Source organism: Vanellus vanellus (assembly GCF_965231255.1).
Source record: "Vanellus vanellus genome assembly, chromosome: 5".
Taxonomy (NCBI): domain Eukaryota; kingdom Metazoa; phylum Chordata; class Aves; order Charadriiformes; family Charadriidae; genus Vanellus; species Vanellus vanellus.
The window spans coordinates 57,006,581-57,078,669 of NC_138910.1; the positions used below are offsets into that span (position 1 = coordinate 57,006,581).

General features: G+C 40.0%; 1 protein-coding gene across 1 annotated transcript; it reads left to right on the forward strand.

The window, feature by feature from the left end:
• Positions 1-24,726: 24,726 nt before the first annotated feature.
• PTPRC (protein tyrosine phosphatase receptor type C) lies at positions 24,727-54,653 on the forward strand (the record flags this gene model as incomplete). Its single annotated transcript, XM_082484040.1, has 25 exons — positions 24,727-24,736; positions 25,037-25,141; positions 25,986-26,138; positions 27,477-27,602; positions 29,013-29,180; positions 32,046-32,245; positions 34,655-34,715; positions 35,451-35,559; positions 36,566-36,597; positions 39,033-39,148; positions 39,686-39,776; positions 39,873-39,949; positions 40,180-40,216; positions 40,655-40,752; positions 41,679-41,804; positions 43,720-43,877; positions 44,344-44,479; positions 45,198-45,347; positions 45,788-45,878; positions 46,235-46,368; positions 47,391-47,525; positions 51,048-51,170; positions 51,575-51,753; positions 52,433-52,568; positions 53,363-54,653. 25 exons carry the CDS (start codon positions 24,727-24,729, stop codon positions 53,633-53,635), a joined length of 3,024 nt encoding a protein of 1,007 aa, XP_082340166.1. The 3' UTR covers positions 53,636-54,653.
• Between the last annotated feature and the right edge of the window lie 17,436 nt (positions 54,654-72,089).

Genomic DNA, 72,089 nt, shown 5'->3' on the forward strand with positions numbered 1-72,089 from the left:
GGGGAAAGCTGGGTTATGAGTGTTTGTTTAGGTACTAGAGTTGTTCTTCTGAAGCTGGAAATCTATCTGAAGTGATGTTAACTAAAGATAATGTCAACTACGGTAGGTAAAATTCAAAGTAATTATTATCAAAATGAAGAAGAAATTAATTCAGGAAATAACATAAACCATAATAAATTAAAAAAATTATTTCAATGTATGAGAAAAGTTGTGAATAACTCGGTGGGTCTGCTAGATTGTTAAAAAAGAATAGGAGCAATCAAACAGAAGACTAAAGCTGCCTTTTTACAAAGTTTTCATGCAGTCAGCCCCGGAGAGATTCCTATTCACTGCTTGGAAGTATGAGGCAATGTTAGAAACCGGGGTTGGCTACAATCTGTTAGTGGTGTGGGAGAGGGGGCACAGAGTGTGATAGCAAAGGGTGTTTGCTTCTGTGAGCAGTGGGGAAGAGAAGAAATGGGACCCGTTGCCTTTTTCGGGTTGGGTTTGGTTGTTTTTTTTTTGATGCTAGATTTTCTTCTAGCAAAGAATGCTGCATAAAGCTTGTGAATGTCACCGTTACCAAGTAAGCTTCAGAGCTTGATGATGTGGGATTCACCCAAAATTTTTTGCAGGACTTATGAATATGAGCTTACAATACAAATAAAAACCAATTCCTTAAGCATCAGTTGCTAAGGTGGAGGTAGTCAGTGTACTACAGTAAACTCCCTTTTAAAGGAGGCTCTTTGGACTTTAGCTCAATCAACCTTCAGCAATTAAAGAATACTTGAAATAGCAATAGCAGAACTATAAAAGGAAAAAGTACTTTGGATGTTTGTACTGGGCAACTCAGATCATCCTGACCCCGGACAGTCACTGGATCTTCTGTGTACAGTGTAATGCTCATGGAAGCTAAACTACAAACAGTCTTCTTTTCTTAGATAACTGTCCCATATTGTGATGTACCATGAAGCTTGTGTCATTGTAGAGGCTCCTCGTGTAGCGCTTTGTAGCTAAAGAAGCATGCTAAAAATGAAAGGTGAGTCATTAGGGCAACTACACTTTCTGGTAGTTTACTTTTGCAAAATTCTGTTTTCAAATGATGTAGGCTGAAGTGTTAATATTTTTGTGCACCACTACTATTCACCTTACCTCAGTGAGGAAGTTTACTCATCTGCGGGTGTTGACAGGCAGCCTTGCCATGGGGACGGGAAGGCGCTTGCTTACAATGCAAGCCGAGAGCTGGTTTGCTAAGTACGGACCAGTGCTCTGCAAAATGGAGATAAAGTTAAGGCACCCACATCCTGTGACACCATATAGTTCTTGCAGGCTGCCATTTACCAAGAAATTGAAAGAAGTAAGTCCATTAGTTCCAAAACACTGTTAAAACACCAAAATGCTTGAAAAGTTATGCTTGATTTCCCTTATGCTCTGTACAGTTGAAAGCGTGCCTTGTGAGCTGCATCTGCTGAGGCAACTCAGCCTCTTCCCGCTGGCGTCAGAGGAGGAGCAAAAAACAGCTCTTCTTGTCTGTCATATTAGTTTTGCAGGTGAACATGAGTACATTCCCATAATTTGCAGCTAATGCAACTCTTGCGCAACTAGAAACATTATTTGCTATTGTTTGTTATATAAACGTTATTTGTTATATAAACATTATTTGCCGGGTCATGGTTTGGGCTGTTAGTTCCTGTGTCTGCTTTTATCCTTGTTCAAAAAATGCTAAATTGTTAAAAAAATTCAACTATGTTCTACTTCTAGAATACATATACATTTTAGATGAAGTTATAGACTAGGTGGAAATGTATGTTTTCTTTTTATTCTTGTTTGGCAGAAATAATGGTAGGAACTTAAATTTCTATTTATCTTTAGTAATAAACTATTAAAAGAGGCTGTCTATTTTGGAAATTCCTCTGAAATGAATAGTTTATCATCTGAAAAGAAACATACATTTTTAATAAGCTCGCTAGTTTACCTGAAGTCAAACACTATTCCCCCAGTGAAATCTGGTCCAGACTAGGAAGATAAACATAGTGTCATGGTCACACGTCACAGGCTTGTTGGGCAAGCAGATCTAAATTACTATCTCTGTAGAAGGCTGAACCAATCGCTTTGATCTTGTCACCTCTGAATCTCAGAATTTCTGATGAAGTCAGCAGAGAGATAGCAAACTGTCAAGGCATCCCAAAATAGGTAACCTAGATGGCAATTCTGAAGCAACTGCAAGTTCATAGTGAAATTCTGGTGTAAGAACAGGTCAGTCAGTGTTTAAGATATGGAGACCGGATACATCTTTTAGATGGGGATATTTGTGGTGTGGAGACATCGTCAGAGTCTTGGACCAGTTTCCTGGAGCATGACATAAGAAAATGCATGGTGATAAGACAATGAACAGAGCCAGGCAGGAAGGGATCAGCCCCTTGAACACAGGACCATTGCAGAGGTAGGCTGCTGAAACTGCTTCAGAAGGAGCGGAGAATCAGGAACTTATAGCCATCTAGGGGGTGAGGGGAAGGCAACAAAAAAAATAATATTCAGGCAAGAAGTAGCTGACCACATATGGCTTTCACAATTTTAGTCTTCCCGGCAGAGAGTAGCATTGTCTGATAAATGTGCAGAATGCAGCGCAGCCCTGCAGGACCTGCAGCTAGCCCCAACCCCTCTCTTAGCCTGTTGGTGTATCAGCCCTGCGTGAAAAGCTGTTGTAGGTGTCACCATTAATGCAGAGCCTGGGAATCACGGAATCATGGAGTTTTCAGAGTTGGAAGGGACCTCTAGAGATCATCTAGTCCAACTCCCCTGCTAAAGCAGGATTGCCTAGAGCACATTACTCAGGACTGCATCCAGGCGGGTCTTGAAAATCTCCAGAGAAGGGGACTCCAGAACCTCCCTGGGCAGCCTGTGCCAGTGCTCTGTCACCCTCACCGTAAAGAAGTTTTTCCGTGTATTTGAACGGAACTTCCTATGTTCTAACTTGTGCCCATTACCCCTTGTCCTGTCACTTGGAACCATTGAGAAGAGCCTGGATCCATCCTCCTTCAACCCACCCTTTAGATACTTGTAAGTATTAATAAGGTCTCCCCTCAGCCTTCTCTTCTCCAGGCTAAAGAGTCCCAGCTCTCTCAGCCTTTCCTCATAAGGGAGATGCTCCAGTCCCTTAATCATCTTAGTTGCTCTTCGCTGGACTCGCTCCAGCAGTTCCCTGTCCCTCTTGAACTGGGGAGCCCAAAACTGGACACAGTCTTCCAGTTGTGGCCTCACCAGTGCAGAGTAGAGGGGGAGAATGACCTCCTTCGACCTACTGGCCACACTCTTCCCTATGCAGCCCAGGATTCCATTGGCCTTTTTGGCGACATGGGCACATTGCTGGCTCGTGGATAATTTACTGTCTACAAGGACCCCCAGATCCTTCTCAACTACAAGGAACACATGAAGACATTTTGTTGGACAAAGTTACTACTAGAGACCAAACACATTTAACAACAGTTTTGTAACTTTTAAGTATTCAAATAATTCTTCTGCCCCTTCCTAGTGAGGTGGTGGATTACAGTGGCATTTATTTAGTTTATGTGGTATCGCTGTATCTCTGACAAACCAGCATACGAAGACTAAGCAAAACTTCAGGCTGACTAATGGGTAAATACCAACATTGACATCTCAGTTTTGTCCCCTGAGGTCCAAAGGCAGAAACTTAACAAGACAATGGGAACCCTCCCATGGTTATGCCACTCAAATCTAAACTGAAGTTGATTTATACTGAAATGGAAGTTTGACCACGTGGCTGATTAACTGTAATGACTCATAGCCAAAAAGGACGTGTCTACGGGGTACAGCAAAACCAGACAGAGAGGTCCCTGAACAAGCAGTAACAAATAGCTGCAGAAGCAGGATTTTTACAACCACGTATGGTAGCATAGTGCGAAAGCTTATTAACATTGATGAGGTAAAAGATGACTTTCATTAGCAACTGGCAATAACTTAAAACTGAAAGACAAAGCATGCTGGGCAATTAAACCGTTTTACCATTGTGTACCTTTGCACAAGTAAAAGCACCTGCGCTCCTGGCTGGAGACCAGATGCTCTGGCAAGAGGCTCACATTCCTCATGTAATGTAGATCCTTGTTTACAGGGAGAAAGCCATGGTCAAATAGAATATAACTGGTCTAACTTGGGAAGTTCCCCCTGATACCAAACTCAGGGGGATCCCACTCAGCCATCAGCCACTCACCTCTGCAGAGCCAGCTCCTCTGTCACAGCCAGTTTCCCAATCACCCACGATGGGGGTGGTTGAGCAGGGGGATGTCAGCTAATGCAGGAGATATGTCCTGGTTTGAGGTAAAACAGAACCAATTTTCTGTTCAGTAATTTTACTTTGCAGCTAAGCCTCTTATAACTAACGGAACTGTCTGAAATTAACAGCATATTATTGAGACGCTGTTTGTTCTCAGAACGATAAGAACCATGTTTATAGTTATGCCAAGGAGTGGTACGCAGAGAGGCTCTTGCTTATACTTATTGCTCTAACACCCAAGGGCAGCTAACTCTGGTATTTGCCCTGTTGGAGGGTCAGAAGCAGAAGAGCGTAGAGGGGTTGCACCTGTGGGGAGGAGCGGACAGGACAGGTGACCCAAAACTGATCAACAGGGTATTCCATCCCATCTGCCTCATGCTCAGAATAAAAGCTGAGGGATCGAAGCGTCAAGTCCCTTTCTTTAATGGCTGGTGTCGGAGGAGGACTCTGTCTGTTTGTCTGCCTTTGATCCTGATCTGTGAGTTCCTGGATCCAGATCTGGAATCCAGTTCCTGTCTGTCATCGAGTCCAGTCTGGAACTTTCCCAGTGCCTGACAGTGATGTTATCATCATCCTGGGAGCTTGACATGGTTTTGTATATATTGTATATATATTTCATGATTTCTTTTGTATTATTGTATTATTAATATTTCATTAAAGTAGTTTAGTTCCTTCTAAACTCATAAGTATCTCTCTCTCTCTCCCTTCTCTCCTTGAAGAGAGAGGTGGTAGAGAGCATCTGTGGTCCATTTCAGTGGCCACTCCAGCCCAAACCACGCCAGAGATGTTAGGGACCTCAGTGCTATTTCTTGCATTCTTTGGAGAATGCTTTCGTAAAAGTTCCATTTCCATTCATCAGAGAACCATGTTCCCTTGGGGCAGCTATCTGCTCCAGACATCTGCCAAAATGAATTGACAGCCTTTAATTTAATTGCCTTTTACACCATCTGCTGGTCCTAGAGGATTGGCTACTCATCCCCTAACAGAAACACATTATGTCCTGGGCAGGGAGTTCCATTCCCTGATAACTGTGTTCCTTATTTTCTTGGGGGTTTACTAATCTTTGTGAAGGTTTTCTTTCGCCCTGTCAACCTAAAGAAGGCTGGTGGTTTACTGCCTTATCTTTCACTATGCTGTTTCATATTGCTTTGCAACATTATCGCTGCAGATGGTGGTGGTCTGTCCTTAATTTCTTTGGGTCTTGGTTATGTAAAGGAACATAAAGAACATAATTTATTTCCAAAAGGAAAGAAAGACCTGGGATTGTGTTAAAAATGCGCAATCAATTGATTTTGCAGCAGATGTTACCATGGGCAGAATATCATGCATGCTTGACCGTGGAATTTCCTACAAGACAATCTTGTGCAGTAAAGTGGGAATCCAGAAGCCAGAATTTTACTTTTTTATAGATTTTTCAAACTTTCTGGATGTGAGGGGGATCTTGAAAACTAACTGAAATGCTGCAGCTGGTTTGAGTCTTCAGGTAGAGTGGTCTTAATTGCCTTGCTAATTTTGAGCACCATTATAAATTGACTTTCATAATTTTAATGTGAATGAAACTGCCTTGAAATTTTCAGTTTGCAGTATGAAGTCTTGTAAAAACAGACAAATTGACAAAGAGCTTGGCTGTGGGCGCTGTAGATCCTGCAGGGTTTTGACCATAGTTCAGTTTCTCCAAGTACTCCTAACAGCATCCACATCAGTGCAGAGTGGCCCATGGAAAGCCAGGTGATTCCACACTGGAACTGGTCTACATGCACAAAGTGGCAGGCAGAGAAAAGGCTCACATGCCTTCCTGAGCCAGCAGAGCTGAATGCGGAATTAAGCACTGTCAGTCCCCACTTCCTATTTGTATTTGTCACTGAGGTAATATTAGGAATCTGTTACATGCTCACATGGCGGACTCCGTAGCAGTCCTGATTGAGAAATCATCTTAATTCAAACTATGAGCTTAATTCCTACTGAATTCAATGATGAATTTGTGTGCAGAAGTGCTTTCTTGAACACCTACCAGAACTTTTTGTCTTATTTGGTTTGTTCATATTATAAAATTTGTGCAGCATATGTATGGAATGCTCTATAGGTACTAAATTGTATCTCCAAGTGTCTTAATCTACACAACTGAAAATTTTCTGATATGTTCCCTTAGTTAAATATGAAAGAGCAGTTCATTTTACCGGGTCACAAATTAGTCAGTATTTCAACCAAATGCTGTTAAAGTATAGACCTTGAAAGAATAAAATCTTACACACATTTGCACATACTGTGTCTTTCTGCTTCAGCTTTTCCATCTGTCCTCACAGAAGACGTTACACATGCTACTTCCAACTGCTCTATCTATGCGTATGTGTGTATACAAAGTGATACTTGTTTTACAGATCAAATTGAGTTTCTGACTTGCCACTTCCAAGTGGGAGTTGTTCTTGCTATTGTCACAAGATGTGTAATGCCACTATATGCATCTTTCTTATTATTAGACATCAGAAATGTTTACAGGTCTGCTGAATTTCCTGGCTTGTGCATTGCTGTGCCTATATAGAGAGAGTAAAATTATTTGGAGCATGAAATTGGATGTTCTCTTAGATTTGGCCTGAGGGCTTTCCCTGGGACCCTATACTTTGAAAGGCCCATAGAATTCTTTTCCTAAATAAATTCTTGTCTAGCATCTTTATCTAGTATCTTTAATTTTATTTTTCTTTCCCAGAATGCTTATTATTTTTAAAATAAAAAATTATAATAAAAAATGGAAAAAAGGAAAATATTTATGAAATGTTAATGAAAATTGCTTGCCACATACAAAAGATGGAAGCATAGAGTGTTTATGTTCCTTTTGCCTTGAATTATTTCAAGCGATGCTGATATTGGTCTTGTTCAAATCCTGAGGAACATGAGCTTTAGATTTCTCAGGTTCTTTGCTGGGATGTGGGACTCTGCAATCCCTGTGAGCAGAATGGAGTCCTTCTGGTCTGAGTCTTTATTTTCATCTCCTGGAACGTTCAGCATATGTTGTCTTTTAGAAAAGAATTGTCAGCACAGGATTTAAAGCAAAATCAGATGGAGTGTTTTCCCTTCTTTTTGTTTATAATTATCTGATAGATTGTTAGTTAAAGTTGAATCTCACATCTCATGTTTGTTATAACGAAAACAGCAAATAGAGAAAGAGAAAAAAAGGATGCATTTGAGGTACAGATAACTGACCAAAGTTGGGCACCAAAATTGATGATCTGGTTTTCAAAAGAAAAATATCAAAGGAAAGGGGATTGAGAAACCACTTTCACTCAAAGTTTTTGTTGAATTCAGGAGTTGTGCATGCTCAGGTCTCTTCTGAAATCTGTTCATTGTTGCTTCTGGCATGACATGAAGTAGAGGTCCCTTCTTGATAGCACTGTCTCAGCTTCCCTGAAGGGGCAGAGCCCAAGTTTTGAAATCTGGATTTTAAGATGGTGAGAAGCTTTTGTATGTGTGTGCATGGCATTATGGGGAGCTTGAGTTCTAGTAGTTTCCCTCTTTGCAGCCCTACAACTGTTCCTGTTTATGCAATCAGACAGATGTGAGTGTATTTTTTTTTTATAGCACTTTCAGATCCCTTGTCTGCAAACTTAATAATTTTTCATTAATTTCTAATTGTAATATGCCAGTTTAGTAGAATAGTGCCACTATCTTCAGTTTGCAGGGGATGTTACGCAGGCACAGATATAGAGGGTACATCCAACCACTCACACAGTAGTAAAATGCAAAATCCCTGGGTAGGACTTGGTCACAGTCCCAACTTTCCTCGCGCTGGCTGAGTACAAGATGGATTTCAGGTTATATATCAAATATAGGGAATTTTGATTAATGTACACACAGGTAATTTTTGGTTTTCAATAAAAAAATGAATGATTCCATATTAATTTATATCAGAGGTATAAATAATTTTTAAAAGGCTCTTTTTCTAAAGTATATTGATATGCTTCACTGAATGATTTACTTTTCAAATGATTTTTGCATGAGTAATGGTGGTAGAATCTGACCTTTATATGGCTCTTTCTATCAACATTTTGTGTGTATATTTTACTGTATTTTAAATTGTACCCTACCCAAGTATACAGTTGATTTAGCTGTTGATGAGTGAATACTGGTTGTCACAATATTTTATGAACAACAAAAATGTTATTCACTAACATATTTGATGAACGATATTCAATTCTGATCATCCCTGGCCTGAATGTCTGGAGGAAAAGAAAAGAAAAGTCAGGATAGTAACCAAGTAAAATCACTCTCCCTTGAAACGAAAAGAGTTTGCTGGCTGCAGCTGGCAGCCCCGGGAGGGCGAGGAAGTTGCCCAGCAGGCAGAGTTGGTATGGGAACGCTTCTCCACTGAGCTGGCTGATTTTTTTTTTTTTTTTCTTCCCCCTATGTACTCTCTATCCTTTTAAGAAACAGAAGCTAGATGCCTATCAGCCAATGCTGGTTAGGATCTTCTCTTAATGCTGGAAGAAATCTGGGTCATGAGAGATGACTGAGACTAGCAGGATAGTTTAGAGCGTTGCTGCTTGGAGATGTGAAGCTGGAACTTTGGCTGATGGAGCGCAGGGACCGCTGAGGGTCCTGTTAAGCTCGGAGCAAGAAGCTGTAGAAATACAAATGACAGATCACTGGAAAATGAATTTTTTTGTGGAGGGTTTGCTGTAACCGCGTCTTTATTCTGATTTGTGCCCCTACGCTGCAGTTAAGGGTCTTTCAAAGGCTGGGGCTGCGCAGGCAGAGGAACTGAGCACAGTAAAACCCAACGCTGTGCACTGGAGGTGCAGAGCAATGGCACGTGCGTTGCTCTGCTGTGGAAGAAGGCAGCTAGTTTTCTTTAAGTCTGAACTGCACAATCATCAGAGAATTCAATTAAACGCTCATGTCATTCTTGTGAGAAGATAATGTCAGATCCTCGCTTTGACTCCAATGTGCTCATCTGAGCCACGGGACCTGTTCTCATCAAAGGCAGCAGCTGACTCCCCCCAGCCCCAGCCTTGGGCTCTGTAACAGGGATGCTTCAGTCGCAGCAAACATCACTGCAGTCATCAGATCACCACTCCTGTGAGCCACTTGGCATCTCCTGCAAATGTGAGGAATTTTGTATTCAGGGCACTACCTGAAACGTGTGATTTTTGCAGCAATACTGAACTACTGGGAGCTTCACCTTCGTGAGGGGAAGAACTGTCCTGTGGGAACAGTGCAGCTACCACTTGTGCATTTACCTGTGTCACTATACCGGAGGTATTCTGTGACTGCAGCTTTGGAAAGACTTGTGGGGCTCTGGGCTGTTTCCATCCCCAGCCCCTGCTGCAGAGGTTCTCAGTATCAGGTGCTGTCAGTGTCAGAGCAGTCCCCAGGAACACCCCGCTACACCTTTGCAGCAGTATCGAGTGTTGGTCTCTGGTGGATTGTTGCTCTGTGGTTCATCATACTCTGGTCTCGCTGGCATGGGCTGTTTGCCACCACTCAGCCCTGCTTGCCCTGCCCTCAGCTCTTGGCCAAAGTGAAGCCATGGCACTCCTGTGGCACCTTTATATGTCCTTTTTCATTAAAAAAAAATCTGCAACATGTAAAAAATTAAGTGGTTTGTAAGGGACTAGCTATTTGTGATAGTAAAAGGCTGGATTTGTGAATTAACACAACACTAAGTTGTTGTTTGGGGATCCTATTCGTAGCATAGACTTTGTCTAAGAATTTGTGAACACCTATCTAAAGTTTTGTAATTGTTTGGTTGGTTTGTTTTTTAATCTGCATATGCCCTTTGTAACAGTGGAAATGTTCCTTTCCTTTTCTCCATCTTGTCTTACTGAATCCTTTCCAGGCATAAGTTGTCTTATACAGCATCCGTAGAACATAGCACCAAGCAGGTATGATTGGGATTGAGGAATACTGATATTTTTGCATTATAAATAAATTTAAATTAAGAGGAAGCAACCTCACCTTGAAAGTCAGACTTCCAATTAAAACTCTTTACTGACTCAGAATACAACACACATCTACGGTCCCTCCCCCCAAAAAAGAAAAAGATAAAGATTAAAGGAAATGTTACGGTCTCTTTTCAGAGCCTATGTGTTTTCTTTCCATTTTTGATTGTGCTTTGATCCTATTCGGTAGCAAAGCTAAGTATTTGCAAATCCAGGTGATGTCAGCTGGAGACATAGATGTTCAGAACACCTGAATATCAAGTATTTATCTCTGTCATCTGTATTCCTCCCTCAGCTCCTCCAGGCCTGATAGCTATTTTTGTTTAGGTCTTTAACATAGCAGTGGATCAGAGAAAAATATTATTACAAAAAGGAAAAGCTCATAGACAGATGTCATTTCGTGAAAGAAATGTTCATTTCTTTTTTAAAATCACTGCCTGCATCTTTTTGAAAATCACTGATTACAGTCCCCACTGACATAATGGTCCCAGAAGGTACAGAGCTGTTGATTCAAGGGCTTCATGCTAATAGATTTCTACCAAACAGAAGATATTTCTAATTTCAACAGGCTTTATATTATCAGTGGCTAAAATGCTGCTATTCATACGGTACTAAACTGCTTATGGTTTGCCATTTGAGCTGATTAAAGATAGTTTAGAGAAATATTTCCAAGTTGTTTCTGCTTTGCAGTGCAAAGGAGCCGTTTTCTGTTGCTGGAAAAATTATGGAAAAAGTAATGTGCAGTCAGGAAGAGATCTATGATACCAGATAATACCTTTATCTTGGAGGAACTTAGAGGTAGATAGAGAAGTAAGTCAGATATTTAAATAGGCCATGGTCCAATGAGATAGTCTGAGATGAAGAAGTTTGCCCCTACCTCACGGTGGTCTCTCCAATAGTCAGTCAGTTCTCAGCTGCAGCCTCCTTTTCTGGTCAAAACTCTTGAGAACTGAGTTGCCTTCAGCTCTGCTCAGTAGCTCCCCAGGACTAATAGAGGAGACAACTGCACAAACATAGGAGTTGGGAATTCAGAGGACAATGTAGTATTTGCGTGTTCTTTCCTCCTTCTGCTTGCTGTAAAAAATACGCGTTCAGCAAATCCAGAACCGGCCTGTTGGTATCATTAAGCAGAGCAACATGGAGCAAATGTTTCCTTCTGCTCGTGGTGGATGTGGGAAAGGACAATCGAGGAAGGTATGGCAGGGCTAGAAAAGTCTTAAATAAAGTTAAAGACTGGCCCTTGACATCAGACATGTTTTGCGCGGTATCTGGCTCTTGACTTTGCACATGCACAAATACTCAAAGTATACAAAAGCCAAAGCAAACATTGACACAGCTTTTCTTTTGCATGAAGCAACAGATTGGCAAGCAAATATCACAGACCATCTTCCATTCCTCATATATAGGTGCTTCTTAATGACTGTGGATAGTAGCCCACGTTTCACGGTTGAAGTAAGTGCTGCATCAGGGTTTGATATGCTTCCCTCTTGGAGACAACTCACAGGGTGAGAAGTACTCCCTGCAAAGCAGCCTGGACCGTGTCCCAAAGATTGCCACTCCCCGCTGTATCATATTAATGATCCCGTACAACTAAAAATAATTACAAATGCAAATTTGGTGAAAAGGAGTTTAATAGGGAAATTTCATGACAGCACTAGAGAAGTTGTGGTTTAGCACTGAGATAGGTCTGATTGCTTGAGCATGTGGGTGCTATGGTAACTCAGTTTCACCATTTGGAAGCACTTAAGCTCTAAACCACAGTATGCTGCACCCTCTTCCTTTTGAGTAGGGTTCTGTAGAAGAAAAACAGAAGTAAACAGCATGAGAGAAACCACAGAGCAGCAAAGGCATCGTTAGCTGTAGTTGTACAAACGGGTTACTGTAGTTAAAGTCCTCCTATGAAGACTGAGGATGTCATTTAAAGTGCAGTGCAATTGATAGAAATGCCTTCCTTCGGCCTGCTAAATACACAATATTCCTGGATATTTATTTTAAGTTTGCAAGAACTGTGTGCACGACAAAAAGTATTTGAATTGCTGCTTTTAGTTTTTGTTCTACTTCAGGTTTATGGTTTTAAGAAATTCTAGATATCATTGGTAACAAATTTTGTTTCCATGAAATTATTATTTCTTGAGGGAAATTTCTGGTTTTCTCTGTGTTTTTATTTTTCTCTGGAAAAATTAAACCTTACGTTGATTTTGCGTAATCGGAATCAGAAAATTCTTTTTTTTTAAATGGTCAGAAATATTTCATTTGATTTCAGGTTAGTTGACAAAACATATTATTTCAGTACTTTTCTTGTGCTTTTCTTATCCTTTCCTTAAGACAGGCTCTGTGTGTTAGCAGAAGTTATGCTCAGTGTTAATTTGTTTTAGCTGATGAAAGTTGATAAACTTTGGTGTTGGTACTTCCTTCTCTTTCCTGAGCCTGCAACATTGTGTTCCTCCTTGTGTCTGCCAGCTATAAACTCTTCTTAATTCCATCTCTTTCTTCTGGCTGCTGCCCTTGTACTTGATTGCTGCTTTTTTTTTTTTTTTTTGCCTTCTCCAACTCTGTAGATGCTGCTTAATGCTTACAGTTGACTCTGAAATTGCGAAGGAGAGAGACAACTCCTGTCCTGGAAGCCGGGCAGCAAGGAGAAGGTCATGGATATTGGGAACCAAGAGCAAGCGTTGATTTCAAAGGTCAATTTTCATTAAAAAAATAATACCGCAACCTGTCATATTTAGCTGTAGTGTAGGCCAGCACTTATTTCTGAGGTGTGGTTTGCAGGAAGACTACGCCTTCCACAATGCAATTCAGGTCTGAGCACTGGTAGGTGTCTCGGGAATGAAAAAGCCTTTGGCTCCCCAGGTAGGTACTTCAACCAAAGAGTAAAGTGGCAGGAAAGAGTGACAGGATCAGGCTCTTGGGTGATGTTTGCATAGTGCTGCCACTATGGGGGGCAATTACTAATGAACTTGTATAAAAGGAAATATTTTGAGAAATTCAAATGGAAAGGATTTTAATTATAATTTTGGAGAGTCAGAATGAATATTATATCCTGATGCCAAAAGGAAACAACTGGCATTTCTCAATTGAAATATTTTAGAGTTTCTATCAAATTAAAATTTACAGTTTCAACATTTTATCCCTAATTTTTGGTGAAAATAGATATTGTAAATATTGCCTGTGGGAATAGAACTTCTAACATTTATTTAGTGTTAATTCTCAGCTACACTAAATGCATACCATTCCTATGATTGATGTAGGGCTATGAAGATTTTTACCAATTAGATTATGGATTACTTTGAAGTGATTTCGTGGCTGCATCTTAAGTGACCAAAAGTGTAGGCATTTTTTTTTAGGACCCTCTGAAATGTCCGAGTTACCTGAGAACTTTATACATGTTAAACTCAAATAAGTAATTTGGTTTTTGACTCAGAGCATGCAAAATTTCACGAATTTGTAATGTGAACTTTATATGGCATCCTTTTAATCAATTTTTAAAAAGCAGCAGTTTGTCCAGAAACTGGGAACAGTTTTTTTATTTATTCCCCAGAGTTAGTGATAAAGAATAAAGTCTAATTCTGCAGTCTGTGATTATGAAAGCACTTCAGCACACATGATCCTACCTATAAAATTTGAGGGGTCCTCTGTGGTATAGAATTACTCAGATGTTTAAGTGTTTGCTAGCCTATTCATAGGTCTGCCCAGATTTATTTATAAAGTAGCAATGGATCCCTTTATTTCGTGTTTGCAGCAAAAAGAAGCAGTAACATCTCTGGCCCTGATGCTCATTTGCTTTAAGGTCTCTTTAGATGGTTCTGGCAGCACAAGGGAGCCTTAAAGTAGGTGTGAATTACATCCTATCCCACTTGAAGTTTAAAAATAAATCAAAGAAGGGCGGCTGGCAGCATTTTGTAAGGCTCCTTGCCTTACTCACCCTTCACCTCCCACCAGGAACTGTTCTTTTTTTTGCAATTTAGTATTGGCTCGCAGTGGAGCTGACTAATGTCTGTGCTGTTTGCTAGAAGACCCCCTCAAAGAGCTTTACTCCATCTGAACAAGTAGACCACATCCTGTTGCTTTCTGTGCAGATGTGAAGAGCCCTGACCCTGCTGAAGCAGTGCCGTTCAGCTGTAAAAAGAGGGAAGACAGAATCTGGACCTACACTAGCTGCTTTGTGTGAAGTGCTGCTCGGTGGGGGTTGCTGGGGTCTGTCCAATATGCCGAAGGGTGGAGAGAGCCTGGGAAAAGGGCAGCGGCTCCGCAGAATCACTAAGCATTTTTTTCTCCTGGCAGAAAAACCTGTCTGCCAATGGTTTTGCAAACATGAGGCTGGGAGGAAGGATTACTTCCTCTGCCCCCTCCCCAGGTCTGGCAAATACATGCTGAGTACAGCTGGATGTGAAGAGCCAGCTGGTATGGCACCAGGCTAGATAAAACACCGAATGCACAATTAGCAGAAAGGGATCCTCCTTTTCACATTTCTCTATGCTGTGCTCACCAAGGAATGCAATTCTGCAGCACTCCTGGGCTCGGAGGGGACAGCCTGAGCTGATGGCGTGCAAGCGCGGTCCCCTGCCCAGCCCCGCAGGAAATACAAACCTGGGTCCATTTTACCCACCGTGCAAATTAAGTGGCAGAATGGAGTTAAAAGGCATGTTCCCTGTCATCAGCTAATGTATTTTTGCTCGTGTAAACAGGATAATGTTTTTAGGCTCTTAATGCAGATTCAACAGTATCTCCATCTTATCAGCTGGACTTTCCTTTAGTAACACACACAGACACAGGAAATGTGTGCTGGCGCTTCCTTCTGCTCGAGAAGATCAGACCCTGGACTTACTTGGAACACAGTGTCTTTTAACGTACCCTAGGTCTGAGTTGTGTTCTGTTGAGTTGCTTGGTCCTGCCAAGTGGAAAGCATTTTCACTTTATTGTGTCGTTCCTCAGAGGACAGCGGTGAGCAGTAATTTCTTACACGGGTGCGACCACAGTTCACTGCAGCAAGTGCAGAGTCACTACTCCAGCAAGGATATAGCAGCTCCTGTACCTCCAAATGTGACCTGTAGAGCCTGTTGTCCCTGGGGTATGAGGTGTTTTGGCTTTTCTTTGTGGCGTGGTTTCTTTCACAGTTTTTGCATTTACTCTTCTCGTTGAACGTTGAAAGGTTTCTTCAAATTACGGTAGTCCCATGTTTCACTCCCAGGGTCTGTATATCTTTGAGCTTTCAGGAGAAAGGGCGGTCAGCTCATCCGTTATAGGTGTATTTTGTTGACAGTTTGTCATCCCATCTAAAACCTTTCTTTCAAGCAGCAGCTGCACTCTGTCTGCCAACTGGTAGCCAGAGAGGAAAGGGAACAAAAGCGATTAGCCAAGCTCCCATCTCCCGGTAGGATGTGCTGGTTGTATCTTTTTGCAGGGCACCTGACTAAGGCCAGATCCACTCAAACATTACTGATGGATTGCAAATCTTTTGGGTAAGTCAGCAGGAACCAACTGGTGGCCAAATCAAGAGAAAGGAAAGGGAAGCTTAGAAAAGTTCCTTCAGTAGTAGGAACTTTTTGTATACTTTAACACTTCCACTTGGGTTATCTGAGCCTATTCTGTGCATATTATCTCAAAAATATCTTATGGCTCGATGCAGTTTAAGATTTGAGAAAAGGTTTGGGGTAGTTCCTGTTTAAACCCAGACCAACTTGCTTAGTTTGGTAATCACCAGGCTTTCATACCACACAGCATGTTTTTTGGGGGTTGGACATCCTTATTAAATTTTAAAGATGTTCTTAGATTTCAGCCTGCAAGATTCCAGAGATATGTTTTAGAATATAATCATGAGCCGACAGTTTTGACTTAGAGGTCAACTTTGTTAGATCAGACATATTTGTTAGCTGTGGGACATTTTGGGAAAAGTAAATTAATTGTAGAAATATGCCTATTAATATTGAAGTAACACGGTCTGGTGTGTTAGGATCCTTCTTTATTTTCCTTCAGTTTACCTAGTATCTCTCAATAAGGTTATTTAGGGAAACTTATCCACTTTGCTGTTTGAGAGGAGTTTTTTAGTGTTCTGGTGCCACCTATTGAATTCTTTTCAACTGCGTCCTAGTTAATTGCTATAATAAATCATGTAATAGAATGGAATCATAGAAGAGCAGGAGACCTTTAAAATGCTTAGAAGGACATACAACTACCATGAGACTTTGTTAAAATGCCAGTGATTATTTGGAGGGGAAAATGGGAAATCTAGGACTATTATTTTCCAAACTGTTTTAAGAAGGGATCTGCTCTAGTTGACACTGGCCTGAGCAGGGCAGTTGGACTAGATGATATCTTGAGGTCACTTCCAACCTTGAGTTCTATGATTGTGGTGTGTAACGTGTAGCATCTGTCACTATGAATGAGCAATAAACCTCATGCTATATTTAAGGTAGTAGCATTATTCCTAACTGTACACGGAGAGGATGGGGGAAATGACTTTACAGGAATATTAAGCAAGAGAATGAGGCAAGTGTAAATACAACACTGTGACAATCTTATGAGTCCTCTTTTGCTCATATCATCTTGCTTCACTTGGAAGAGGGAATCATGAAGCATATATTTTTGTCTCCATCATTTTTGCATTAGAGATCAGTAAATGGCTTGAAAAGTATTTCTAAATGTTTCGCTGATCTCTGAGCATGAAATGAATTTCCTTTAGGACTTTTTCTGCAATTCCTTTCATTCTTTTCTTGGAAACAGTTATTTAAGTGAAATTTGATCTGTGCAGATGCTCACAGAAAGTTAGTTTTGAGCTTGAGAGATATTTAATGTGCTAAACCAAAGTAATATTTGGGAAGGAAGGGGGAATAAATAATTCCTCATCTGATAACTGATTGAAGAAAGAAAAAACTTATTATAGAATTTAGAGTGACCAACTGCCTGCTTTCAAACACTGAATTTAAAAAACATGAAGATACATCAAAAATGAATATGAACGAATATACATGTTAGCTTTTACAAGGTTCCTTGGCAGTTTAACGTATACAGTTACATGATACAATTGTTGTTAAAAAATATTCCAGTCCTTACCGGAGATTTCAGATGCTGAAGATACATTAATAGTTCAAAAGATCATCTATATTTTTGTTTCTTATCTGTAACATCTCTCAGCTTAGGAAGCTTCATCTGCTAACACTTTGTAGCTCTGAAAATTAGATGTAGTCCTGTGTTTCAATGGAGATATATATAGAGATAAATGGGTTAGGATAATAGTGCTCTTAATATAGTGGCTTCTAAACCCATGTTATTCAGCCTGCTGTCAGCCGACTAGGTATTTTGCAGATTATATTATTACAATTGAGAGTGATTTTATTTTGACAGTTTCATATGATTTCAGACAAACTATAGGCAGGCCCATACCCTCATCTCACGGACCAGATACTTCTGTAAATGAAGAATGAAATAGTTAGTTCTGCTTTACTATTATCTGAGCTTCATTTCACTTCTGTTGATACTTTTTGTTTAAAATAGCAGACTATTGGCTTTTTCCAGATTTTAATTTGTACGAAGAGATCTTGAATATTGTATAGTCCACAAAGAATTCTCAACTACTCACTAGAAAAGTACTTACAAGATTTTAGCTTTTGTTTACATTTGTTTATATATCATGCCTTATACACGTTTTATGACAGTTTAGAGAATAAAGAAATTGCTTACTCTCTACAGGTGACTTTGTTGTCACTGTTCTTGTTTTTTTAATGGCTGTTGTTGGTCTTCTGAACTGTCCATACGGACTGCGGAATCCATGGTGGCTATTGACCAGCCAACATGTGTGCTGCTAGTTGTTGGGTCGATAAGGAGAAAATCTTTGGAGTCGTGGGAGATCTGCCTACGTTGAGCTTCTGTGTCAGAAATGAGAGACATGGTTTTGACCTTGGCACATGTAGAGGGCAACAGAACATGTATCCTTCATAAGTACTGCAGTTTTTCACACAAACCTGGATTTTTGTTGTAAAGGTTGAAGAAGTTTATTTTCAAAAGGGTAGAGCTACAACAATTGTGAAGTACCACGTATGGAAGATGAAGTAACAGAGAAATTTTAAACAGTGAAGTACTATCTGAAAAACACACGTGCCAAAACAAACAAACAAATCTATCCAGGAAAGAAACATAGTGGGAAAGAACTAGTAGAAAAATGGAGACAAAGGAAGAGTCAAACAGGCAGATGAAAGTTTGTGGACAGTCATAGCAAGGAATATGTGAACCAGTGGAATTTTGTTCCTCGATGAAAGCATAGCAGGCTGTGTTAGAGACATCTTGAAGGAACAGGCGTTCTTCTGGAATGGCTTTCAGGATTCTTATGCTAAAGTGGAAGCTGAGTAAAAGATAATAGCAATGAGAACAAAGTCATGGTTCCAGCCATTGCTGTTTACTTTGTCTCTCTTTCTTGCAACAGAAATTCTACATTACACAAATGCAAAATGTTTTAGGTCAGGATTTCAAAACAGAGTGTAAAAATGAGGTGTGCAAAGATAGCTCCCAGCTCAAGTCAGGAGGTAGTTTATAACCTGGAGATAAAAGTTATTTGGAGAGATTCTTAAATATCAGCAGGACGGTCCAAGATGTGTGCTGCCATTCAGAAATTAATATTAGGGAAAGTAAATGGCTTTCAGGAATGCTAAGGCTTGGCTTTCCAGTTCTTGTATAGTGAAGATTATAGACAGGTAGGATTATCCTTGACAACAGAATTAGTGTTGGTATCTCTTCTTAGCAGTAAAATCATCTTTGTTCAGCAAAGATGTTCAGTTCACCCTCTATTTGTTGATATTGCTTGTACTTGTATACACTGCTGTGAGATTTTGAGGGTTTTAGCTTTCGTATTGCAAAATACATTGTTAAACATGAAAATGTACCCCCAGTCAAATATGTCCTGAGAAACATGGTTCAGAGAAAGCCGTACAAATCATTGGCCTTTTTCTACTATAGATGAACTTCTCACCTTCATGCATTGCTCACCTGGTGATATCTTTTCCCCACTGTGCAGCAGGAGATGAAAATCTGGCAAACACCAGCCCTCCCTCCCCTATGTCACCTCTACCTGCACGCTCCACATCACTCTCACCTCCAGGCACCGCTGAAGGTAATGGTGAATTCAGGACCGCTGCACTGCTGCTCTTCTCCAGTTTTAGCTGAACTGGCATCTACTTCTGTCATACATTAGTTAACTCCATCACGTTAAAGAAATTTGGTGATTTAAGTTGTCTGAGGTCAATTATATTACAGCAAAATTTGTTGATGTGGTGAGGACATATTTAGGGGTTTTTTTATTTTAATTAAATCAAAGCTGGGGATTTAAACCACACTTTTCAAAGAAAGCAATTGGAATTCAAGCTATAAGTTGCTGCTGTTATGAGTTCATGTTTTCCTTATGGGCACCCCTTCCCCTTGAACTCTCAGATGAGAGTTTCATGCTGAGCTGTCACAGTGGCACGTTCCTGCAATTCATGCAGAGCTCCTCAGGCACCACAGCAGTATCTGACGACTGCGGGAAGAGGGTCCTTCCTGGGTCAACAACACAAAATAAAACCACCCCAATCAGTCTGGGCTTTTTGCTAGCTGCACATTAATTCACCCCTTTTTAGCCGGTGTTTTCAAACAACCAAAATCATTTCATCCCCCACACCTTGCTAAAGGATGATTAAATCTTTTAGTCACAAAGGCATCCCAGACAAATGGGTGGGAATTTGGAATTAGTGGTCTTGCAGATCTAATCACAAGCCATGGTCTTGCAATAAATCCAAGCAGATGTGTTGCACAGCCTGTGTGCAAACTGGAGAACAATTTCTTTTTGCCAGAGCTGGAGGGAGAAATATACTTCAGAGGGCAGCTGGTAGTCTTTCTGGTTCCAATGAGTTCTCACCTTCATGCATTGCTCACCTGATGGTATTTTTTCCCCACTATGCAGCAGGAGATGAAAATCTGGCAAACACCAGCTCTCCTTCCCCTATGTCACCTCTACCTGCACGCTCCACATCACTCTCACCTCCAGGCACCGCTGAAGGTAACGGTGAATTCGGGACTGCCATATTGCTGCTCTTCTCCTGTTTCAGCTGAACTGGCATCCACCGCAGCCTTCCTGATGCTGTCTCCACCCCTCAGGCTACACAGCACAGACTCCTGGCTCAAGGAAAAGTGATTTTTAGTGTGGATGATATCAGTCCACATATGATATGCTTGGTATTTTGGGGTTCTGGGTGTTACTACATGCCACTAAAAATTACTTAAGAATGTGTAATTCCCTGGGGAAAGCTCAGCTGATAGTTGGGAGAAAGAAATGTTTCTTTTTATATTTTTGGCACATGATTGTGTTTAATTTCTTGGAAGTTTAATTTACACTTTCTCCCTCTCTTTCTGTTTTTAAGGAGATGAGTCAGCAACGACTAGAGCTGGTAAGAAACTTTTAATTTACATGACAGAACTGCATTGATGTTTTTTTCTGATCATTTCTTCTTTCCTTTTCCTGTACACAGTTATCTCACAGAGTGCGTAATGCCTTTTCATTCAGCCCAATGAAATTAAATACGCTGTCTTAAGAAGCAAGAATATCAGACAAGTCTGGTTTTGAGTAATGAATTTGAGTATATTTTAAAACACAACATTTAGCGTGAAAGAGGTGCGGTCAGCACCGAAAAAGGATTATACTTACTGGATTTTCAGCTGACATCTGTTGGACCTCCTAACACCTTGAGCGTTCAGTGTGCCTTTGCTTACTAACACATTCACAGCGGCCCAGCACAGCAGTCCTGTGTTGTGTGCAGCTTTGTGTCCCTCCTTGTCCTTGACGCCTTCCAAGCATTAATGAAAGTGCTGTACCTCTCACCACAGGTATCTCTCCCGCAGACAGCACGCACTTCTCCACGCATGCAAGCTCCGTCCCTGCCATGGGACTTGGCAACCAACCAGGCAGCAACACTGCTGCCCTCACCGCACGCACTCCCATTGCCTTCAAGAATGCGTCATCAGGTTTGCCATCTTCCTTTAGATGCCACTCACTGCTTTCTGAACTGCAAGGAAAAACTAAGTAATTCAGCCTCAGGGTAGAGTTTTCCAGCTTAGGGTTCATAAAATAGGAAAGGTATCTGCAATTTGGCACAGTGACAGTACCAGATTTAATTACAGGATCTGGTGTCTGATGGCCAAGTCTTGTAGTCATCACAGTAGTATCGAAATGCGAGCTGCTGTCAATGAGGCTGTTGCCAAAGCAAGAACAATAGGAAAGGACCTAAAAGAGAATGTCAAAACCTGTCAGTGGTTTAAAAGCAGGGAGATAAATACTGAGATATAGTAAGTAATATAGTGAGCAAGTTATGTGATCTGGCAAACGAACACTACTGGAGTGCTTGTTTCTGATTGTGTTTTCCTGTAAGAACAAAGCAAAATGTCTTTGATTTTCCCAGTTCACGATTATTAACACTATTTTATGTTGACTCCAACCTGGGTTATGCCTAAATAATGACGGGGAAAAAAAAAAGTCCTTGTACATTGCAAAATTCATTAGTCAGTGGTATATTCCTAAAACCTTGCTTTCTTTTTAAATACTCATTTTCTGGTTTTTTGGATATATTAAGATGATTTTCCTGTCAGCACTCTTCTCTAAATTACAAAAACCCTGGAATAAAAAAAAAAAAAGCAGAGAAGGGCTGTAGTGTAAGACATTTCTGACGACATAGCCATATGGAATAATGATTTTCACTTTTTAATGCTGATATGTTGTTTATTTCCTTACAGATGATTACAATTCAACATCCTTGCACAGCACCATCTCACCAGTCAGCATGCCAACAAACACTGGGATCATCCCCACTCACACAATAGGTGACAAACTTGCACACAGTTATCCCAATTATGATACAGCAAGCACAGAAAATGTGTTAGAATGAGAGAATTTGTTTTGAATTTCTTTTATCCAACTTAAGCATACAAATTAGGCATACAACTGCATTAAACTTAAGGGCGTTTTTAGGAATCTTATTAATAGTTTATGAGTAATATTAAAGATACCAAATTTTCTACTTGTCAAGCAAGTGAAAAATAGAAATTATTTTTTCACTTGCTTGTAGGAGGGCATAGTGGGAGGGTAAATCTGTCAATTACTGTGTCAGTACTCCTCTTGATATTCAGATATCAGATATACAGAAATTTGGCCAAGCAGCAAAGTGTGAATACATCCACCGGTCTGTCTGCTTCTCTGTTTTCCAGTTTTGTTTCACTCAGCGTTAATATTTTTGGGGGATCCAATATTGCAAGTGCTTACACACATTATTATTGCAATTGGGCTGTAAGGAATTATTCAGGTTAGTAAAATATCCGTGTGTGTTTGAGCAAAGTACATCCAGGTGTTGGACTCTCACATTCTTTGTAAATGCCCTTCAAGTAGCTGTAGGCTGCTGTCAGCTCTTTGACAGACTGAGCTTAGCTTTTACGCGTGGGTCTTCTGCCCCTAATTGTCTTGGTAATTCTCCACTGGACCTTCTCAGTTTACGCTCTCATTAGGGGCACTACTCAGCCAGATGACTTCCAACCCAGAGAGATGCAAATTTAGGGCCTATCTTCTGTGAGAAAAATCAGATATCAGTCTCCCTTTGGTAATACCTTAGTATATTTTAGGTAATTGTTTTCAGGATGAAGTTCTTTGCTCCATCTGCCGTACAGGTTTTCTAAGTACCAGCTCATACTTTCTTTCAGGTATTTCAGCGTAAAAATAGTTGTAAAACAATCTGTACTGTTGCATAAATCTCCTTCCAAAGGTAAGAGTAGCTGTGCCAAAAAGTAGGTAAATTTTGTTTCTTTAGTGACATTCGACAGTGTTCAGTTAGCTGTTCTGCGGCATACGTATCCTGGGAAACTGTTATAGCTTATCACACCTCTATGAGATCCTGGGATTCTGGAATATTCTTGCGTAACTTTGTATACAGAAATGCTATTACTAAGCAGTTTGATTTATAGTCAGTGATGTCATTGGAAAATGATGAAAGATATGTGATCCCTAAAATAACTTGTTAAAAAATGGGGTTATATGCAGCTGATGTTTTCTTCCCTTTTTTAAATGTGAGTGGAGTGCTGACTACAACTACTTGAATTGAATATATTGAAAGAAGAGTTTTGGGCACCGCCAGTCATCCTCCTCTAATGCTCTGTGAAAATAAAACTTGCTGACCTATACCTTTATTTCATTTTCTTTTATTATAGAAACTTCTGCAGTGACAACTGAAGAACCTTGTGGTAAGAACCAAACCCCTTATTTTTCTCAGTCCCGAAATTTGACCTAATCAATAAACTTAACTAAAGAAAACCGATCAGTTTGCATCTTAGGTTATTTTATAAACTGCCTTCCAATTCTGGAAGACTAGGATCAAAGTTATTAACATTTCTGGTCTTCTCATCTCCATTTACAGTTCTGTTAAATTGCCCCACCTTAGGCTGTTGACATGAGGGCTGCAGGAAAGATCTGCCTTCCTTCCACCAGATGCTCTCTAATTTTTCCCCACTGTCCTGATAATCACATGCTGCAAACTGCAATTCATACCTAAAGTATAACTAAAGTTTGGATACTGGTTTATCTCTCTTCAGAATTAGAGACCTCTCCTTTCTAATTTTCAGGAATAGACTATAGCCATTATTTACTAGATGGTTATGAAATGCTTTGAATCAGAAAATTTGAAATTTCTATTCAAACAGATGATTCAATGTGTCAAAACGAAGTATTTCCCTTTGAACTGACATTTTGAATTAAAGCATGGATCTGGAAAGTTTATCTTTTTAATTCTTTGGTTTTACTAACTAGGGTCTTCTTATTTAAAAGAATATTTTCCTAAGGAAATTTTCTGTTTTGACTAAACAATTTTTTTCAAGTAAAAGATAAATGAAAAATAAATTGAAGAATAAGGAGCAGCTAATTTTGTTGTATTTTTAAAACACATATGGTGCTGGGGGTGCCATAAAACATTTGATGGTTCTTAAATATTATGATAAAATCATTGTTTGCTATTTTGTCTTTTTCTTTTAGATGATCGTATCGAATACGATACAATTGAAAGTGTAAAAGATGAGAATAACATGTTTGAAGTTACACTGAAGAATCTCAGAGAAAACAGAGATTATTTTATTTTGGAAGCTAACAAGAGCTTAAATGTGAATTCCAGCAAAATAAAACTTCAGAGATGCAAGAGATACACAGTTCAAGTTAAAAATTGCCCAGACATTTATCTTGATATTCCGCCTGGTAGGTATAGAAGGGTTGTAGTAGGGTTTTGGTTGGTTTGTTTGTTTGTTTGTTTGTTTTGACATGCAGTAATTCAACTTTCCTGGATTTCTTTGCCTATTCTTGACTCTTTTCAGAGAATCAGACAGAAGGTTTTCATACTTTGTGCTTGGTTTGCAAGATATTTTGCATTTTGAAGTGACACCTTAAAACCTCTCAGTATTTCCTTAAAGTAGAATGTTAAAAAATGTAATTTTCTCATTGTAAAGAAGAAAGGGAACTTTAACTATGTTGGCCATATGCGGCATAGTTAGCAATAGCAAGACCAGCCAGCGCTTGAAAGCTACTATTCACGCTGGACGTTTTGTTCACTAAAGAGATTGTTGGATTAAAAGTTTTGTTTATTGCTTGAATACCAGCATTTTCTTTATCTCAGGTAGGCTTTTTCAATTTTTACTTTCCATTTACTGTTAAATTCTTTGTATATTATCCTGTGCCAATTGTATCTTCATATCGCAGAACAAGTGAACAAATATTAAAGAATAAATTGCTATTTAAAGAGTAAATATAGCCAATGACACAGTGACATATAATATTAATCCTTTTCAGAGGAAAGCAACGATCCTTTTGAAGTTATAAATAATACCAACACATCTGCAAATTTATGTTGGGATAAGTCGTTTAGCTGTGCTAATGTGACTGTGAGCTGCAAAGGTAAGACACTTCTAAGATGTTTTAAAGGTTGACTCTTTATGACTATTTTTAAAAGCGATATTGATGTTATATTTTGATAAGAGATTGGCAGATTTAAATGGATTGTGCCAGTTTGAGGGAAGGGCTGTTCAGAATTTCTGGGGCTGCCAGGTTGGGGACTACTGTCCTACACGGCAGATAGGGAGAAAGTTCAAACCCAGAAAGCTCATTTTCTCAGTTTACCAGCTTCACAAATTGCAGACTTCTGAAGATTTTGAGGTCTTGCTTGATGGTCTTGAAGGGGTGCTGGGAATTTGGAAATCCTGCAATCTGTGGACCTGCTGTGAGCTGATCCCCTGCAGACTACCCAGGCAGTTGGCTTTGCAGGCTACCGGATGGTGAGAGTCCAGGCTCTCTGCTCTTGCAGCAGGCCAGCTTGAGGACGCTGTCTCAAAAGCAGCAAGTGTGGTATGCTGGATGTCCTCACGTGTCCCAGAAAAATGCGTGATGAATGTCCAGGGCTGGAAATTTCACGGTTCAGGTAGCTGAAGAGCTATGAAGCCACTCCAGGGTTCTGCCAGAATCCCATGAAATGTTTTGTTCTCTGTGGGAAAACCATTTTCTTAGAAAGCCAAATCATATGAGCTTTACTGGTGAAAAGTAAAGATCTAAGCAAACTAAATTAGTATAAAAGAACCTAAAAGCCAGTCATTGGATTAGGCTGTACACTTTTCTGTTTGGAATAATATGATATCTTATTACAAATTCTATTGAATAAATATGGTAGAGAAAATCCCAGTTAAAATGTTACCATGTACTTCAGGAGTTCTGAAAAACATTGATAAAACTCTTTTTGTGTCTGCAGATGTAACAGGTGGAAGTGAATTAGAATTAAATCAAACTTGTAAACAACTGAACGCTTTATCACCTAACCATGAGTACAACTGCCATGGTACCATATTTTTTTTTGAAAATAAGGTTGCCAACCAAAGCTTCAACATAACAACAGATTATGGTTGTAAGTATAATGCTTATTTTTGCTTTATGTTCCACATATTTCTGGAAAACCCTACTATGAATCCCACTATTTTTGTTTCCTGGGGTTGAAGATATATTTTGAGCAGCACGCTCAACCAGTCTCAGGTTCTTCTCTAGCTCCTCCCACCAGGTCTCCTGCCCTTGTGGTCGTTCATTGACTGCAGTCATGGTCTTCCTTTCCCGCTACAGCCCCAGTCTCAGTCTTCCAGTCCGATGCCTTCCTCTTCTTCTCTCAGAGATTTTGATAATTTTTTTTTTTTGAGGGTGAGAACATAGCCAAATGTAAGGAAGTTTGAGTGAAGACCAAAAAAAAAAAGTGCAGGCTTAGTCAAAAACACGGGTTAAATTCTTAATTTGAAGAAACATGATAGAATAATTGCAAAGACTGTCTCCAGATAAAATGATGTGTCTTTCCAAAATATTGTCCTTGGAAATAGCTTAGCCTTTTTTTCTGAATTAAAGAGGAAATCAACCGAAATCAAGTAACCTTCAAATAAAAATTTAGGAAAAATATTTACAGTTTGATAAAATCATAAGAAAATGAAAAAAATGTATAAAATTTGGAAATGTTGGACAATTTTAGTAATATGTGATATTCCTGTATTCACCTTCTCCTGATTGAATTAAATTTATGAAGTTGCTCTAATATGCTGCTTTTACATATGGAATCATAGAGTCGTTATGGCTGGAAAAGACCTTTCAGAAGATCAAGTCCTACTGTTTTCTAACTCTACCAGGCCCACTTCTAAACCATGTCCCTGAGCACCGTATCTAGACGGCTTTTAAATGCATCCAAGGATGGTGGTTTAACCACTTCCCTGGGCAGCCTGTTCCAGTCTTTGATAACCCTTTCAGTGTAGAAATTTTTCCTAATGTCTAACCTAAACCTCCCCTGGTGCAACTTGAAGCCATTTCCTCTTGTCCTATTGGTTGTAACTTGTGAGAAGAGACCAACACTCACCTCTCTACAACCTCCTTTCAGGTAGTTGTAGAGAGCAATAAGGTCTCCCCTCAGCCTCTTTTTCTTCAGACTAAACAGCCCCAAGTCCCTCAGCCTCTCTTTGTAAGACTTGTGCTCAAGATCCTTCACCATCTTTGTTGTCCTTCTCTGGACCATCTCCAGCACCTCAATATACTCAGTTTATACTTATGTAAAGTTTCTTTGAATTAAATAGACTACCAAAAATATTACCTGTTGTTGGTATCTTGCTTTAGTATCCAGTGAAGTTCAATTTAATCAAAGTAGGTAAAAAGAGGAATATTTTGCATTTTCATTCAAACATTGCCTTCCCTCCCTGTTATTTTCCTTTTACAACAGATCCAGAAGCACCAGAAAACCTTTCAGTATTTTCTTATGCCAGAAGTATATCAGTTACATGGAATAAGCCTAGCAGCACTTCAAAGGGTCCTATACATGGCTATCATGTGACACGCGATAACAAAGGTAAGTATACGCCCCTTCAGTATTGAATAACTCATAGCGTGCTTTAGTATTTGCAGAGCACCAAGCATGATGCCTTGTCAAACCATGTTGAAATCTCTTCAAACTCTGCAGAAACTTCTGTAGAAGTTTCTTTCCTTTGAGGTTGTTCCAGTTGAACCATGTTGTTATTCAGTCAACCATTTCAGGACTCTGTCACCCTTCATTCTTCTATTAAGAATAAGTTATGACAAGATCATCAGTTGTCTGATAAGTTTTTAACATGGTGTTCTGCCTCAGAAAATGCTGCTATAGCTGGTTAATATATTCTCTGAGAAGACAGAGACTTGCTTTCTGAGTAACAACAGTGTATGTAAAAGTCAGGGGTCCCAAGTATGGCAGTTAGCATATACATGTTTATATAGGTAAATCCAGGCAGCTGTCTTCTACTAAGCGGTCACTCCTTTGAGATATGCTGTTTTAGGCCACGTTACATTTAGGTGGCTACTTCTGTATCCGTATACTGGGACCATGTTTTCCAGGTGAGCTTTTTTTCAAAACAAGGACTGGAAAATGATGTTTTGAAAATGAAGAGCCTGATACGTGATTCCAGGAAATATATGTCAGGTTTAAGCTGGTCCTGGGTTAATTCATTCTTTCAGTTCACATATTGCATGTTTTGTAAGCCCAGACTGCTACAGGAACCAAAGGCTGTCATGCTCATGGGCTCCCCAGGCACAAATAATCTCTCCCATTCGCCATGCCCTGAATTTGACCACTACCCACATGGGCGGCAGCCCCATGCACCAGTTCCTGTGGCTGGTCTGGCTTGGTCAGTGTAGGATACCAAGGCAGTATGCTGGGGTGCGAGGAGGTCATGTGTGAAGCAGCCAGAAGGAAACATGGCAAGGCCATTGCTCCCCAGTTCCCCAAACCACCAAAGCCCCAGCTGCAGTGTGGGTAATAGCTTTGCTCATGCTGCTTCTTGTGCAATTCCTTTCTGTCCCGTTTGCCACTACCTGCTTGCACGTGACATCTCTCGTGTCATCCCAGAACAGACTTGCTCAGTGTGCAAAGTGACTTTCGACATCTGTCTACTAGCCCTTTCCCAAGCTGAACACAGAAGAATCAGCCTCTCTTTATCAATGCACTGTATGTTAGTTTTTAATTACACCCATTTAAATGACATGATGAGAAAGTAAAAACCAAAATAGAACAAAACCTCCACTTTCTACCTTTTTGATCGGGGAATGGATTTCTTCCTCTTCTTGAGCCTTCACTTAGCATTAGTAAGCAAGGCAAACCAACCAAGTACAAGGTAATTAAAATAGAAGTACACATGACAGTGGTTTTGGGTAGCTCTGATGAAATGTAAGAGTTCCTGTGCTCCTAACAGAAATGTCATTAATTTCGTTAATTAATTTCATTTTTCAGATCCTCAGAATGTCAGCAACACAGGAGAAGAGGTCAACTGTACTTTCAGTGGGTTAGAACCTTATAGCACAGGTGTAGTGTCTGTGACTCCATATACGGACAGCAAATATAATCGTGGGCGATTTATGGGAAAAACTGTACAACATAATTATACAACAAAACCAGCAAGTAAGTCTCTTGTTTGCTAACTGTTACGAACAAGGCTGATTGATACACAGGGAATATGTACTTTCTTATTGTACTTCATTATATTTTATATATGTTGTTACTATTAGCCAAGAAACTGATTAACAGTACAAGAATTTTATTGACATTCATATACTTAGTGTTTCTTGTTTAGTTACATAATGTTTATCTATTTTTATTACGTATTTAGTATTAGTATTCTTCTTATGTATGCTAGATTTAAAAAAAAAAAAATCTGCATTCATTTGAAATTCTTGATAAGCTTTTAGAAAGCATTATGCCCTAAAGAAAAGAGTATGCCTTTTCTAAAGAAAATATTCAAATTAAACAAAAAAGGAAGGAAAAACATTAGTTTTTTTTCTTCGGGGCATGAAAGCTATAAAGACATGCAGAGTGTACCTTCTGTTCTGTAGTTGCCTCTTTGCTCAAAGCAGAGCTGCATTACCCAGGGCTACACCAATGCTAATACCTGTACTGGCTTTTGGTTAGTTTGGATGTACATGTACACAGTCAGCTTCTAAGACTCCACATTAGGTTAAAACCAAATGTGTGCCAACCCTTGTGCTGTCAGAAAGGTCTGTGAACCTTTTTTGGGCTATACTTTCAAAAGCTTACCCATGTGGTCCTGATTCTTTGTTTGCCATACGTGTTCAATTGATAGAACTACAAGAAAAGTGAAAAAAACCTCAAAATCAACACATTCTGCAAATATTTTCCTGATGCAGACAAGGCATAATAGAGACATGCTCCTTTCTATTTTTTCCCCTTTTAATCTTCAGATGTAGAGCTGTGTACTGTTTTAATTCCTTCTTTGAGAGAGAAAAAAAAAAAAAGCAAAACCAAAACCAAAGCCACACAAACCCCCATGTTTACCTTCTTTCTTCCAGTACTTTTTAAACTTAACTTCCACCACCTCCAGACTCAGCTAGTATAGACATACAGCTATAGGGAAACTATAGTGGTTAATAACTAATTACTAAATACTAAATCAATATTTCCTTTAATTTCACTGAATAAGCAAAAGATTTTTTTTTATTGAAAAAGAATTTTTTGTGTTAGTGATGTAATGATAAAGTGGTGATTCTTTTTCCCCTAATAGGAGGAATAATTAAATCTTTTGTTGCTTTTAACACTCCTGAAAAGTGTGTAGAAATGGATATATAAGAAGATTAAATCTGACTGCTGTTTTTATTAAATGTGTTTCTATAGAGCTTTGGGAAATACAGGGACTTCTGGCAGACTATTGTTTTGAATTTGAATCCTATCTCCCTATGGAATATATAGAGCTTTTGTATCCAGTTTTATAGACAATCCATGAAAACATTGGAATCTCCCTATTACTCTGGGTCATTGAGTTAACAAAATTTAGTTTATAGTTGGAAGAATACAGGGATCCGAATTATTACCTGAAGTCCCATGGGGGAAAGAAAAAGGCTGAGAAATGAATTGATAATGTAAAACCATTTGATCTGAGACTTAAGGGTAACAGAAATCAAAAAATGTCTTTAATCTTTAGACAGCCCTAATTTGAGCGTGATCATGATTTTTCTCTCTGTGATAATCTAGTTTGAACATATTATATTTTGGAGCCCCCACTTTCTGGGGCTTCACTCGTATTTTAGTAACTTAGGTGAAGATTACAGTCCACAGTATAAGTTTACAGGTCTGGAAAACAACCCCAGTTGTTTTTTTGAGAAAATAACAATCCACGTGCCTTCATGAGTTAATGGTATTTGTTAAACCTTCTCCAACTGTTACAACAGTTAATAACACGATCCAGCACATAGTGGAAGAGTTTTATGGCTTCTTGAACAAGAGAATATATCCATAGAGCACATCTCCTTGGAAGCAGAAAAAACTACGTTTTATAAAATATTTTTTCATCTTCAACAAACACCTTGCCTCCAGAAACGTTCACTTTCTCCTTGTCACAGCTTTTTCAGTATTATGCTGAATAGGAATCTAACAAATCTGCCCTGTGGATAAAAACGAGCAGACAGGTCATGACCGCACACTCAACCAAGTAAAATATCCTGCCACTCCCTGCATACGGTATTTCATCTGCTCATAAAGCCTTACACATTTTAGCTCTTCATACGAAGAAAAAAGCACCTGCCCCTTACTTTTTTTTTTTTTTCCTTTTTTTTTTTAACATGCTAGCTTGCAAATAGAAGTGATTTTGAAGAAAATTTCCACGGTGGTGTTCTACTGAAATGTGGCTAATTGACCTGTCTCACACAGAAGGTTATTTACTTTCTGAAAGGTTTTGTAAGTTCTCAATGAAAGGTCCCTTGGGCTGTGCTCCCAGTCTGAAACCCATTTGCTACAAAGTACAAAATTAGAGTTAGAAAACACAGATTAGATTCCTTAACAGATTCCTTATCATTAAAAAGTGAAAAGTTTTTGTGGTTTTAGGCCAGCTTTAAGATAATGTCACAGTTTAAGCAAAAGGATACTTTTCCAAATATTAAAATATACTGGTAACTCCTGGTAGGAAAACCTGTTTTGAAACATACACTCAGGCAGAAAACTGTTCCCTTGTCTTGTCTGTTGTCCCATGTTCCTCAAATGAGAAAGTGATGTCAGGCGCAAGAGAGACATCATATTATTTCCGATCTTCCCAGCCTTTTCAGTACCACTTCACACCTTTTCCAGTTCAGATAAGCCTATGGTTAACTCAAAATTGATTTTATTTCTCTCGTTAATTTGGGACTGAAATTTTTAAGGGGAAAAATGGATGAAATTATTAAAACAGAAAGTAACAAACAGTCATGAACACATAGAGCTGTTGAAATTTTTAGTTTGAAATCATGAGAATAGAACCAGTAACACTTCTTTTGTGAACAGAACCGGAGCCAGTGACTAACGTGAATGCAGTATTGACAGCTGATAATGCTATCCAAATCAATTGCAAAAGTCAAAAAGTGTATGGAGCAAAAAAAATATTTGAATTGACTTGGGAAAATGATGGAAAAGTGGAAAATCAAACCGCTGACTGTAATTTTGAAAGAAAAGATCTCTTGTACTTGACAAACTATACATTTGAGGTAAGTAGGCTTATTAAATTAAATATATAAAATATTGCTGTATTTTCATTGTTTAAGCATTTTAGAAAAAAAGGATATATGGTGGCAGAGGAGTTAATCTGTGGATCGGTAGGCTACAGATGCAAAGAAGTAGCTATTACCTCAGAAATAAAATGCATATATGCCGTGCCTATCAATCAGTCCCTTGGGTGCTATTGCACATAGGTTCTGTCAACATGAAAAATACAAGCTGAATAGATTGTTTGTACTTGGGACAGAGAGAAATGTGGGGTTTCCCTAAGTTTTAAAAAAGTTTAAGTATAACTTATATTTTAGTGTTTAAAACACATTTCATTTAATGAATATGTCTGTCATTTCTATCAGAGGATAAATATGGGAATTAAGTCTTGAGATAATTGCCCCGAAATCAATTATTCAGAATTTTTTACTGTGAAGATTTTTGATGCTTTGGGGACTAGTTAGTGTAAACCAGTTCAGACCCTTTTGCATGTCCTTACATGAGCCTTTTACAAACCAGTCCTTGTTTCATCCATGTATCATCCTCTGTTTACAAGCTTCCCGTTCCTGAAGGCTTCCTGCTATGTTCTCTTCCTTCAGGTGTTTCACCCTTTGGGCATTTGTTGCCTGCAAAGCCAATGGTCCTATGTGGTCCCCCTAATGTGGCCAGTATTTTTTATATCTTGATAGCTCCTCTCAGTAAAGTTTAGGTAAGAAAGTAACCAGTAGGAATTATGAGGTTTTATTACTTTTAGGAACCAGTTTAACTCATTTTCCACAGTCTTTTCCTCTTTTCTTGGTGTCTTCCTGAGGAAATGCAGTATCAGAGAACTTGAGTAGTCCAGGTTTTGTTCCAAGGCTTTGCCAAGTATTTTTCTGACAGAGTCTGCTCAGAAAACTTTGTATTTGGAAAATAAAGATGAGGTCCTGTAAGGAGCAAAAGATGCTTGCATTGCCCCTGTAGTACGAGACCCTTGCACTCTTGTAAGCTTTTTGTACCCCACTTGCAGTGAGAAGTTTGCCTTACAAAAGAAGTTGGCTTCTGCTTGGCTCTAAACCCCGGCGTCTGCTTCAAGCTTACTTTGCCCAATTCTTACTGGAAAAACAGAGAAAGCTTTATGGCCTTACCTAGTAATGGAAGGATTGTGGGCCAAGTTAAGGAAGGCTCAAGAAAAAACAACCAGCTCACCTGTGAGAGTTGGCGGATGTCACTGTTCCCTTCCATCTGCCCGCTGAATTGTTCAGGGAATAAACAGGAGCCTACCCAGCATACGTTTTGGTTTAGTGATGTTTTGACCCTGACTGCTGCACTATGTTTCTGGCTTTTGCTATTTGAGAAGCTTCTTGCTAGTTTCTGCCACTTCTGCTACTCCTCTGGATGTTGCCACCTCTCATGGCTTTCTTCCCTGGTGCAGCATTCAGAAACCACCAACGTGACAAACACATCAGCCTTTTAGAGCAGAGGGCGGGAGCCAGGGCATGGTCCTCTGGGTCTTCAGGAGAGGTTTCTCTTAAAGGATTGGGTAGGCTCAGTAAGAACTCAGCCTGTAGTCAGCAATGGTGCTGAAAGCCCTTCTCCTCCCCCTTGGATGATTTACAGCAGGAGACTATTACTATTAAAATCACTATTATTCAATCCTGTTAGTCTTCTCCACTGTTTAGTATTAAATTTTTAAGTTTAATCACAAGATTAATTTTTCTTCACAAGAAGAGCATGAAATACTTGACATACAGACTTCAAGATGCCTATTCAATCTGATAGGAATTTCTATTAAGGAAATTTAAAAGATTGGATAAATGTAAAATATATTATGAGATATAAACACATCTAAACATAGTATTTTAACACCAGTTAAAGTACCCAAAAGTTAATGTGGCAAGTAAGCAGCTTATTTATAACTTTAATTGGGCTTCTGTAATGTAACCTTTTCTTAATTCCTTCCCATACAGGAACTTGCATTAAAAATAACCAATTCAGTTGGATATTTATGTATTTAACATTGAAGCAAATAAAATAATGATGTTTTATTACATATTGCATGGTTAATTTTTGGATTTGAAAAATTTGATTTTGATTTGATAAGAGATAATTTTGATTTTTTTTTCCCTGAGATACATCTGATTTTGATTTTGTAAAATGTGTCTCCTATTTCACTAACTGTTTTTTCCAGTCATCTACATATTTTTAGATTTAGATCTTGCTGTAACTTAGGTGGAAACCTGAGCTGCACTATAAATGGCTATACAAAGTTTGACTGCAGATTCTGCTGTCAATGAGATTGATTCATTGAAAATACATGGATGTTTTGAACACCTATTGTGCATTGTTTGTTGATTTTTTTTTTTAAAGTATGCAGAAATTTTTACTTGTTAAATCTTAATATCTGTATTGTTCTCACCCACTGCATGCAGATCTTAGTGAATAATGGAGTCCATAGAGGGGAACCAGTAAAGAGGAGTATAAAAACCAGATGTAAGTAAATATATTCAGCATTTTTACTTTCAGACTTCAGCATAGTATAGAGTAGTAGTGTAAATTGTGAATTCCATTACAGTTGCTCCTAACTAAAAATTCAAACTGCCTCTTTTTATAGTTAATAGTTCATCTGCATTTGAAAAAATAATGTCATTCAGTATTAATGTAACAGATTGTGTTGACAAGTCATTGAACATAATTCAGAATTCTTACACAGCTGTGGTTTCTTTAGGGAAACATTTGAATGCAACTAGAAATTCACTTCTCTAACTTAAATTATTCACTTTAGGATTCCTTTCCTGTGTTCAGATCCTGCATTTCAGGAGCTGAATATCTGTGACTTGTCAGGGGTTCCCAACTCGCAGATCAGGAGCAGCCAAGAGCTCCACTGCTCAGGTGTACAGGTCATACAGAGCAGGAGATAACCATGGTAATGCCGAATCAGTGAGTGAGTTGTAGCATTTTGAGAGTTGGACATAGAGAGTTTAAGTGAAAGTTTGCTAAATGAAGAAATAAAATTCCCTCCTTTTGTGTAACCTTGAAGGTTTTGGCACTTTGGAATAACAAACTTGAACTAAACACTTAAAAATAATTGTTCTTTTCATGAATAAATCAATAAGCCTCAGTTATAGGAAGTATACAGATTTTTTTAAAAAAGGAAAAACATGTAATTTTAAATGCCATTAATTATGTATTCAAGAAATAACAAATGTATTCTTTTTCTGTTGCTAGATAATTCTAAAGCCCTGATTGGATTCTTGGCATTCTTGATCATTGTGACGTCAGTTGCTTTACTCCTGGTTTTATACAAAATCTATGATCTTCACAACAAAAAGCTTGGGTAAGTTTCCTATTTCTCTCCCTCTCTTATATAAATGGGGGAGGAGTCGGGGGGAGGATTTTGAGTTTTTCCACAAGATTTCCCAATGGGTAGTGCAGGAATGTTACAAGTTTGATATTTCATTAACATTGGGAAAAGACATCCTTTTCTCTTTTAACCCTTTCAAAAGAAACTCAGGTTTTGGTGGTTTGCCTGGCAATGCAAATATAATGAAATAGATTTAAAATCTCTCTGCTATACCTTTCCTCAAGACACAGAAGAACTGATCTACTAGAACAAAAATGTTTTGTCACCAGTTTTGTGAAGAAATATTTACAAATATCTGGAAAACCTTTTCTTCATGATTTAAGTTAAAAGTAATGAAAATAATACACACTTTAGTGGAACTCTTTCAAATGCTTATTCACCCAAAGCAGTATCTCAGGGAGGCTTTGTTTATTATAGTTATCTCTAGGTGACTTGGCAGTTCTGTAGGACAGCGGATGGCCATAGACGAATTGTCAGTGCCTTCCCTGAGGGCTGTGCTCAGATGCAAACTTTTATGCTTGGGGAAGCAAATCTCATTTTTGCTTGTACAGCTTCAGAGGGTCTGGCTTGTTCTTGGCTACTTCGCATTTAAACTTTATTTCATTATATTTTATGTATGTGTTAGGTTTTTTGTAACTTATTCAGCAAGAGAAACAAAGATGGTGTGAGCAGTCACTCCAGTGAAGAAATTAAAGACATTTGCTGCAGGTCGTATGGACAAATTAGTGCCAGCGGTAAAGCTCCTTGATGTGGTTCCCTTGCTTCTCCCTCTCAGTAGTGCTCAGAGTAGGAAGACAAGCATCACAACCACCTCTGCATAGGGTCTGTACGTCCCGGTTGTAGCACTCTTGTTTCACAGAAAGCTTCTAATGCAGTCTGCTGGTTATAAACGGTCTTGGTGTTCACAGACAAAATTGCTTTTATTTAACTCATCTGTCTTACTAGTCAAAGCTTTAACAGATGCTTTTCCTTCTTACAGCAATTCTTCTGAAGGTGTGAACCTTGTTGCAGGTGAGTATCTTCATGTATTTAGCAAGTGGAAATAAAATTTGTCACAAGTCTTGCTGCCACCTTTGGATTGTTTACATTCGAGGTTGTATACATAGATTACAGATATCAAAATGGTAACACCTCATTTGGAGAAAAAAATACTTCAGTAAATACATAGCAGAAGTATTTCACAGAATCACAGAATTATCAGAGTTGGAAGGGACCTCTAGAGATCATCTAGCCCAACTCCCCTGCTAAAGCAGGATTGCCTAGAGCACATTACTCAGGACTGCATCCAGGCGGGTCTTGAAAATCTCCAGGGAAGGGGACTCCAGAACCTCCCTGGGCAGCCTGTTCCAGTGCTCTGTCACCCTCACCGTAAAGAACTGTTTCCGTGTATTTGAACGGAACTTCCTGTGTTCTAACTTGTGCCCATTGCCCCTCGTCCTGTCACTTGGAACCAATGAAAAGAGCCTGGCTCCATCCTCCTTCAACCCACCCTTTAGATACTTGTATGCCATAATAAGGTCTCCCCTCAGCCTTCTCTTCTCCAGGCTAAAGAGTCCCAGCTCTCTCAGCCTTTCCTCATAAGGGAGGTGCTCCAAGCCCTTAATCATCTTAGTTGCCCTTCGCTGGACTCGCTCCAGCAGTTCCCTGTCCCTCTTGAACTGGGGAGCCCAAAATTGGACACAGTATTCCAGTTGTGGCCTCACCAGTGCCGAGTAGAGGGGGAGAATGACCTCCCTCGACCTACTGGCCACACTCTTCCCTATGCAGCCCAGGATTCCATTGGCCTTTTTGGCGACAAGGGCACATTGCTGGGCCATGGATAATTTACTGTCTACCACAACCCCCAGATCCTTCTCCTCCAAGCTACTTCCCAGCAGGTCAGCCCCTAACCTGTACTGGTGCCTAGCATTCTTCCTCCCCAGGTGCAGGACCTTGCACTTGGTTTTGTTGAACCTCATTAGGTTCTTCTCTGCCCAGCTCTCCAGCCTGTCCAGGTCACGCTGGATGGCAGCACAGCCCTCTGTGGTGTCAGCCACCCCACCCAGTTTGGTATCATCAGCAAACTTGCTGAGGATACACTCTGTCCCCTCATCCAGGTCATTAATGAATATATTAAACAAAATAGGACCAAGTATTGACCCCTGGGGGACACCACTGGTTACAGGCCTCCAACTAGACTCTGTGCTGCTGATCACAACCCTCTGAGTTCTGTCCCGCAGCCAACTCTCAATCCACCTCACTGTCACCTCATCTAGCCCATACTTCCTCAGCTTCCTAATGAGGATGTCATGGGAGACAGTGTCAAAAGCCTTGCTAAAGTCAAGGTAGATGACATCCACGACTTTCCCCTCATCCAGCCAACCAGTTATAACATCATAGAAAGCTATCAGATTGGTCAAGTTTATATTATACTTAAATAAACAGGAATTTTTATCAGTATTTGAAAAACTCTCGTTTATTATTTAATTACAAACAAATTACAAAATTTTATTATCCCAGATGATGGTTGTGATATGTGTAACCCTGAGAATGAGTCCAGAATCAAATACAGCTTCAACCAGAATTTCCCTTTCCGGTGCACCTTTTTCAAAGCAAGAATTTAAACATAAGACAATTGGGTTTTATTGCAAAATTTTGAAGGCTGTCAAATCTCAAAGACTGAAACCGAACATCATGTGCAACTTTTTGCACAAGATTTCAAAGCCTATGAAGAAACACAGAATCAGTCACTACCAGAAAGCTTCAAGAAAAGAATAATTTAATAATTAATAATTTAAGAAATTAGCTACATTAAATAGGAAGTAATATGCTGTCGATAATCAAATCCATTTGCTTAGACACAGTTGTTAAAAAAACCCAATCTTTTCAATGTAAATGAAAAATGAATAAATGTCTAGTTAAAGATGTTAAAACTTGTTCAATTATTACTTTATCATTAAAGATGATATTAGAGGTTATTGCAACTCACAGAATAAGTTGGAGAACATTTGGAAAAGTAGGGAATACATGTTTTTACATTTTTAGGCTGTTTGCACAGTAATCTGTTCATGATTTGTTGTCATTATCACTGTACCACTGACGATAGATGATCAGAGTTGAAGTAGAGGGCAAGGCCATGTAACTATTGTGGGTGTTGGGGCTGTTGCTGCAACCTGAATGTGACAATTGCCGCTTTGTCCAAGAGCACTGTTAATGCAATGTCCCAGCATGTGGCTTCCTCCTGAGGTGCCTCCAGTCAGGCGGCAGAGCTGGACAAGTTCTGTTTTTCCCAGGACCTGTTTGCTCACAGCTGGCTCAGACGCCACCATTTATTTTTCGGAAAAATAAACATGTTAAACGTGTTTGTCCTTTTGTTAATTTATCTGACAATTTGAGAATCACTTTTACTGAAATGTAATTTACATTTTCAAAGTCAGTAACAATAAATATTCAATGTGTTTACCCAGTTAAAGATGATGACAGGCAACTTCTGAACATAGAACCAATACCTTCGGAGCAATTGCTGGACATGTACAAGAGGAAGATTGCTGATGAAGGAAGACTTTTCTTGGATGAATTTCAGGTTTGTCATTGGTTCAAAATATACCACAGGTTTGTAGCGAGGTGGTTGGAAGAATTCTGTTCAAGAGCACGATTGAAGTATATGCACTGGTTATAAATAAATAAAAAAATAAGAATCTAGAAAATTGAGTGAATTCTCATCTAAGGTCAAATAGGCTTCAGTTAATTTTGCTACCAAGCTCTCATCATAAGATGGTGGTACTTTTTTTTCCCCTGAAGGAGTTATTCAGCAAAAGTATAAAATACACAGTCTAAATACTTTTCATTCTAAAGCACCTTTTAATGCATAATTTTTAATACCCTCTCTTGCTGCATAGCCATAGGGATATAAATAATATATAATTGTGGAGATATGTATAATTTATATTAAGGGAAAAGAAATTTGTTTATTTTAGATGTAAGAAGTACATGAAGCAGTATCGTATGAAACAATCTTCCAGACTCAGCAGTACCAAATTTCTTCCATATGCATTTGACTGTAAGTAGAAGCTATTTCAAATATATGCTTACCTAATAAAAGAAACATCGTATTTTGCAGAGTATTCCTAGAGTTTTCACTAAATTTTCAATAAAGGAGGCCAAAAAAAGCCATAATCAGAACAAAAACCGTTACATCGATATCCTTCCATGTGAGTATTTGTTACATTTTTTGCATGTTTTATAAATATTTGTTTTCTCACCGCCTTGAGATAATACAATTATTTTGTTTTAAACGATTTAAACAGATGATTATAACCGTGTTGAGCTCTCAGAGATCCCAGGAGACCCAGGATCAGACTATATCAATGCAAGTTATATCGATGTGAGTGACTTCTACTTAAAATAAGTCTTAGGCACTATTGAAGAAATTCTGTAGTATGTACATTTCATGCATCAAACTCCTTTGAGGATTTCCGTTTGAGTTTTTTTCCATCTTTGTAATGTATTCGGTATTATTGGACTGTGGCATGTTGAATTTATTTTCAAAGTTGCAAATCTTTTAAATAGTTCATGCTTCCTTTCTAAAAGCTGATAACATTGTACTTTTTATAGGGCTTCAAAGAACCAAGAAAATACATTGCTGCACAAGGTAATTTTTAATGTTAAAAGAGTATGCTTTCTTTATTCACCCATTTCTTTGTTAGAGAATAGTAAAAAGTGTCAGTAAATTTAAAGAAAAACTGAAAACCCGACACCTGGAAATTTAATATGAAAAAGTTACCAACGAGTTTTTGCTTAGGGAATTTTGTGAAGATGAATGAATTGTACTTCAAGGGCAGATTTCTCATGATGTATAATTTTACACCAAAAGTTTTCAGATTTCACAGCTACGCACTAAAGATATAGATGAGACTTTTTAAATGCTGTAACCTAATGGCAGCAGTCATAATGAAATCAAGTGTGTGGCTGTGATTTGCATGACCTCGGGTTAGCTTTTCAGACTGTATGGCTAAGCAGGTCAAGAAGGCAAGTGTTTTTTCATGTAGTTACACTCTTTGAAAAACTGCCTTAAAATATCTCCTGCTAGGCCCCAAGGATGAAACCACGCATGATTTCTGGAGAATGATCTGGGAACAGAAGGCAACAATTATTGTCATGGTGACTCGCTGTGAGGAAGGAAAGAGGGTGAGAAATATCCATCCATCTTTCCATACTTCTTTTGTCTGAAACAGAATGGGTTGCTGTGATGTGGTGAATTACGTTTTCTTCTTAGTACTTGCTGTTCTCTTGTTGTGGCAGAACCTACGTTGGAAAGCATGCCAAAACCGTGTTGCTTTAGGGAATTACCAGTCTTACCAGAAACTGTCACTTTAGTCACAGCTGTAAGTAGCAGAGGGTGAGCTTTTAAATTACAGCTAATAAACCCAGAGAAGGGCTCAAGGTAGAACTCTAGCTCCTTACAGGCCTGCCATAAAAAGTATGGTTTATATTTTTCTCCTGTCTATTGCCTTCTGATATCCTGTCAATGCCCTCAGTAAATCCTAGACAGAATATTTTTTTTAATCTGTTTTCTTTGCCCTTTCTTTAACTGAAAAGGTTAGGTGTTTCTGGCTTGCTTTTGTTCCTTATACCAGGTACAGCAGGACAAAAGGGAACTGCGGTTTTAACTGCTTTTAAAGATAAAAAGATTGGCAGCATGCAGATTTACAGCATCACAAAGTTGATGTTATAGGCAGGCAGGAGCAACGTCCCTCACGAAGACTGAAAAAGAAGCAATAGAAGTAGCTGCAAACTTTTCTACAGACTTCAGGCAACAGAAACAGTAGCTGTTCACTTTTTCAACTAGTCTACAGGATTTTTTCACCACTTTATGTTTCAAATTAAATTCCATGGGCGTAAACTTCAGGTCAGAGACCTGAACTGTTGGATATTTGGAATTATTTAGAACTGACATCCTAAGCAGTGACAGCCTTTTCAGGAGAAGACAAGACCTGTGAGAAGTTGGAAATACTATACTGAGCTGCCATCTATTTTAAACCAGACTTTCTTATAGCTCTCAGCTCTCTGCCACCTTCCTGTCATGCCACTCACCTAACTTCATATCTTCATAGAACAAATGTGCCCAGTACTGGCCATCAATGGAGAATGGCTCTGCAACGTATGGGGACATCATTGTGAAGATCAATGAAAGTAAAACATGTCCAGACTATGTCATTCAGAAACTACACATCACAAATGTAAGTTAATTCAAAGGTATAAGACTGACTGGAATTGGAGTGTCTATTTGGAGTCTGTAGGTATCATTGAGAGGCCCTTTTAAGAGGAGAAGAGTCAGCGATCAGTGGAAGATGCTCTGCTGTTTTTCCCTAAGCAACGTATAGTTTAAGTGAAAACTGTTTAGATATATGTGTCATTCGTTATAAGAAATATGAGCTAGACATATATTTCCCAGCTTAAAAATGTATTTTCCTTAGTACTCTGGAAACTACATTTAAGAAAAACCTGTTAATATGCTGTTAAGTATGGAAAATTTAATACACTGTGGTTTCCTTAAATATTTAGCTGGTTCTTCAACACAGAAATTTTATCGGTATATGTGTATCTCAGCATAACCTTCTGCAAGTAAAATCAATGTGACTTATAGAGCACCATTATCTATCCTCATGATAGTCATACAGCGGGACAATTACAAATTCTGTTAATCTCAAGTGCATTTATAAACATAAATGTTTTAAAATTACATTTTTGCTACGTGTAGAATCATTAAGGCTGGTTAATTGCTGGTTAATTTCAGATGTATACATCTGAAATCGCATCAGTTGCTCTGTGGGTAATTGAGAACAAAATTTGCTGTCTAAGGCTAAATGCTCCTCTCAGGCCCTTTGCAAAAATATTTCAGTGAGGGTTAAATGGAGCATAAATCATAGCTAAAAGCATTAAGACTCAAAGAGTAAATCTGCTGACACATCTTCAGCAAAATAGTCAAGCAACAGACTCCACCCATGTGGATCCATGATTACAGCTGGATATTCCTATTCTGCTGTCTCACGTTGCATTAAAATTTACTCAGCAAGTGGTCTGATTGAAAGAAAGTTGTAACAGTGCGAAGACATTGAGAATATCGAGATGTTAAGAATTAACTATTAACACAGACATTGCTCTGTAACTAGGACAAACTGACATTAGAAATGAGAGATGGCTGCAGGTTGAGCACTGATATTTTTAGAGCTTTTGCTCTCTGTTCAGCTGCCATTATATTAATATAGACAAAACTAATCTTGGTTGTGAAGTTTAAGAGTGGTCCGTGGTGAGAAAGTGGAGACTTCTGCAGTTCTGGTGGAATAGTGATGTACAATTACTGAAACAATGGCAATTAACTGTACGAATAACTGTGCCACAACAGGATAATTCAACTTTGAGTAAGAATTTGGGGGTTAATACCGGGGAAATGCCTATGTAGCCGTACTAAAACTTGGCCAGCGAAAGAATGCCAGTGAGATGTCTTTCTCATTTTGTTTTACATTCATGGTTATCAAAATATATGTCCTCTCTTTCAATCAATAAGCAATATTTGAAAGTAGGACTCAAGACTTAACATGCTTTAAGCTTTAATCAAGTGACTTAAGAGAGTCAGTCTCATTGAAAATCATAGGTTTCTTGTATCTATTTCTAAACCGTTTTTGTGGTTTGTTTGGTTTCTGGTTTCGTTTTTTTTTTTTTTTTTAATCTGTTGTACCCTCAACAGGCTACTCCTAGGACACATAAAGGAATTACTAACCTGTACCCCTTGAAGTAAGCAGAGCTATGAACAGACTTGGCCAAGTTGTTTATAAATATAGTGGGGAGATATATTATACTCCAGGTCAGAGGCTAAGCTGAGAAAAACATATTTTTAGCAACACTTTGAACCTCTTGCTTGGCCTCTGTTGGAGTCATTGTGTATTCCTGATTCATGGATATTTTTTAATTAAAACTGAAAATGAAAAACCTGAGAGACCATTGGGATTACAACTTTACAACACACTGAAATTTCTGTTTCAACATTTGATGGCTGTTGCCCTTAGTTTTATTCTGGTTTGTATACCTGCACTTGATTTTGGCTTTGTGTGTGTGTGTGTATATATTAAAAAACCCCACACTTCACTTGTCTAGGCAAGAGAAAGGACAGCTGGAAGAGATGTCACGCATATTCAGTTCACAAGCTGGCCGGACCATGGAGTCCCTGAAGATCCACATCTCCTTCTCAAACTCCGACGCAGAGTTAATGCTCTCAGCAACTTTTTTAGTGGCCCAATAGTGGTTCATTGCAGGTAAATATATATATATATATATTTATTTTTTTAAATTATGTTAATATTAATTGAACATGAAGCGAAGCTATTCAGGAGCTGGGGAAGGCATTTGATTGATACCAAATATTGCAACTGAATTACTTGAGAGTGAGGCAGCCAAATATGCATAAAAAGGCCTGTTTTCTGAACGTTATTCAGATCAATAAAATCTGAGGATACGTAGACTTTTGGAAAGCAGCCAGATAAATGTCTGGCTACTCTGGTTATAAGAAGCATTGGCCTTACTTTCATTAAAAGATATTTAAAATACAAACTCATTATTGGTTTTGTTGCCAATGAATTTACAGCAAGAACTGTTTTCAGTTGCTCCATATCCCGTTGTTACACATTTTCACTTTTGCTCTCTCACTGACTGCTCCCCTCTCAGAGTGGAATGGGGAGATGCCATTGCCTCTCGATAACCAAATCCCTTTGTGCTTTGCAGTGCTGGTGTTGGGCGCACTGGGACATATATAGGAATTGACGCCATGCTGGAGGGGCTGGATGCAGAAGGCAGAGTGGATGTTTATGGCTATGTTGTGAAGCTGCGTCGGCAGCGGTGTCTCATGGTTCAAGTAGAGGTATCTTGTTAAAACTTCTGTCGCTTAGGACTCTCCTGTGCTAGGGCTTCATTCATATTTCTCAGCAGGGCGCTGCTCAGTCTTGGGTACTGCTACAGTTCAGTCAAAGTTGTTAATGGAAAATATAACTCTGAAAAATATTAACAGAGGGAAAAACTTCCAACACAGTTTCTCAGTTTTAGTAACTTCAATTTTTTTCAGTTTAGGCTTTAAAAAAAAAGAAGCCAAGATGAACACTGTAGATTTGATAATCCAGCTTTCGGCATACAATTCACAAATGCAAAATTGAGCTTGCGTATTCAAACTTAATTTTCAAATTCTAAAAACTGTCTGTCTAGCTGGGATGCGAGTGCCATGCTCGTTTTTAACTTTTTTTTTTTAACTTATTTAAGAATTTTGCAGATCTTCCAAACCTCAATTTATTTAAGAATTTTGCAGATCTTCCAAACCTCAATTGCATATTTCTTGAATTACATTACATTTATTTGCAGAACAGTTCATCCACCATACTAAATGTGCCCCAGAATGTCTAATTTGGGAGCTACTCTGATTTTTAATACTTATATTTAATGCCTATTTAACATTAATGTTTAATATTACAAACACTGATAACATCATGGAAGTAATAGTTTCTTATAATGGTTTTAAAAAGTGATATGACTATTTTTTTAACTCTCTAATAACTTCATTTTTAAACCCTTCAAATGGGAAACACCAGTCACAGTACATCCTTATCCATCAAGCGCTAGTGGAATACAATCAGTATGGAGAAACAGAGGTCAGTCTCTCAGAACTGCATTCCTATCTCAACAATCTGAAAAGAAAAGATCCTCCAAGTGATCCCTCTCTTCTGGAGGCAGAGTTTCAGGTAAATAAGCATTGCATTTTAGTGCCCTTACCTCCCACTTACATTAGAAAGTGCCTTGCACAATAGTCGTGAGGCAGAGATACCATACATGATAGATCACTTCTGTGCTATTTTATTTCTCCGGCACAGAAACAGTTTCTTTACCTTCATGAAAAAAATTGTAAATTAATGAAAATTTATTCCTGCCTTTGATGTTAATGTTTTTAACAAAGATGGGGAGCATAGAACAATTACTTGTGGTTATGTACATGATTTCCTCTGCCATTGTACATGGTACATCAGGCATTTTTAAACCATAGGCCAGATGTGACCAATGTTTAAAGAATTAAAGTAAGAAGTGAGGCACTGAGAGATGAAGACTGGATGTGGGTGTCCAGAGGGGACAGGGATACCAGGAACCATTTCAATCAAGCATAATACCAAACATCCTCTTCCTTTAGAGATTACCTTCCTATAAGGGGTGGCGGACACAGAACACTGGGAATCGTGAGGAAAATAAAAGCAAAAATAGGAATGCCAACATAATTCCATGTAAGTATTTTCCATGAACCTTCCTATATTGTATCTCTTGTCTTCTGTAAGAAAACCTACTATGTTTTGAAAAAATTATGACAGTATATAACCGTACTGATATGCATTTGATTGATCAATTTTATCAACACGTAAAATTAGAAACTTCTCATAGTGTTTTTAATAGAGATGAGCTTTTAAAAATGAGAATTATAGGGAGTGTTTAAGTTTTTTTCAAATACAGTGCCTTTTGTTCTGCAGTTTGTTGTGAAAGGACTGGCCTTTTTCTATTTCCCCCCTTGCATGTGGGGGAGTCCCCCTCTAATGATGTCCCTGAGAAGCAGTGTGGTGCGATGGTGACACTTTTTCTCATGCAGATGACTTTAACCGAGTGCCGATCAGGCATGAAGATGAATGCAGTAAGGAGGGAGAACGCGACTCAGATGATTCCTCAGATGAGGACAGTGACTGTGAGGAATCAAGCAAATACATCAATGCTTCCTTCATAACTGTATGTATTTAGAAGATCCGCTATAAGTATTTCACAAGCTTTCAGCTAAAACTATATTCTAGCTTGAGCTCTTATTCTCTTATTGGCTTCACAAATAGAATAAGATTTACCTGAATAAGGGAGGAAGACCTGACAGTTGATTAGCAAATCCATTTATAGTTTTAATCATCAAAATCTTCTAGATTTTGCTGCAGTAATAAATCTTTTTCCCTTACATGGTCTTAGACTGTGCAATCTCAAACAGTGAGACTAAACATAGAAAAACATAGAAATACTTTTTTTTTTTTTTAATGTATGTGTGTTGTTTAAATCCACCAGCTTTCAGACTGGCTTAATGATAACATGTATTTCTATTGGTGGACATCTGCCTCTGTACAAGTTAATCCATATTAATATTTTCCCTGTTAGTGAAATGTGAGTACAGTTATTCACATATACAAAACCCTACCAGTGAAAATTGGGACTATCATTTTGGTATCATATATACCTCCAAAAGGAGGGCAGTTATTGGTCACTAATGAAGTAACCGATTTTAATGGAATTAGTAGCTGAATTCAATTTACCTGAATCCTTTAAAATGCTGCACAGTCAGGATATCTATTCAGAGTAAATATATTTTTACTTTTGGGTAGCTCAGTGTGAACTTACTTGTGCACCAGCCTTCTGTGGTATAAACTCAATTTCTTAGAGGTCAATTTAAACAGCTGTGTAGAATTAAACGTTTTAGCCATTAAAAATATTCTTTGCAGAAAATGACAGGTGAGGTCTCACACACTGCAGCATGAGTATACCTTGTTGTGAATCTGGAAATGATACTGTTGTTAGGAGGGTAGCGTTTAATGTCATTTGGCTTGTAGAATTCCTGTAAGACCATTCCTACCGAGATCAGCATATTTTCTCTATAAACAAAAGGGTTCATTAGTTTATTTCACTGGGTATACTTTAAATGACAATGAGTTCTGTTGCTTGGCAATCACATTTCAAATGAATTTAAGAAAAAAATATTAATTTTTTTTTTATAGGGTTACTGGGGTCCGAAAGCTATGATTGCAACACAGGGACCACTGCAGGAAACTATCTCTGACTTCTGGCAAATGATCTTCCAAAGAAAAGTCAAAATCATTGTTATGCTGACAGAGCTGAAAGAAGGAGATCAGGTGAGGGCATCATCTCGACACTGACATATTAAGGGTCCTCTACATGCAAAGAAAACAGAATCACAGAATGGTAGGTGTTTGAAGAGACCTTCGGAGATCATCAACTCCCCTGCCAAAGCAGGTTCACCTAGAGCAGGTTGGACAGGAATGCATCCGGGTGGGTTTTTGAATGTCTCCAGAGAAGACTCTACAGTCTCTCTGGGCAGCTTGTTCCAGTGCTCTGTCACCCTCAAAGTAAACAAGTTTTTCCTCATGTTGAGATGGAATTTCCTGTGTTCCAGTTTGTCCCATTGTCTCTTGTCCTGTTGCTGGGCACCACTGAAAAGAGTCTAGCCCCATCCTCTTGACAACCACCCTTTAGATATTTTTATAAGCATTGATGAGATCCCCTCTCAGTCTTCTCTTCTCCAGGCTAAACAGATGCAGGTGTCTCAGCCTTTCCTCATAAGAGACGTCCTCCAGTCCCTTGATCATCTTTGTAGCCCTCGGCTGGACTCTCTCCAGTAGTTCCTTGTCTTTCTTGAGCTAGGGAGCCCAGAACTGTACACAGTACTCTGGATGTGGCCTCACCAGGGCAGAGTAGAGGGGGAAGATGATCTCCTTTGACCTGTTGGCCACACTCTTTTTAATGCACCCCAGGATACCATTGGCCTTCTTGGCCACAAGGGCACATTGGTGAGTCATGGTCAACTTGTCCACCAGGACTCCTAGGTCCCTCTCTGCAGAGCTGTTTTCCAGCAGGTCAACCCCTAACCTCTACTGGTTCATGGGGTTGTTCCTCTCTAGGTGCAGGACCCTACGCTTGTCCTGTTTGAACTCCATTAGGTTCCTCTCTGTCCAACTCTCTAGTCTGTCCAGGTCTCGCTGAACGGCAGCACAGCCTTCTGGTGTGTCAGCCACTCCTCCCAGTTTTGTGTCATTAGCAAACTTGTTGAGGGTACACTCTGTCCCCTCATCTGGGTCATTGATGAATATGTTGAACAAGACTGAACCCAGTACTCACCCCTAGGGAACACTGCTAGCTACAGGCCTCCAACTAGACTCTGTGCCACTGATCACACCCTCTGAGCTCTGCCATTCAGCCAGTTCTCAATCCACCTGTCCAGATCCAGTATCGGGAAGGTTTCGTTATAGTCCCAAGGATGAGATTAAGACGCTGAAGTCGGTCAAATGTTGTACAACCTTTTACTTTATTCTCTTAACAAATTGTGAAGGAATGGTAAAAAGGGAGGCGAAAGGGAGGCAAAGGGGAAAGGAAAGGGGGTAAGGAAGAAAACAAAGAAAGAGGGAGAAAGTTCGCTACTACCATCCTGAGTCCAATGGTTTTCTGCTGATTCTGTCCGAAGTCTTCAATCATTACACAATTCGTACAGTCCGAGGTCCAGGGAGGCATGTGGCAGGGAGGCGAGGAGAAGGGAAGAACAAAGAGGGGCCCACCAAAGGACACGTGCTCCTTATATAGGGCTCTTACTCATGCACAGATCGACTGGAAGCACTGCTCCCCTACAAGGCTCTTCCTGCTCTTTTCGCGCCCTTGGTCCCTAAGGAGGTGCACGACGTCATTGACTTCCAAAACCATGAAGAAGATGGTCCTCCCAAAAGATGGCAGCACGGCGGCAATGTCGTGACAAAATCGCATCTGGTATTGGTTCTCTACACCACCCCACTGTCCACTCATCTAACCCATGCTTCCTAAGCTTACCTGTGAGGATGTTATGGGAGACAGTGTCAAAAGCCTTGCTGAAGTCGAGGTAGACAACATCCACTGCTATCCCCACATCTACCCAGCCAGTCAGGCTATCATAGAAGGCTATCAGGTTGGTTAAGCATGATTTCCAGTTGGTGAATCCATGTTGACCACTCCCAATAACCTCTTTTTCCTCCACATGCTTAGAGATGACATCCAGAATGAGCTGTTCCGTCACCTTTCCAGGGGTGGAGGTGAGGCTGACTGGCCTGTTGTTTCTTGGGTCCTTCTTCTTGCCCTTTTTGAAGGCTGGAGTGATATTGGTTTTCCTCCAGTCCTCAGGCACCTCTCCTGTTCTCCATGACCTTTCAAAGATGATGGAGCGTGGCTTCACAATAACATCTGCCAGCTCCCTCAGCACTCTTAAGTGCATCCCATTGGGGCCTGGGGATTTGTGAGTGTTGAGTTTGCCTAAAGGATCTCTAACTGGATCCTCCTCAACCAAGGGAAAGTCTTCCTTTCTCCAGACTCTCTCTCTTACCTCCAGGTTCTGGGATTCCTAAGGGCTGGCCTTAGCGTAAAGACTGAAGCAAAGAAGGCATTCAGTAACTCCACCTTCTCTACATCCTCCATCACCAGGGCACCCACCTTGTTCAGCAGCAGGCCCACATTTTCCCTAATCTTCCTTTCGCTACCAATGTACTTGAAGAAGCCCTTCTTGTCCTTGACATCCCTTGCCAGATTTAATTACAAGTGGGCCTTGGCCTTCCTCATCACACCCCTGCATACTCTGACAATGTTCCTATAATCCTCCCAAGTGGCCAGTCCCTTTTTCCACATTCTGTAAACCTCCTTCTTCCATTTGAGTTTTTCCAGAAGCTCCTTGCTCATCCATGCATGTCTGCTGCTTCCTTTGCTTGATTTCTTACTCACAGGGATGCATCGATCTTGAGCTTGGAGGAAGTGGTACTTGAATATTAACCAGTTCTCTTGGACCCCTCTGCCTTCTAGATCCTTAGCCCATAGGATTCCTCCAAGTAGGTTTTTGTAGGCCAAAGTAGCTCTCCTGAAGTCTAGGGTTGTAATTCTACTTTTTGCCCTGCTTCTTCCATGCAGCATCCTGAACTCTATCTCATGGTCACTGCAGCCAGGGCAACCCAGGACCTTCACATCTCCAACTAGTCCTTCTTTCTTTGTTAGCACAAAGTCCATCAGCACGCCTCTCCTTGTTGGCTCCTCCACTGTGCGTGTCAAAAAGTTATCATCAATGCTCTGCAGAAACCTCCTGGATGGTGTGTGCCTGGCTGTGTTGCCTTTCCAGCAAATAGGGTGGTTGAAGTCCCCCATGAGAAGCAGGGCCTGTGATCGTGAGGCTATTTGCAGCTGTCTGTAGAAGGCCTCATCAACAACTTCTTCTTGAGCTGGTGGTCTGTAGTAAACACACTTAACAGTGTCACCCATATTAGCCTGCCCCTTAATTCTTACCCATAAGCTCTCAACTCATTCTTCATCCACGCCTAGGCAGAGCTCCGTACATTCCGGCTGCTCTTTAGTGTAGAGAGCAACACTGCACTGCATTCTCTCATTCCCTTCCTCCAGTTAAGCGTGTTTCACAGGGTGAGGAATTTGGATTTCCAACATAATTTGTTCTATTATTTACCTTCTTAATTTACTTTCTAATGAATTTTTGAAGGGAAGAGTGTACCATGCTATATTTTAAAATACAGTGACATTCCTACTACTTTAGAGTCAATACACCCTGTAAGTGCGTGTGGGAGATAAAATAAAATGAAGTTTGAGTGGTAAGCACTGATTTGTACTTTTATCCATTTTAGGAGCTCTGTGCACAGTACTGGGGAGAAGGAAAACAAACATATGATGGCATAGAAGTTCAAATGACAGATGTCAGCTGTTGTCCTAGCTATACCATACGTGCATTTGATGTTACACATCTGAAGGTAAAAGTTTCTTTGCAAATTCCGAAAGGAAGTTTTAAATTTGTTTCCCTGTTATAAACTTAGCCTAAGGAAAGAGAGGGGACAGTTCCCACAGCACTTACCTCCTGCTCTAAGAAATGGAAATATTTTTCTCTTCCAGACCAGCAGCCAATCATCATAAATGCCATAAAATAGCTCAGATTTTCCATTTAGTGAATTGCTGAGTTGGTGATAGTGGAGTCTCAGGAGAACAGCTGTCTTTTGAGCAAAGCTTGCGTGTCTACCTACATCATATTCATGAGGTAGAACTCACATCACCATGCAGTTCCTCAGGAATATAATTTTTCTTTTGTAATTCAGCTGCAATAGATGTGAATCTGTATTTTAACCTGAACATTGACTACTTCTTCACTGATATTTTTCAGACAAAAGAAACACAGAAGGTGTATCAGTATCAGTATCACAAGTGGAGTGGCTTGGATGTTCCAGAAAACCCCAAAGATTTGGTCAGCATGATTCTCAATCTTAAACAAAAAGTCCCAGCCAGACCATTCACTGACGACAGCAGGAGTATGCGCAGTGTCCCGCTTGTTGTTCACTGCCGGTGGGTCTCAAGTCAGCACGTACCTTAACCTAGCCCTAAGGTCTGGATATATGTGGCAACCACAATTTTGGGATGTCTGCCTTTCTCCACAAGCCTTTCCATGTGTCTGGAGACAGAGCTCTCCCTAGAAGATCACTTGAATTGCTCAAGCTTGACCTTTTTGATTGTGGTGCTGAAAAGCGAGCACACTTCTCTTGGGCAAGTGTGGGCGTGGAGTAGGTGGTCAGAGCTAGCTGCTCTTGCCTGGTACGCATATTTTGAGAAGAAATGCTAGGTCAAACTGCTCTTGTAGCATACTACTAATGAGGATCAAGCAGAGCTTTTAGGTTCATCTCCCAATCCAGTACATAAGCCCACTTTTTTAAGACCGTTTCCAGGAATAGCCTTGCATACCATCTAAAGCAGAGGATAATCCCACTAACAATTGTTGAAACCGTAAGTCTGAAGCTTCTAATTTCTCTCTTATCCCTTAAGTGGCCACATGAGATCCAGGTAGCCTCTAGATTAACTGTCTTGTGTGTGTCCTACAGATATTCCTAATTGTAACAATTTCAGTCCAGTAAAAATGTTTTGGAAATGTAATTCATGATGTAGTCTTTGAAATAAATCTATCATTTAGTCAGAAGACCTGCTGATTTTACATTTTAAACTTACATGTATATTTTACATCATCTTCTAGTGATGGATCACAGCAGACTGGTGTATTTTGTGCTTTAATGACCCTCTTGGAAAGTGCAGAAACAGAAGAAGTAATAGATGTTTTCCAAGTAGTAAAAGCTCTTCGTCGCACCAGGCTGGGAGTGGTCTCCACCTTTGTGAGTAAATCTTATTAATTACCAGAAAAAATTGTGACATTACTTATTATGGTCACTAATATCCTCATAACTTATGCATCATTTCTGCATAGGGAACACTAATTCTAACTAGGACGTTCACAGCCGCTCACCAGTACTTGGGAACTGGCTGTTACTAATAAGAACGAAGGAGTCTGTGAGATATCCAGAGTTGTAATTCTATAACGCCTTTGTGGAAGGGTGTATATTATAAAATTACAAATTACATAAATTGATGTTTCTGCAGTTGCTTCAGGGATGTATGTGCACAGTGTCCCTTAACTTCTGCAGAGTTAGGAGGCTCACTCCATTTCACAGGCTGGTGGCCATCAATTTATTTTCAGTTTAAATCACTCCAGAGGAATTGTGTCTTTGTGGCGTACAAACATTTACTAACAAATCAGACCTAGGTGGGTGTCATTGGTATGGGGCAGATTATTAGATGACTTTCCTAGACTCCTTTACAGTATGTCTTGCTTACAACAGAGGTACTCTAAAAAACATATTTTGGGAACTTTGTAAACCAAGATGGTACTGGGTGACAACTTGGAACGCTTGATTCAGGCAGTTATAGAGACTTTACGTACACATGACATCAGAATAAACCATAAAAGAAACACTCTGTACACCAAAAACTGTGGAAGCTATTTCATGTCCAGTCTTGCATGTTTAACCACGTGTTAACAATTTAAAATTTAAGAAAACAGAGAAAGAATGGGTTTACTCTTGGGCTCTGAGCATTCCATTCATGCTAACTTCTTCTCTTTATATTTAAGGAACATTACCAATTTCTGTATGACACCATTGCCAGTACCTACCCTGCACAGAACGGACAAATAAAGAAGAACAGCCAGCAGGAAGATAAAGTTGAATTTTGCAGTGAGGTAGAAAAAACAGATCAGGAAACCGATTTGATCACAATTGATCTTAACCCATCAACGACAGAGGAAAATGAGGCTCCTGAAGTATGTGATGATCCTAAAGCTGCAGACAGCACGAAGGGAACAGAAAGCTCTACAAATGGCCCCACAACTCCAGTTCTAACTTAGAGGCTATACTAAAAAGAAAAAGTGCTTTTTCATGCGCAGAAAATCGAAACAAGATAAGAAGTATAAGATTTCTTCCTCTTCCCACCTTTTTTTTTGAAGACTTTTACTGTTACATAAGTTTTCCAGAGGTACCAATTTAAAGGAATACTTGAACCTTGTAGAGAGTGACAAAGAACTGTGAAAGTTTAAGTTTGTGTAGATTTGCATTTAATACTTCTTCAGAAGCCTTTTCACTATTTTTATACTTTTTCTTTTAAAGATATGTACAGTATAATACTATGCTGAGCAGTGGGGAGGAAATTTCTTGACTTCTGTGACAAGGAGAAAAGCAACTCAGAACAAGAAGATTAGTGTGTTGCAAAAACAGGTCTGTCTTCACAACTATGAGCAAGTAAATTAACCTAATTGGTACGCATACATTCTAGCATTTCAGGAGTGCTGACCTGCTTTAATAATACTCTGTGGAATTTGTGGGACTTTGCCAAACAGTTTTTAGAGCTTATCATTTATATTATGTGGCAATTCCAAGGAACTCAGACTTATGGAGAATCTGTAAGTCCTCCCAGATCAATGTGGAATAGAAATTTTTGCATTTTTCAAACTTGCCTCAAGGTGTCCTTGTTGTTCCACATATATTAATCTGAGATTTCAATGTTAGACTCAAAGAAGAGTTTGGAGATTGGCATTTGAATGATTGCAACAATTCTGATAGAAAACACGTTCTGTTAATCCTTGGAGCTTAAAATACTTCATGCTTGCACATCTATTTCTTATGCTTACTGTTATTTAACGGGACTGCTTCCATGAAGGCATATGACCTGTTTTCAGAATTCGAAAATACTTGGATGTTTTTCCTCCAAACCTTGTAGATTTTAATTGGTACAGGATTTTTTTTTTTTATTTTCATTGTGAAGTGTTGCATGTCACAGTTGTGATATTTTTACTGTTTCTTGCTGGATTTTAGCCTGCTGTCTCTAGAACAAATAAAAAAGATAATTAATAGTTGACAAGATGGAAATTATTGTGTTTTATTGGACCCTGCAAACTGATCATTTTCTTCTAAATGCACAGAATCTTGTGCTATCCTATACATTGATAAAATTTACAAATTTCAGTAGGAAAACACACAATTTAATTCTTATAAAACTGTGTGTGAACACAGGTAAGTGTCACGGTTCTTTCATTACAGAGGAAAGAAACTTCATTTTTCTTTCGTTCAAAGTCATTAAAGGAACAGTCACTCAACAGATTCAGTCTCTTTAGTTTATCACTGCATACTCCTAATCTCTCTTTAGAAAACATAACTGAAAATACTTAGAGACCCATGTAAACAACACATACAGTCACGCTTGGTTAAAACATTAATTTAATTTTGCTGTTACTTTAGATCAAATATTTCATTTGCAATTATCAGCTCAGACAAGTGCTTTCTGGCAGTATTGCTTGAATAAGTGGCAGCAAACTATCAGAGAGGCAGTGAGATTCTTGACTGTCAGCTGAACTGTGTTTGCAGGTGAAGTTGTGTTAGGTGATAAACAAAGCTGAGGGGATCATCTGTGGGGAAAAAGCTCTTGAGAATAAATGTGAAGATAACCTAAAAAAATTGTAAGGCCAAAGTCTGTTGGCTATTTTTTAGAGGAACATGTCAAAATAGTAAATTTAGCACGCCTTTGAAGACCAAAAGGATAAAGAGCTTGGAATGCAGATCCACGCACTAGTGCTCACTGGATGACATAGAACAATTAATTTCTTTTTCTTTTGCTAATATTTGGCCACTGAAATGCCTCTCTAGCTAGTTCCAGCAGTAAAATAAAGAGGTCAGTTCAGCTACCGATTGTAAGAGTGTGAAGACAGAGACTAGTCATATTTTTAGGAACAACTAAAAATGTTTCCCAAATCAAAAAATTAGACACAAATTTTCATTTGGGTAAATCTGAGAGCACTTGTACTCTTCAGTTCCCTGAAAAATGGTTCTACAGCTTATTAAGCTCCTGCAGCACCTGGGCTGTAAAAATTCTGGAGGATTTTGTTTTGCTCAAATTGTTTTCTAGAATGACTTCAATGTTCTTTTGACTGCATATTTTTTAAAAAAATGCATGACAGGTTAACACTTGATTTGTGTATGTGTTTTGAAAGAAAAGTCCTGAACTGTGTTAAATTTTGCCTCATGCATGTCTTCATTATTAACTCAGAGAAACAGAGCCTTACATTAAAACTGCTCTCGTGTGCCTAGTGTAAACCACTTTCAGAGTAAAGTTCCTTGTAGTCACAAGGGGATAAACTGAGCTCTTGGCTTTTAATTATTTTCAAATTAAACAACACTTCATACAATTAAATCTCATTAAATCCCAGCACGACAATTGAGGGAACCTGTCTTAAAATAGCTTAGAAATTCTGATCGCTTATAGGAACTCTCTAAATATGTACCAGGGATGGTTTTCTGCCCTCTCTGTTGTCATTTTAATTTCAAAGATCCACGAGGTGGTGACACAGAGCTTGTAGATGAAGGTCGTTATTCTGGATGCTCCATAGCCACATGGCTTATTCACTTGTAGGATTAATTTTATGTCTCCCAGGAACACAGTGAAGCCTGTTACAGGTGAGGTATGAAGCCCGAGCTAATAAGCTCTGCTAGGAAACTGCTCTGGCTTTGTTAGGGCAAGAGCAATGCTGTAGTAGGCTGGAGAAGGCATAGCCTAAAAGCTGAGAAACGAACATGCAAAGTAAGATGCGAAACTTTTATTTTCTCAAGTAGAGCTAAGTTGCACAGAGGCTGCTAACCACTGCCTCCAGCTAAGAGTTACCTGTTGTTTGAAAGTGTTTTATAATCTGAAGTCCAGGATAAAAATAACTAAGCAAGAGATCAGCTGGGAGAGGACTTTGAGCAACAAACAAGGGTAATCAAGGGCTTATGTGATCAAAGGGACTAGATTGGTCCCACAATTTTCTGGCTAGAAGCTTATGGAAAAGTGGGTATGGAAAAGTGACAATGCTGTGTTAGCAGAGCCTGGTCTGTGAAGATGGGGAGAGGAAGGATCCCAGAGTCTCCACAAGATTCTGCTTGGTCAGGTAACTGCAGTCGGGAGTGAACTGTGTGTGTGCTTTTGTTTAGATTTTGATATGTTTCTTGTGCTCCGTAATGAAAAAAGATAGTTATAGCAAAAGTCTTTTTCAGAGATTGTACATTATGAATATCAGCCACATCGCGATTCTTGAGATAAATGTTATACAACACAAAAACCAGCCACCGCACTGAGCCGTGGTGGTCAGGGATGCCGTTCAAGGAGATGATAAAAGCTGCGTCGCTTTCCCTCACCCCAGATTCCACTGCTGCTCTTGCAGGGCTCGTTTGTGCCTGCTCCTTTTCCCACCTGTACATGGGTGTCCATGAACGTATCCTCTCTGCTGCTGAAGTGGCTGATGCCGTCAGATCCCGCAGCCCCCGGCGGCAGGGACCTCACTCCCCACTGGGGACGGAGTGCTTCTTTCCCCTCGCTCGAAACTGGTCTGCTGGGAAGGATCTGGTGGCCTTGTGTGGGAGCCCAAGTGGCTGGGCCAGGCCCAGAAGGCCCCCACCTGCCTGACATCTCACTGCTACCATTAGGACATTACCTGGTAGGGGCAAATTTGCCGGAGGACTGAAGAAAGCAGTGGGTTTTGGGCTTTGCTGCAAAACGGCAAACCTGAGTTAAATCTCGTACGAGAGGCGCAAGCCGAGCCGGACAGTGAGTCCATGACATATGGCAGTGTTGAAACTAGGAGCTACAAAAGGAAGTAAAATATTAACATCGTGAGCCATTTGTTTGTGTGAGATGGCAAAGAAAGTAAGAAAGAGTAGCGGCTCAAGACAGGTGTCTCATTAAGCTGGAAATTATATCCTGTATTTAACATTCCTCAGAAAAACTCTGCAGTAGCAATGCTTATCTCTTCGACCAGGCATCTTGCTTTTGTAAACGCCCAGTTTTTTTGACGTTGTACATTCTCCAGATTGCCTCTGAAAGAATATCAGAAGTTCCCCGAGGGCTCCACACAGCTGTACCCCAGCTCTTTTTCCATGCATAAAGCAACTGTTTGCCAAGAACCGGTGTGCTGTGTTTTAGATGAGGGAAAACCCAAATAGAAGAAAAGGAAAGTTCCAGTTACAGAGTACAGCACATTTCTATATGTATCAGCTCTGCTTCAGAAAAAATGTTAAGTCTTCTGAAGAAGAACAGAATGCAATAATTTTAAAGGTACAGCAAGGTAGAAATAATTTTTTATATAAGCTTTATAAGTCATTGAAAAGGAACATGGTGACTACAAAAGAAGTAAGCAAGTTTATACTAGCAGATCTCCTTTCTAGGGGCAAAAAAATAATCATTTAGGAAAGACACAGTACAAGTTATTGTAAAATATTAGTCTCATTGTTTTAACCTTAGTGAAAACCAAGATTTTATTAAATAATTCCGTCCTCAGACTCAGGAATGTCAGCATCAGCAATGCACAATGTTACTGAATTTTTGAAATTAACATAATAAACCTTTTTCAGAGGAACAGGCATATAACTATTTACAGCTGGTTTGTCTCTTGAATCCCACAGCTGCACACCACCATGGCTGGCAGTACTAATGCAGTCATAAGGGTGACTGTCTAATATCCAGGGGAAAAAATAAAAAAGAAGTTTACTTTGGACCAAATTTAGCACTCAGTATCACATTTTTGATTTTGGAGGTGAAACCTCTTGATAGCCTGACCTTACCTGGCAGTTAGCTGAGACCTGGAGCTTGCACACATCCGTACTCCAGAGAGTCCTTGAGGTGGACCTGGTGCATTTTCAGAGCTTACCCGCCAGGCTGTGCTGGAACTCTTCGAGTGCCTTTTGCTGTGTTCAGACCGCTACTGCAATGTATTTGGTTTGCTTCGTTTCAGTAATGTGAAGCCATTTGAGGTAACGAAGATGACATTTATTTATACAGCACTGCAGAGATTGTGTCTATCCAAGACCAAGCTCTAGTTCAGAGCGTGTGTGCGCTCTTTAGCCAAACTCTACGTACTTAGCCTCAATAGTTTGGGTGTGTGCGTCATTCGTAGCCTTAAGTGTGAGATCACATTCCCAACCAGAAATTGATGAGTTGTTGACTTGGCAGCTGCTCAGCGCAAAAAAAGAAAAATAGCAGAAACAGGGATGACGTGGTGGGCCTGTGTTAACTTTTTTTACGGGGTAATGCAGCACTGAGACAACATGGGATTGTGTGGCTGATGACTTCGTAAGAGTGGTTTTCAAAAATGAATTTGCAAAAAATAAACTAAAGATGAGGTACAGGAGACTGCACACATACAGAACGCTCGTCACAGACTAAATCAGTCCTGGCATCAGAGGCTGCTAAAAAATTCTTTGTCAACTCTCTCAGTGTTGCAATAGAAGTCAACGTGCACGTTCTTCAATTACAGAGAAAAATGGTAAAAAAATGACAATAGAAAGTTATCACTGAAGGATGGAGTTCTTACCAAATGCAGACATTTGGCAAGAAGTGTCAATTTTTTTTTTTTTGGAATGAAGACATAATGCATCATTTCCATCCTATTTTACTAATGTTAATATGTCATTTTGAGAATAACAATATCTTGTTCTAAGTTTAGCTCTGTACTTCCTTGTATTCCTGCTTTTTTCTGAACTATTTAAATATATTATTTTTAATATATCATTATGTCATTGAAACCACTTCAAGACTAGAACAGTTCAGTATCATTGTTTCCATTTTCTATGCTGCTTTCTTAATATAATTTCTATGCAGCAATAAAATGAAATTCTGACTTCACGTATTGATTTAGCGTAAATAAAGTTCTCGTGGAACAGGAATTCAATTTCTTAAATGGCATTAATAAATTATTCCATAAAGACTTATGCCTCCTTCCAAAGAGGGAGAGGCATTTCCACTACCAAATAACACCTTGCTCTGCTCCAGTCACAGTGGAAAGACTCTCTGTGGCCAGGCAGGGCGGGCAGAGCTTGCAGCTCCCCCACCCCAGCAGATAGCCCTGCTCTCATCTCCACAGTCCAATTAGTCAAAGTCTCTGCCTTTTCAGTTTGTAGTTCTTGCTTCAGTTACTGACCAGTGGGCTCTTCTTGTTTGAATGTTTATATCAACCTTCTAAGTTTTCTCATTATTTTGGATATGCAGCATTTCCCTGGCTGGAAGAGCTATTTGTTTTCTGCAGCAGCCTTCCTGTTCCATCCCAGTACCTATCCCCATCCTCCCTGTGCCTTTCCCCCTCATCCTGGGTGCCAGGAAGGAGCAAGAGCCACCTCCCCTGCCAGGGAAGCGGAGCCCAGCTCACCGGTGAAGCAAGGCAGGCAGGAGAGGTCCAGCACCCACACCGGCACAGTCCTACAGTGCCCAAGTAAGGTGAGGAGAGCCGGACTGGTGGCAGTAATCAGCATCAGAGAGCAGTTGGGTGCTCGCCAGGCAAGTGCAAAGCGATGAAGCAGGTCTGAGACTGAGGCGTCATGGTGGTGAGTCAGACTCGGTCACAAGCACGGCCAGGTACAGGGAGACCTGCACAGCAAGTCTGCACAGGGCTCCTTACCTCAGTGCCTTTCATTTGCTGGCCTGTGTCAAGATACAAGTTTCTGTTACATCTTCTTTTCTCATGGTCTTGGACTCCACCTTGGAGTTGCTGGCTGTGCAAAGTGCACGTGCCACCTGGCGAGACATTGCAGAGGTTGATTACTTGTTGTAACATGCATTTGACATGCTGACTCGTCAACACTTACCAAGTTGGTAATGTAGGAGATATCAGCACGACATCTCAGCAGCTGGTTTGTTGTATCACAGGATATGATTCCATGGGCTCTGTTTTATCATTTCTAAAGACTGCTGATATTTTAGATCTTATACGTTTAGATGATAGGAAAACCACTGACCCTTGTAAAATCAATGTTACAGACTGAGCGTCAACTGAGTATTTGGACTAAAACTTGAAAATTTATCGATAAAAAGTATTAGTTTATGTTAATCTGTGCAGAATTTAAGGTTAAGATTTAAGTATATGGAGGTGAGAGACAAGCAAGTTAGCTGAGTTCATTGATTTACAGATAAAATGCTCATGTATATTTTCATTCAAGGCCCATTTCTACCGTGTGAGCTATAACTGCATCTTTCGCATCCTAAGTGAATCCTCCTGTCATCTGATCAGCTGAGGTTTTATTTTGAAAGTTCATCTTAGACAAGATAGGAAAGAAATAGCCACAAGCTGGTTATCTTGTTCTCAACATTTCCATCTTGCAGGAACAGTTTTCTGACAGTGTTTTGTGAGAGTCACAGTTTCAAGCTTGCTAATTTTGAATTCCTAATTCAGTACGCCTTGAAGTCACGAACTCTGCACTGCTGTGCAGAAATGTATTAACAAGCACCACATCTCATTTTCCGGTCTCTTGTTGAAGGACAAAGCTATATCATGTGCTGTATAATTGTTGTTGTTTCCTGACAGAGGTGCTGCTCTTTTTTTTGTTTTTAACAAATGAGAGACTTCAGATACAAGTTACTCCTTTTTTCTCACCTATGCCCAAACAAGGCAGACAAGGTTCCTTGTCGCAGTAGATGTATCTATCCAGACAACATCACAGCTCACGACAAGCTGCAGTACAAACAGGTGGTTAAGTTTTGGCTACAGTAATTTTTTGTCTTAGCCGTTTTGAGCTTTAAAGACCTTGAAGCCTAGGCCACTGCTCTAGTCTAAACCTGGGTAAGGGGCATGATGACGAGCTGACAACGTGTGTGAAACGGTGGTCTCAGTCCTATTTGTATGGGAAAAGTCTGTTTCGCCGTTAGGGCAATAGCAGTGTGCTGCAAATTAAACTGCTTGCTATACGTACAAATGGGCAAAACTAATGTAGATTTGTTTCCAGAATATCGGTGCCCATTGACTTGGTTTTGTGTACTTGTAAATCTCTTCTTTGGTGCATACACTCCATAGCCTTCCTGTAGGTTCCTCTGCGTAGTGAGGAGCTTCATTAAGCCAAAACAGAGCAGGCATGAAGCCAGCAGTGGTGCTAACTGCATGGCAGGACGCTTCTAGCAGAAGGCACTGTTGGGGAAGGAGGAAGGCAGCTTGAACTGAGATGGCCCCATGCTTACATGCTCTTTTTATAAAGACATGCTCAGGAGTCATCAAACGGATGCTATTCAACAGCCATTTCAATCTCTTCTCCCTTTTCTCCTTCAAAGTGTTTGGGTGGAGCAGGTGGGTATGTTTTTCCTTATATTTATGGAATTTTCTTTTGCTTTGGTTCCTTTCTGCACTGCTTTTTTTTTTTAAATTGCATCTAGCACTCTATTACTTAACTTCAAGCTTTTGCTTGTAGCTAAGAATATAAATAAATCAAGAGTTTGTTTAGTTTAATTCCTGGTGCTGCAATTTTTTTCATCCAACTGTCATTATGAATTAGTCATTTCTTTGCTCAAAACCATCAAGTACAACAGCATCCAAGGTAAATACTTCAATAGATCAAGTCTGATAAATTAAATAGTTATAATTTCAAAAATCTAAGATAAATAGGAAGGAGAGAATATTTTTATAAGGTTTATTCAGGTTTCCTTGGCAAGAGTTTGATCTACAGTAGACGTCCCAGCCAGTACTTTCCCCTGCAACCTGACACTCTTGGCTGAGAGACATCACAAACACAAACGAGTGACCGTGTGATGGTAACTGCTCTGAACAGCTACAGCTGTGTGCCGATGGCTCCTCTGAAGTGGTTCACAGGCGGAGATCACATATAAAGGGCTGTTAGAAGGTAGCATGAGAAGCCCAACCCAGAAGCTAGAACGGGTTATGCCTCCGCATCAGGGAAGCGGGCTGTGTGCAAGAAATGAATACGGGTGTCTGGCTGTCCTGCTGGATTTCTAAACTGGAAAAGGGTACACCAGGTTTAGCGATGAAGATTTTTTTAAGCCAACTATATCATTTTTATAGCAGCATTTAAGGGAAAAATTGCACTGTGTGCTAATAATTTCCACGGCAAATTAAAAAAATCAAGTGAGAGGAAGGCACATGTTCACTGCCTTTGCTCCCTCGTACTGGTTCCCTACTTGTTGTCCTCTAAACCCGAAGCATACATATTCTGTAAGGCTGCCCCTGGTGATCAAAGCAGCTTCTTCGTAGAGGACTGACCTCTGCAGGACCAGCGGTAGATGTTAGAACAAATATTTGAGCATCCACTGTTTATCAAGGACTAAGGAGAGCAGAAGGTTATACTAAAGAAAACGGTTATATTAAAGAAAAAAAAAGCAAATTTTCTGGCTGCGATTACTTTGAGGTAAAGGATGAGCCCAGTGTGTCAGAGTTCAGCACTGGAAAGGAGAGCTCTGGAAACTAAGGATGTCTTTTCTGTCCAAAGAGGGGAAGCTGTGACAGTAAGTGTGTCATCTTAGTCCTCTGTTAAAGAGCATTTCTGATGACGTTAACCAGACTTTGGAGGGCAGCTGTTATGAAGCGCAGCTCAAGAAACTCTGCTGCCTTAAGGCCTTGGAGCAGCCTTTTTACTTTTATGTCTTGGCTAATGAATAGACTGCCCTTTGGCATCTGTTATATAAGCCAAGAGCTTTTTAAGCCCAATGCATTTCACATTCTCTTGAAAAACAAAATTTTTGACCCAACAGGATAATGCGTAAGCAATTCCCTGAGTTCCCTGAGTTTTCCCAGCGTGGGTTTTCGCTCCACAAAGCATATTATGAGCATGGGGAAAGCAGTTCCATGGACAAACTGGTTTTACAAGGTTGCTTAAAAGTGTCCAGTGATGGCAATATGATCACACCATTCGTCTGAGCCAGGACTCTGTCCTATATCAACTAAAATTAGTGGGATTATTTCCACTGATTTTGCTGTGCAGTAAGTTGAGGCTTAATTAAGAGAAGCAAGTATGGATAGATTACATTCAATATATATTTTTTCCCTTCACAAATACTGTCTCTACACAGAAAGTTTCCCTCCTGTAATAAGCTCTTTCTTCTGCCCCAAAACAAGAGGAAAACAGAGGTCATCTACATGAAAATATGCATTTGGCACACTACTGTGCTTTGAAACAATTCAGTTCTTGGATTCTGCTGCCCTGTAAGTGGAGAACAGCACAGGGTTTATTTGTGGTGGACTAAGTATTAACTTTCACATTCTGCTTCTTTAGGAAAAGAAAAGTACAAATAATAATCTGTTTTAAGTGTTACCTCGAGCCCACTGTTAAATTGGCCAACGGCAATCTAAGAATATGCTTTCCTGCTAATTTTTTTCAGTGATAAGATCCCTGCCAGCAGTATATAGTGGGGAAACTCTACGTGGTTAGCCTTGATCCCCTGGCAAACAGGCATACAATTTGAATAGCAAGTGGGAAATTCCTATTGACTTGGTTATACTGTTCTTCAGTCTTACACCTGTTTCTTTTTCAATGCTCTCCTCCTCTGCATTACTTGTTTCTTGGGCTCTTTTGGGGCATGCAAAAGATCAAAGCAAGAGGCAATGTGAATTTGCTTTTAGAAGTGGCTTCTGTTATATCAAAAATCAGTCCAGTAGATTAAAAATTGGCATGTAATAAAAAAAAATCCCCAAAAGTGTCATCACAGGTACAACTTCTGCTACCTCATGGTTTATTTTTGGATAGGGCCAGTTACATGAGCATAGTTGGAGGACACACAAGTACCTGTTACACCGTCAGAGTTAAGCAACGGGGAAGTGTAATCAAACGTGCTGTTCTGGTGGGCTTGAAACCTATTTGCAATCAAGCAAACCATTGAGTTTTTCAGCAGGTTTGGCACTGTCCCCTCAGAAGAGGTCCAGTACTGGGACAGCAGCCACTTTTCACTGCCCCTCCTGACTGAGCTGCATTGACAGAGACATGTGCGGGAGTTTACACAGGGTACGCTTGCACCAAATCCTGCTCTGGCCATGATTAATCTCTCATTTTTATGAGCGCTAAATTTCACCAACGTTTACCCCCAATTTAAAAAACTAACAAGAACGTATTACTAGAGCAAACAGATTTTGCTTTTTCCGTATAAATAAAACAGAGTCTTATTTAATCTTTGTTGCCTTGGATGAGGAGAACATGGTATTAGGTGCCAAACCTTTCATAGCCTCCTGGATGTACCTGAAATTAACTCTTTGAGAGGGAAATGGAAGTGACGAGTCACACATCGGTTTTCAGTTTCTTTATATCTCCCATATAACTAGGGCAAAACTGACAAAAGTTTGAATGTTATTAAGAGTCTATGAACAATGTATGTTCACTGAAATGTGGGCATCTGAAGGCATCATACAGCGGAGTGCAGCGTAGGAGCTCCTCAGCTAATGCGAACCAATGAGCTTGGAGCCATGAATCAGACGCAACGTAGCAATGTTATTCCACCAGTCTCATCAGAATTAGCCTGGCTGAGAGGTAGGATAGATTTGCCCGGGCAGACTGCAAAGACAGAGCAGCTATGGTGCCTGGTACCTGAGCTAGTTTGGTTGGTGCAATACGGAAGTGCTGTCAGTGCGGAGAAAATTGTACTGACTTAAATGGGGACGGATCACATTGTTTATTGGATCAGTTGTCTCAAAAACACATGCACAAGGCTGTATCTAAACCAAAAAATTATGCTCCTATGCTTTTCCTTTTTGGTATAGCTTCCAGAGAAGCAAGAGTCTGAGTACGATTACTTGAAAAGTCATTCTCTATGAATTCAGCAAAAAAGGTTAAGTCATAAGTCATAGTAAAGCAGTTCACTTTCATGGAATCATGGAACGGTTTGGGTTGGAAAGGATTTGAAAGATCATCTAGTTACAACCCAGGGACACCTTCCACTAGACCAGGTTACTCAAAGCCCCGTCCAATCTGGCCTTCAACACTTTCAGGGATGGGGCATCCACAACTTCTCTGGGCAACCTGTTCCAGTGTTTCCACTACTCTCAGAGTAAAGAATTTCTTCCTAATATCTAATCTAAACATACCCTCTTTCAATTTAAAACCATTACCCCTTGTCCTATTGTTACGCTCCCTGATAAAGAGTCCCTCCCCATCTTTCCTGTAGGCCCTCTTTAGGTACTGGAAGGCTGCTATAAGGTCTCCCCGGAGCCTTCTCCAGACTGAACAACCCCAACTCTCTCAGCCTGTCTTCATAGGAGAGGTGCTCCAGCCTTCTGATCATCTTTGTGGCCCTCCTCTGGACTTACTCCAACAGATCCATGTCTTTTCTGGGCTAAGGGCCCCAGAGCTGGATGCAGTACTCCAGGTGGGGTCTCAACAGAGCAGAGTAGAGGGGGAGAATCACCTCCCTCGACCTGCTGGCCATGCTTCTTTTGATGCAGCCCAGGATACAGCTGGCTTTCTGGGCTGCAAGCATATGTTGCTGGGTCATAATCACAGAATCACAAAATCACAGAATTATCAGAGTTGGAAGGGACCTCTAGAGATCATCTAGTCCAACTCTCCTGCTAAAGCAGGATTGCCTAGAGCACATTACTCAGGACTGCATCCAGGCGGGTCTTGAAAATCTCCAGGGAAGGGGACTCCACAACCTCCCTGGGCAGCCTGTTCCAGTGCTCTGTCACCCTCACCGTAAAGAACTGTTTCCGTGTATTTGAACGGAACTTCCTGTGTTCTAACTTGTGCCCATTGCCCCTCGTCCTGTCACTTGGAACCAATGAAAAGAGCCTGGCTCCATCCTCCTTCAACCCACCCTTTAGATACTTGTACGCCATAATAAGGTCTCCCCTCAGCCTTCTCTTCTCCAGGCTAAAGAGTCCCAGCTCTCTCAGCCTTTCCTCATAAGGGAGGTGCTCCAAGCCCTTAATCATCTTAGTTGCCCTTCGCTGGACTCGCTCCAGCAGTTCCCTGTCCCTCTTGAACTGGGGAGCCCAAAACTGGACACAGTATTCCAGTTGTGGCCTCACCAGTGCTGAGTAGAGGGGGAGAATGACCTCCCTCGACCTACTGGCCACACTCTTCCCTATGCAGCCCAGGATTCCATTGGCCTTTTTGGCGACAAGGGCACATTGCTGGGCCATGGATAATTTACTGTCTACCACAACCCCCAGATCCTTCTCCTCCAAGCTATCTCCCAGCAGGTCAGCCCCTAACCTGTACTGGTGCCTAGCATTCTTCCTCCCCAGGTGCAGGACCTTGCACTTGGTTTTGTTGAACCTCATTAGGTTCTTCTCTGCCCAGCTCTCCAGCCTGTCCAGGTCACGCTGGATGGCAGCACAGCCCTCTGGGGTGTCAGCCACCCCACCCAGTTTGGTATCATCAGCAAACTTGCTGAGGATACACTCTGTCCCCTCATCCAGGTCATTAATGAATATATTAAACAAAATAGGACCAAGTATTGACCCCTGGGGGACACCACTGGTTACAGGCCTCCAACTAGACTCTGTGCCGCTGATCACAACCCTCTGAGTCCTGTCCCGCAGCCAACTCTCAATCCACCTCACTGTCACCTCATCTAGCCCATACTTCCTCAGCTTCCTAATGAGGATGTCATGGGAGACAGTGTCAAAAGCCTTGCTAAAGTCAAGGTAGATGACATCCACGACTTTCCCCTCATCCAGCCAACCAGTTATAACATCATAGAAAGCTATCGGATTGGTCAAGCACGATTTACCCTTGGTAAATCCACGTTGACCACTTCCAATAACTTCCTGTTCCTCAACGTGTTTGGAGATGACATCCAGAATGAGTCGCTCCATTACCTTCCCAGGGACAGAGGTGAGACTAACCGGTCTGTAGTTCCCTGGGTCCTCCTTCTTGCCTTTTTTGAAGATTGGAGTGATGTCGGCCTTCCTCCAGTCCTCAGGCACCTCTCCTGTTCTCCATGACCGTTCAAAGACGATGGAGAGTGGTCTAGCAATAACATCCGCCAGCTCTCTCAGCACTCGCGGATGCATGCCATCAGGGCCCATGGACTTGTGAATGTCCAGCTTGGCCAAGTGGTCTCTGACCCGGTCCTCCTCAACTGAGGGAAAATCTTCCACTCTCCAGACCTCCCCCTTTGCCTTCAGAGGGTGGGATTCATGAGGGACAGCTTTAGCAGTGAAGACCGAAGAAAAGAAGGCATTCAGTAACTCTGCCTTCTCTGCGTCCTCCACCACTAGGGCACCTGTCTCATTCACCAGCGGGCCTACATTTTCCCTAGTCTTCCTTTTTCTATTGATATATTCAAAGAACCTTTTCTTATTGTCTTTAACTGCAGTGGCCAAGCTGAGTTCTGATTGAGCTTTGGCCCTTCTCATTTTCCCCCTACATAGCTTTGTTATATCTTGATAATCCTCATAAGTTGCCAACCCCCTTTTCCAGAGAATGTAAACTTTTCTTTTTTTCCTGAGGTCCAGCCAAAGTTCTCTATTTAGCCAGGCTGGTCGTCTTCCCCGTCTGCTCGTTTTTCGAGACAAGGGGATGGCCTTCTCCTGAGCTTTTAAGAGCACCTGCTTGAAGTATGCCCAGCCTTCCTGGGCACCTTTGCTCTTCAAAACTGCCTCCCAAGGGACACTCTCGACCATGCTCCTAAACAGGCTAAAGTCTGCCCTTCGGAAATCCAAGGTGGCAGTTCTGCTGGCTCCCCGCCTTACGTGATCAAGAATTGAAAATTCTATCATTTCGTGATCACTGTGCCCAAGGCGACCTCCAACCTTTACATCCTCCACAAGACCTTCTCTGTTAACAAACAGTAGGTCCAGTAGGGCACTTCCCCTAGTTGGTTCCTTCACCAGCTGTGTTAGGAAGTTGTCTTCCACACACTCCAGGAACCTCCATGACTGTTCCCTCTCTGCTGCATTGTATTTCCAGCAGACGTCTGGGAAGTTGAAGTCCCCCACAAGAACAAGGGCAGATGATTGTGAGACCTTGATGATTGTGAGATGACTGTCATGTTGAGCTTCTCATCAACCAACACCCCCAAGTCATTCTCAAGAACTCAGTGTCAAATGCTTTGCACAAGTCCAAGTAGATGATATCAGTTGCTCTTCCCTTATCCACCAATGCTGTAACCCCGTTGTAGAAGGACACCAAATTTGTCAGACACAATTGCCCTTAGTGAAGCCATATTGGCTCAGCAATTTTATCTGCCAGTTCCCTCAGGACCCACGGGTGCATCTCATCAGGTCCTATGGACTTCTACACTTTCAGGTTCTTTAGATGGTGTCAAACCTGTTCTTATTCTACAGTGGACTGTTCCTCATTCTCCCAGTCCCTGCCTTTTCCTTCTGTGACTTGGGCAATGTAGCTAGAGCACTTGCCAGTGAAGACTGAAGCAATAAAGTCAGCTTTCTCCATATCCTGGGTAACCAGGTCTCCCTTCCAAAGAGGGCCTACATTTCCCCTAGTCTTCCTTTAATCACTGATGTACCTATAGAAGCTTTTTTTTTTTTGCCCTTGACATCTCTTGCCCATCTCATATACATGTACAAATATTAAGAATGGAAATAGAAGTAGGAACACATAGATATGTATCAAAGTATCAAAGTAGAGATCGCCTCTAAGATTGATCTGTACCCTCACTAATCTATAATAATTAGATTTTACTTTAGTAGAACCCTTTAAATGAATGTTTGGTAAGCAGTATGTCTGTATTTTATTTCTGAAGTCTAAATAGCTAAGTGATAGTTAAGCATATAAACTCACATGCATTAGCTTCCAAGAGAAAGGAATTTGGGAACATAATCTGATGTGAAGACCTTTCCATGTAACGTGAGCCTTTCATCTAATGGGGTTCTCTTGGACCAGACCCGTTATTGCCAGGCACTGTAACTCCAGCTTCGAGGAAAATTGAGTAACCCTGGAGAGGTGTATACTCACCAGGGAACACTGATGGAGGCTTAACTCCTTCCTCTGTCATAGCCTTCCTGTGTGATTCTGGGCAAGTCTCTCTGGGAAATAAGACACAAAGACTATTTGGAAAGTGAGGAATATAATACTGTGAAATAGCATTAAGTTATTGTGAGATAAAAAAGAATTGAAAGACTGTGACGTTATCTTCAGTAAAGGGGAACAAACAAGCATTTTAGAAAAAAAAACACTGTTATGTGGCTTGTTTTTACAGGAATCGAAGAGGAAGCAGGATGTACTTTTATGTAAGAGAACGTGCTTTATACACACATACCTAGAACTGATGGGATTGGTAAAGGGGAGTTGCTCTGGCAGGTTAATCCCTGCCCATATCCTTCACATTGTACAGTTATATCGAGATCCTACAACAAAGTCTGTGTTTCATAGGTGAAATTTCTATACAGCTAAATATGCCAAGCAGCTACTGCTGTATTATAAAGTATTCAGGGCTAGATGCTGCAGCAGTCTGGCAGAGTGAGTACGAGTACAGAACAGAAATTAGGACTTTCAGAGCTATCCATTAAATTTACATGTCTGTTTCAATTCAGTTAATAGAATAAAAATCCGAGGCTGAAGTTCTCAGCCAGGAATCTCTGGAGAAATACAAGATAAGATTTAGGCAGCTCAGAAAGTAGCAGATAATGTCCACATTTTTCTGAGCAAAAATGTGCTGTATACATTCTGTGTTTAAAAAACAAAACAAAACAAAACAACCAAACAACAACCCAAACATTTTTATGAGGAGCAACACTAATGGAGAGACATGTTAACAGGAGTGCTGATTCATATCATTAATGTGAGCAGGCAGGAACTGTGGAGAGTGAAATAGCTGTTGGAACATGCTTGTCTTGAGAACACACCTAAATTAAGAGGCTGTCAGAGACATGTGTTTCATAGTGTTGGCAACCCAGGTGTAACAAATTTCCAAGATGACTATTACTGAGTACTAACAGCTAAGAAAGGATTTCTAATTTCTTACTGAATATGGAGTCTTAAGTGTCAAGAGGAACAGAGGGCTGTAAGCAGAAGTGAAGGTCAGTTGGGATACACATGCAAAGTAATGCTCAGTAGCAGGGAAAACATAAACGACTTCCAGACATGATGGGGTTCAAATCAAGTGATGTGATTTAAGAAAAAGAAGCAGGAATGAAGAGAACGGAAAGTTCATCTCATAATTTCCAAGTGCAGATTTTTTTTTGCTTTCCGTATCAAGCTTTTTGTCTGGGACAGTGCATCTTGGATCTGGTTTGGTATGGCAATTCCTATCTCTATATTTGCTTTTCTTTTGATATATTTTAGAATAATGTTAATTGCACTGGGAAAAAACACACACATTCTCCTAGTATTTTTCTTTTCTGAGTGCTATATTGTTTTTCATTTATGGATAAGTTTCTTACTGTAGTGGAATCAAAGAGATGATAGGATTTTATGTACTGAATGTAATTGATAAACTCTTGAGAAAGTTACTTTTTCACTTCACTGGGGCTGATTTGCAGAACAGAAGCAGAAATTGAGAATGACTTTCAAGAATTTTTGTCAACTTTACTACTCTGTTCCTTTCAGGTAGTAGCCAATGATTTGCAGTGGTAGAACATTTAGGCACGTGACATAAAGCAAACTAGATCTTTGTGCATTTTTAATATCTTTTAGGTATCTTGCTAGTAAAACATTCATTTGTTTCATGTTTGATTTCCCCCCCCCCCCCTCATTTTTTTTCACTTGGAAATTCACTCTGAATTTTAAGTAAGGGTTGAAGATAAAAGGTAGAACTTTCGAAACCAAAGATTAAGACAGGGTTCAAGGATGTATATTTTACCTGTTTACTTATTATTGGCAATGTTTATTATGAAAAAGTTAAAATGGTGCTCAGTTTGACTACTTTCTTTCAACAGGCTGCCCCACCCCCAGCTGCACCTATGGCTTCTAAAGACATGAGATTCATGTTACTGATTTTTTTAAAAACACTTTCTTGCACATTATAGTGAAAATACTTCTTTAAAGTGCTGACCCATTCACAAACCAGAGCATCAAGGCCAGTGAAAATGGTGACACTCAGACCTTGAAAACGGAAGGTCCTCAGATCAAATCTGAAATATCTGCAGTGCTTTTTCCAGAAAACACTCTGTACATCACTGGTGCTGGTACCAGAACTCTGGCCAGCCAGGCAGGTCAGGTAACGTAGCCCCATATTAATCAGGCTTGAACGTTGGTGGGGTGGGTTTTTTTGGGTTTGTTTTTTTTTGTTTTGTTTGTTTTTACAATCATTCTGTACTCCCCACTTATGCAATTCTACAAGTTTTATTGATTTATGAATCTGATTTATAGTGTTAATTAAAATTGTGTCTGGGAATGCTTTGGAAATGCATATTATTTAGGATCTACATGAAAAACGTCTGAAGGACAAGGGAACATCCATTCCCAAGAGTTTTCTACCTGTCTTTCACATGATGGCTTGCAATGTGCAATAAGTTTCAGCAGATATTTGAGCAATACTTGGGATCTGTATCTGTGGTGTTTTCTGGGGGAGTAATGTCATCAGAAATGAAATTACAATCTACTATGTTGTATTGGGTTTGTGTGGTAAGGTTTTGGTAGCAGGAGAGTTACAGGGGTGGCTTCAGCGAGAAA